At 34.5% G+C, this 72,089-nt stretch overlaps 3 protein-coding genes across 6 annotated transcripts; 2 read left to right on the forward strand and 1 right to left on the reverse strand.

Moving 5' to 3' along the window:
- The first annotated feature begins 1,698 nt into the window (after positions 1-1,698).
- LOC116166061 lies at positions 1,699-2,309 on the forward strand. The gene is made up of 2 exons (XM_031480885.1): positions 1,699-1,792; positions 1,838-2,309. The coding sequence occupies exons 1-2, from the start codon at positions 1,727-1,729 to the stop codon at positions 2,183-2,185; spliced, it is 414 nt and encodes a 137-aa protein (XP_031336745.1). The 5' UTR covers positions 1,699-1,726; the 3' UTR covers positions 2,186-2,309.
- Positions 2,310-6,907: 4,598 nt separating this feature from the next.
- On the forward strand, positions 6,908-8,755 carry LOC116166062 (cyclin G). Its single transcript, XM_031480886.1, has 5 exons — positions 6,908-7,067; positions 7,124-7,470; positions 7,833-8,114; positions 8,167-8,370; positions 8,419-8,755. Exons 2-5 carry the CDS (start codon positions 7,213-7,215, stop codon positions 8,599-8,601), a joined length of 927 nt encoding a protein of 308 aa, XP_031336746.1. The 5' UTR covers positions 6,908-7,067; positions 7,124-7,212; the 3' UTR covers positions 8,602-8,755.
- A 3,677-nt stretch (positions 8,756-12,432) lies between these two features.
- On the reverse strand, positions 12,433-30,526 carry LOC116166063 (casein kinase I). Of its 4 annotated transcripts, none has more exons than XM_031480887.1 (12): positions 30,154-30,526; positions 29,671-30,085; positions 21,667-21,717; positions 21,540-21,614; positions 21,188-21,319; positions 20,758-20,868; positions 19,254-19,405; positions 19,085-19,199; positions 18,830-19,035; positions 18,545-18,778; positions 14,784-14,864; positions 12,433-14,738 (listed from the first exon to the last, which is right to left on the reverse strand). In XM_031480887.1, the coding sequence occupies exons 3-12, from the start codon at positions 21,695-21,697 to the stop codon at positions 14,442-14,444; spliced, it is 1,434 nt and encodes a 477-aa protein (XP_031336747.1). In that variant the 5' UTR covers positions 21,698-21,717; positions 29,671-30,085; positions 30,154-30,526; the 3' UTR covers positions 12,433-14,441. The 4 variants fall into 4 exon arrangements, with proteins under 4 accessions (XP_031336747.1, XP_031336748.1, XP_031336749.1 ...); XM_031480888.1 differs by having other exon boundaries at positions 29,671-29,922; positions 29,980-30,526; XM_031480889.1 differs by lacking the exon at positions 21,540-21,614 and having other exon boundaries at positions 29,671-30,518.
- Positions 30,527-72,089: the final 41,563 nt, after the last annotated feature.

Consider the following 72,089-nt stretch of genomic DNA (forward strand, 5'->3'; position numbering starts at 1 on the left):
TACAACCTTCCTTTTTTACCCTGGAAAATTCTCTCTTACCTACGTAGCAATATACGATTGAAGGGGTCGTAAATTTGGTTGTACGTAAAGTATTTTTATTTTTTTTATCAATTATATAAAGATTTGCAAACAACCCTTCAGCTGGCAATTGTAAGCTAAATCCCATCCCGTTTAAGCAATTCGTAATTTTTAAGAAAATGCGCTCTTATACCTACGTAGCAATATACGATTGAGGGGGTTTAAATTTGGTTGTGGGTCCAATGCTTTTATTTCCTTGATCCATTATATTAAGAGGATTTACAAACAACCCCTCAGTTGCGAATTATAGGTTAAATCCCATCTCGTTTTAGAAATTCGTAATTTAAAAAAAAATTCGAGCTTACATACGTAAGAGTATTCGATTGAGGGGGTTGTAAATTTTGTTGTGGGTCCAATGCTTTTATTTCCCTGATCGATTATATTAAGACTATCTACAAGCAACCCTTCAGTTGCCAATTATAAGTTACATCCCATCCCGTTTTAAAAATTCGTAATTTTTAAGAAAATTCGCTCCTACCTATGTAGCAGTATACGATTGCGGGGGTTGTAAATTTTGTGGTAGATCAAATATATTTATTTCGTTGATCGATTATGATTAATAGATCTAGAAGCAGCCCTTAAATATCCAATTATAAGTAAAATTCCATCCCGTTTTAAAGATTCGTAATTTTTAAGAAAATTCGCTCTTACCTACGTAGCAATATACGATTGAAGGGGTCGTAAATTTTGTTGCACGTAAAGAATTTTTATTTTTTTGATCAATTATGTTAAGACGATCTACAAGCAAACCTTCAAGTGCCAATTATAAGTTAAATCCCATTCAGTTTTAAAAATTCGCTCTTACCTACGTATAACAGTAATCGATTGAGGGGGATGTGAATTTTGTTATGGGTCCAATATTTTTATCTCCTTGATCGTTTATATTAAGAGCATCTACAAGCAACCCTTCAGTTGCCAAGTACAAGTAAAATCCCATCCCGTTTTAAAAATTCGTAATTTTCATTTCACTACTAGGAAGATGCTGCCATTTTTCGAGATTTGTGAGTTCTGGAATTTCACTAGCTCGATTGAATACACAATAGTGTAGGTGGTTTTAATTAATATAAAACAACCATTGAATCAGATTAAAATAAGCCGGAAGATGTGCCCAATGTTTAAATCTTTAACAATATTATGATATATACCAAGAAGTTCCATTCACGGAATTGTAATACGATCTGTAGGTGCAATTCTATTCTTCGCATGCTGCCTAAATTGATTTTGATGCATCTGCAAATACATGTAATGATCGTTTAGTTTCTTTACGTAGCTCTTGGGATACGACACCACATTAATTTTGGTAAGTGTGGACACCACTCTTGAAATTCATTCATCAGAAGTGACCGGTTTCGTTTGGAAAAAGAATTGTATCACATAATTTATCTAAAAAAAACTAGGAAGTTGAATATTAAACCACGTTTGCTAGATGATTTTGAATCAGAATAATTGAGTTCGAAACTCATGACTTAAAATAGAGATGTAATTGAGCGAATCCAGTTAACCGCAATTTACCATAGTACAATACTCGGGAAAAATGTGTATGGTAAGCTATTAGGTATATTAATTTTTTGTATCATTGTCCAATGATATTTATATAAATAGGTTTGTGGGATCTGATAATATAGGTATCATACCAAGCCTCAATATCATGAAGATTTTAATTGTGGCATCTGTCGCCGTTTTGTTTACAGCCTCGCTGCTCTCAGCACAAGAGGTACAGTACTTAGGTAACTCTTTACGCTATGTTGTAACGTTTTAGAAAGAGCAAGAGGAAGGTGAAGCTGCAGCGGCCGTAGCATGCATAAATAACACCGACCAAGTCCACACTGCGGGAAACTTTACAGAAGATAAATTCTTCGACGACCCGATATCGAAACAGTACTATGTCTGCCTCATGGAAACACTTGAGGAGATGGTAGACGGCGTTATAAACATTGCAAATGTGATGAAGCACATGGGAAATGCATCAGAACAGGCGAAGGAAGCAGTGAAAGGTTGTGCAAAGTGTGCAAAGAAAGAATCTGACAAAGGCGACAACGCGTATAATTTCTTGGTATGTTTGAGAAATAACACTGATGAAATAACAACCAATGATGTTACTTGCTAACTGTATTGAAATAGCTGAAGCAATATGTTAAAATTATCTACTATTAATTAGCAACTGTTAAAAAAACTAGTTTTATTTAATTACCATTTGTTACAAGTTGGAAGAGTGCCTAGACATCACGTTTATGAAACAAAGATACGATGTTTTTTTTTGTTTTGGTAGCCTATTTTGAGGCACATCAAATACATATATGCCTGGCTGTAACTTTTGAAATAGTAGCCCAATCTTGGAACTGTTTGAAATTATGGATTCTACAGGCCACATTCTATAAGAAAATTTTTTTCCGGGTCGATCTGAGACAATTTTTTTTTGCGCGCCTCAAAAAAAGGCAGTGTACAACCTTCCTTTTTTAGCAAAAATCGACTGTACCAAAATTTCTCGGGAAAACACTTTTTCTTATTACTTTTGGTGCGTAGAATCCAAAACAATTCGTACTTTTTCGATCAGACTTCTCAATCAAAAGTTATAGACTAGAAAAGAAACCAATTTCGAAAGAAAATTCAAAGGGCTGTAACTTTTGAACTAGTAGCCCAATCTTGGAACTGTTTGAAATTATGGATTCTACAGGCCACATTCTATAAGAAAATTTTTTTCCCGGGTCGATCTGAGACAATTTTTTTTGAAGACCTCAAAAAAAGCAGTGTATAACCTTCCTTTTTTACCAAAAATCGACTGTACCAAAATTTCTCGGGAAAGCACTTTTTCTTATTAATTTTGGTGCGTAGAATCCAAACAATTCGTACTTTTTCGATCAGACTTCTCAATCAAAAGTTATAGACTAGAAAAGAAACCAATTTCGAAAAAAAATTCAAAGGGCTGTAACTTTTGAACTAGTAGCCCAATCTTGGAACTGTTTGAAATTATGGATTCTACAGGCCACATTCTATAAGAAAAAATTTTTTCCGGGTCGATCTGAGACAATTTTCCTTGAGGGCCTAAAAAAAAAGCAGTGTACAAACCTTCCTTTTTTACCAAAAATCGACTGTACCAAAATTTCTCGGGAAAACAGTTCTTCTTATTACTTTTGGTGCGTAGAATGCAAAAAAATTCGTACTTTTTCGATCAGACTTCTCAATCAAAAGTTATAGACAAGAAAAGAAACCAATTTCGAAAGAGAATTCAAAGGGCTGTAACTTTTGAACTAGTAGCCCAATCTTGGAACTGTTTGAAATCATGGATTCTACAGGCCACATTCTATAAGAAAAATTTCCGGGTCGATCTGAGACAATTTTTTTTGAAGGCCTCAAAAAAAGACAGTGTACAACAGGCATATATGTCTATTTTTTAATTGATTATACCTAAAAGGTCCTGTTTTAGTTAATTGAAATAATCAAAAATATCACTTACCTGTCGTCGTTCAATTGCTATTTTTTTTCTTTTTTCTTTTCTGGTACAAGGAGAATATGGCGAGGGAAAGGAAGAAAACAGGATGGAGAAGATTTAATTAATTGACAGATAAGCAAATGCCCAACACTACCAATGACGACGCCAAAAGACCAAAAAACAACTCACACGCAATAGAACTTTACCAACAACAACTATTGAATTGAAAAATGTTATCAATAATGTATCACAATTTCCCAAACTAAAAATTAAATCAACGTATGCATACTCCATCTACACAAAAATGAAAATAATACTATTTGAAACTGAAATTTAATCATCGGTTTCAACAGGTCCGCTCGTAATAAATGAACAATATAATCGGACCCCTAGCCGTTTTCGGATTAAGTACCTACCTACGTATTATCAGTTTTCGAAATACGTATTTTTAAAATTAAAATTCTCTCTAAGTGAGCACCCATCCACCATCCACTGAACATGCTTAAAGGGCCTGCCAGCATAGGCTCATGCTCATTAAGCACTATCGAAACCTACCACCAACTATCCATTGCAAGGGGTGGATATTTTGCGAAACGTTAATTTTATTTTTTTAATTGAATATACCTAAAGGGTCCACCAGCAAACCTATGTGAATGAACAATAAAATTCAATCCCTTGTCGAATCACAATTTTGTTCTCTCGCCACTTCTAGGGAAGTCTATTTTGCGAAGCATCAAATATTTTTATTTATTTAGTTTACTATGCGTATAGGGGCCCTTAGCAACATTATATATATATATATGAACAATAAAATTCAACCATAGCCCTTTTCGGAGCTGAAAGATAGTTAAAGGGTCCGCCAGTAACCCTATGAACAATAGGATTCAAAATTTTCTCTGATTTAGCGCTTACCCATTATAAGTGTGTCTGCTTAACGGCACATCGAATATTTTGACTTCTTTAATCATCAATGCATTAATTCAAAACACGAAAAATATAAAGACTCACGCGTTTCATTACTTGCTAAAAAACACTTTTTTGTTCAACAAGATGTTAAAATAAAACCATAAATTTGCTACCTGCTCTTTTAATTTAATGTAGGTACGCTTTGTTGTAGGACTTGCAAAAATAATTTCAACGCTCATTTTTATTGTACGCTATTCTTACAGCAAGTATGTCGAAGGTGTTGATTTTGTTTAGGTATTCTTTTCATGTACCTTCTTTATTTTTTTTTGTCCATATCTTTATTATGGCAAACTAGTATTTTCATAAGAGCTTTCGGGATATGGTGAGAATAAACTGAGCTACAAGAAACAAATCAAAGTGTACTCAAAACTCAAAAAGGTAAGTGAACATCGTATAGCAATATTCCATTCCCCCAGTACCTATTATAGATCTACAGGTATGTGTAACAGTGTAGTGTAAATATGCAACAGAATGAACGCGTTAACTCAAATGGTGTGTTGTAAGGGGGATTTACTGGTGCCAATGGAAATAGTGATTTTGTAGGGAACGTTATCCTCCGGGTTCCCTCACAAAATAGGATCACGCCATTGTGGTGCTATTTATCCATTTTCTATAGGTACATCCCCGATTTGCTCTACAAGCTATTTAACCAAAGTCGAAATTACAGAATAATTTATGGTACCTACTTAAACTCGTACCATCAGTGCCAAGTAAGCGACAACTACTTTTAGAAACTCAAGTGTTTTGATGTCGATAAGCAAAAGGGTATTTCGTGAGATAAAGTAAAAATTGTTTTCTATACCTACGCCTTCTTTAATTTAAAGTGAATAGGTACTTACTACATGATTCTCGTCATGATATCTAACATAAATGGCACTGTATGGCACTAATATTTTTGAAATGCAGTTAAATTTCTGATTATTGAACCCAATATGCTAATTTAAAAATACATATTTTTGCATATTCTGCCGTATTGCATAAGTTTACACATACTTTAAAATATCTTCGCATCAATGTACCTACTTATGAACAAGTGTTTTCTTAATTTTGAAATGTCACAATCAAGGAATTAAATTCCCATGTATTTATCTAAACTCGATCTTAATTAATGAATGCCCCCTATCCAGTCATCGACATCCACAAAGGTAATGATTCGGAAAAATAAAATCTCATTAAGTTCACCAAGCACATAATTGCATCGCGATTCAGATCATTAATACGATAGATTTTAATACCGAAAGTAATTAGTTTATTGCCCTTTAGTGGCTTAGGTCAGGTTTAACAATGTTATATAATATATATCGTTCATTTTGAAGTATATCCTTAAATTTTCGATAAAATTACACGTTAATTAGTTCATTCGCATATTGCAACGTGTCAGAGCTGTACATAATTTTGTAAGTTTAGTGCACTTTCACTTTCAAAAACTAAATAGGGCACTTTTGCGCTTTTGATGTCTGTCTGTTTGCGTGTCTGTTTGTCTGAGTCACAAAAGCTCCGGAACGACACCACTTACAGACTTGGTATTGATGTCATTCGATCAGAAATTAAAAATTATTTCATGTTCGTATTCTCGTTAACGCATAAGGGCTATTAAAATCGAAAAAACAAATTTGAAAGTGCACTCTTCGCCTCTTGCTCACAAGCGGTTTAACCGCCGACACGGTCCACGAGGTCGCAACTCCCCAAGGTTTGGAAAAATCAACCCCCCTTCCGCAAATACTGGAAAAATTTGGTAACAAATTCCTTCTTACTGCGAGAGGACAAAACGCTAGCGAATATTCATTTTGACTGCTAAAACGTGGGTCGTAAGTACCTCGACCTTTTAAGGGGAGACTACTCAATTTCAAGTGTTCACACTTAATATTCAGATAAAATCTTTGTACATGAGCACCGAAAACTAAAAACAGGTACCTATACGTAAACATGATCTTACTACACGTGTGTCTCGTTTGCAAAAAAACAATGATTAGATATTGTTATCTCAACTCTTTTCAATTCTGTTTGGATAGACATATATCCCAATTTGGTAGTCCAGGTGTAGACGACGACGAATTAATCACGTTTATCCCCCAATTCTGATTACTGAAATTGCGACAGTAATCTCAGTTTGCTGACCTTCGTAGAAATTGAGCAGCAATATCTTATCAATGTAATTGTTCGGTTAATGTGACAAATATTGTTTACTCTAACATTGAGTGTAGTGATGTGCTTGTTTACGCGGTGCCAGTAATTGTAATAAATAAGTTAGCACGCAAATGTGCGAAATTGTGGGTCAGTTTTATTAGACCGCCGGCGGGAAATTTGCAATTTTGTTACCAACGTAAGACGTTCTGCACGCGCAGTTTCTTTGGTTCCTGATGGTTGTAAGATTGTAAGTTCACAATTTTGATCCTTATGTCCTAGGGATTAGGAGCTTTCGGATTTTGAATAAAATGCTTTGTTAGTGGTAGAGTGAAAATTAAGGTTGATTTCTGTCTTTTTTTAATTAGTGTTCGTAGTCAGTGTTCATTTTGAACATTTTGATAATTCCATTTTTGAGCATTAACTTGTAAAAGTACAAAATCACCGCTCGCACACTTATAGCATCCGGGTAAATAAGATTTGCGTTAATTGCGTTTTAGGATAATTAATTGTTGTACGTTTCAGATCTAGCCTGGCTCACTCCTTCGATTAAGAATTGTATATGATTATGGTTGTCGCAAACTGATACATACAGAGCCACAGTTTTATTCACAATGACTCCTAATCGCAGAGACCGAGACTGGCCAGTTCCGGATGCTATACACCAAATTAAGATCGCACTGGTTCACGGGGAAGAAATGGGCACTAATCTACTGGCAATGTCTCGTGATCAAATATCGGGTGAAGTTACATTAGCGGACCGTGACGGAGCTGTCCATTTACTACGATTTCTCAAATTTTGGTTCAATTTACCTTCCGCAGTATTTATCACAGCTACCAATTTGTTGGACCGGTTTTTAATTAAAATGAAGGTGAGTAAAAATAGAAGCGTTAATACATAAACAAATATTTTTAAACACTTGATTTGTTTTTTTATACGTCAGTAGCCTTGCCTAATTGTGCTAAGGTCAAGTCTGTGATGTAATAGGAACAAATATTTTGTTCCATTTAGTTACATATTTCATATCTGTATTGTAATTGTAAGGAAATCAAGTTCTGGAAAGTTGCCACAGTTTTTTTCAGTCTATTTACATTGAATGGGCTTTAGTTTCCTAAAGTTTAAAGTACAAAAAATGTATACCCAGCAACAACATGTACTTACAGAAACACAGTTGATCAAAGAGAATTATTATTATTATTGTGTAGCAAATTGTTGATTATTTCTTTGTTACAGGTGCAGCAACGTTACTTAACTTGCCTTGTTATAAGTTGCATGAACGTTGCATCAGATCTACATCACTACAACATTGATCCAAAGATTCTAGTCAGTATCTCGCAAAGTAAATGTTCTGTCAAAGACATGAACCGAATGAGTGAAATAATTAAACAAAAATTAGATTTAGGAAATGGAAAAGTTCTAACGAACGTCTTAGATTATCTGAATCAATTCTTAGATCTTTTGGAAACAGTCGCTCACCAGTTTCATCTAAAGTCTGTTTCCAATGTGGGTTTGGAGGTTTGTACTTTTGATTAGGTCGATGGTGGAGATCTTATTCGTTTGGTTACAGAAAGATGAGCTTTTATGTCATTTGGAAGTAATTATGTGTGATTCTCAATGTGCCTCAGCAAAACCTGCTGTAATAGCGCTGGCATTGATTCAAAACGAATTTGAGCGTTTTATGTCATGTGCAATACCCGATACATTATCGTATCACTCTTTCGAATTACTACAGCTGTTCACGACTGTTGTAGACCTTCAATTGATTTGCTTGGTAAGTGATGATAAAAACTAGACAAAATTACTTACAGTTCTTTTCCAGATCGTACCTGTTGAGTTTACGTCTTGCCACAAGATCATAAAGGATAGTTTAACAAGTTACGACAAACACATGAAATCGTTGTACCGACAAAATCTGCTATGGCGATATTCGTCACGATCACTTTACACCACAAGGTCTGCTTGGAAGTACTTCAAATCACTTAATACAATCTCCGAAGAATAAACTAATCTGCAAAATAGAAAATTAAAAAGTATTGTATTTTTAGTATTGAAATGTAATAAATTTTGGACAGTATTTATTGCATATCAATGTATACAGTGTATGTACGATGTTTTTAAGAAAACTAAAAAGTATTTTAAAAGTACAAAAAAATTTTTAAAAAACCAAAGTTTATTACATAATATTTTTTAATTGTAAATACTCTTGAATATTGATGGGAACACAGCTCTGTTCAATATTACGGCATTTGATCTTTACTAGTCGTAAGTTGTTACCAATTATTGTAGCAAAAAATTTTTTATATATGAAAATATTTGTGTACAATAATTGCTACTAAATCAGTGATTATTTTTTATGAATTTGAGAGATATGCCAGTTTTATCAAGAAATAAATAATTTTTCAGTAAGTCGCTTTTTATTTTATACGGGAATTGTACTATTCAATACCATTTTCCAGTCTTTTGTATTTGTTTCTAATATTAATAACAATTTTGAAAATATATTGATGACACCAGGCTGGAAAATGAATCAACAACTTCTAGGCATCCAAAACAATTGTCGATTATCAAACAAATTATCGATGTAGCTCTTGAACTGACTAAAAGAAAAACAAGGAAGGTTTTCGCCCTAAGGCGAGTAACTCGTGTAATTGCCATGCATTGATCAGTACTTCCCAAAAGGCCGTAGCTACGTGCGCTATGTTTTTCTTTACTGGAAGCATTTATGGTTTAAGAAATGTTTCTACAAATAAGAGACAATGCGCATGCGCACATTAATCATCAAGATTTTTCTTAGACCATCAGAAGCCCAGAACATCAGGATTAATGTGCGCATGCTTCTAGTAAAGGGAAATATATCACCTACTGCAAAAATCAGATGTGATAGCTCTGTGCAAAAACGCGTCAGGCTCCGAGATGATCCTTGTGAACAATGTAACATCATGTTCCACCTAGCCCTGTGCTGGTTGGGTGTATTGAGTTGTAAAGTTGTTTAGAGTTGCAACTGTAAGTGGAAGAGCAAACTAAAACGTGCTGCACCCTCATGGGTCAAAACGGTCGACGAGAGCGTAGCGTCCCTGGTCGCAAACGTTTAAAAGCAAAGCTCTGAACTCGGCAAAGGGAATTGCTGCTTCAAGAAACAACCAGCTCTCCGCGTGCAGAATCAGTTCGCCTTGCCGCATCCCACGACAACGCTCGCCATTTAGTATACAGTGATATTTATTAAGAAGTAGACATAAGGATTTAGGTGTATTGTTTTTCTCTATGTCTACTTTTAAAAGACAAAATTGCTTCTGAAATGCGCCTAATTTTCTTCAACTTCTTAATACAAATAAAGATCTGGCTGTGATATTATAATTAATTAGAATATTTTTGTTTTGGCTTTACAGAAAATAAATCTCTTACGCTACTGAAACTGTTACCGCCACTATCTACCATTTGGCAATATCCACTTTTGTTTAGCTGAATACATCGCACACGAACGAAAATAAAAATAGGGAAGCAACAATATTCAAATTAATTAATATGATAGCCAGCTTTGGTCGTTTTAAAAGATATATTATGACGCATAAAATTGGGCGCCCTTCAGAGTATATTTTACCATTTAAAAGTAGACATAGGGAAAAACATAACACCTATGTCTACGTCATAATAAATGTCGCTGTATTTCTTCTATAAAACGCAACAGTATTTTATTTAGCGCCGCCCTTCGTAGACCTCTTTAACAAGTACAAGAATGTGACTACACCACGATTGCTCAGTGATAAAGTGACGCATTCAGTTAAGCACCACATCGAAATATCCGGTCCACCTGTATTCTCTTCGAACGCTGCAAAAGACTTAGTAAATTACTTGCTCACCACAATGCTAGTTTTGTGAATCGACGCAATTGGAGCTGTACTCGAGCAAACCACCAGCGCAGCTACACAACTCTGGGATTTCTTCTCCAGGAAATTCACGAAGACAGAAATAATTTAAAATCAATAATGAATGGTTTATCGCCTCGTTTCGTTAACCGAAACGGTTCTTTATTTTCTAACCAGAATGGCCATATGGCTTCACTTTCAAAGTGAGTTTAATAATTCATGGTTTCAGATGGCAGAAAACCGCGGACAATCGCGCGAGCTTCATGGAGAAATATGATGTTAGGTTGCTAGATTAGCATTTTTGTGAAAATTGGTGATGAAAAACTCTGAAACCTACATCAGCTCAATCCATACTCTTCTTTTTGATCAGACGGAACTTCGAACTCCCAATAGGAAAAGGTCCATGTTTAGTGATTTTACACGCACTGCATGGGGATGGATTTGTACCAAATGCATTACTAATCCGGAAGCATAACTGGAGACTAAAACGATGACATGAATGGAAATAATTTCATGAAATGGTTGGATCCCAAATCTGTTCTGGACAACACAGTTTACCATAATACTCTCAGAAAAGAACATCGTACTGTCAAATAAAAAAGAAGAAATGCAACAATGGTCGGATGACAAAAATGCAAAAAAAAGGACCAAACTGGAGACTGTATGAAGCAATAAAAAATGTAACAATGACATGACACGTAAAATGGTGCAGCTTCTTATGCAAAATGGAATCGGGCGCACTTCGCAATGACAATTGATGCCTAAAAGAAAAAGCTGATCTATCAAATTTCTGTAACAGAAAATGTAAACAATTCAACTTCCCACAAAAATCCGCGATTTGTCAATGTCTACCTTGAACAGTTTAAAAATAATAAGCTTTTATGTGCTTCCGCAATTTCTTTGAACGCCGGCATATTACCTAAATGACACTTAACTACCTTAATTGTCTACAAAGTAGGTACCCTGTTCTAAAAACACGTTTTTCAAAATAATGCGGATACACTGACAAATATACAGTATAAAGTTGGATAGTGATGATTAACTTGCCGAACTACGGTTCATTAATTATTTTAAAGGATTTATAGGGCTGCAACAAAACATAATAACATTTTTTACTCAACAGGCTTTTAAACTAACACACCTACTCGGCATCAGCAGTTTAGCAAGTCGAAGTTAACATTATTGTTGTAGTTACAGAACGTCAAAAATGAAACAACCGAATTTGTCAAAAGTTAAGAACAATAAGAAAGCAGTCGATCAATTTTTTAATTGAGATCAACAACAAAGCGGTCATTTTAATGTACAATGAATAAATCACAATTTTACAATAAATTTAAATACGGCACGTGTTACTGAATGTGGGTAACATTTGCGGAGTTGCACTTCTTACAATTTTCCAGTAAAATATACAGGTATAAAACAAATGTTAATGCCCGAAACATTCAGTAAACACCGCCACAGTATATACAAATGTTATTAAATTTAAGCACTATTTAAAAAGGAAATTCCTAATAAGATTTGGCATTAAAAAAGATGCAGTGCTGTAAATGTAAAATAGTAACATTGTGAAGGAGTTTTGATTATTTACATCGATAGTAATTTTGATCAATTTTAGCCTTACCCGTTTTGACTCATCGACAACCGACCATGTTTCAAAATCAGGGTTTTTTTTGTTAAAGTAAATGTGTACACGAAGCAAGGCGTTCAACAGGAGTCAATGTTAACATCTATTTTACATTTAATTAAATGAAAATTGTTCTATGAGAATACTAATTTTTGATTACGTACAAACATTACTGTTATATACTCAATTGCATCATATTTCCTCTCAGAATTGATCTTGATTTTACATTCAATACAGGTTGCTACGGATCAGTACAATAAGCAATATTTGGAACAAGTCAACTAAAATTGTTACTTCAATTATTCCAGCAATATACATTAGGATTACACGCAATAAATGAAACAGCGCTATTATCAGTAGTTTATTATTCTCGCTCCGATCTATAAACATTCATGAATCACAACAGGCGTTTCAGACATTACCATTCTTTGGCAAGTTGATAAAATTTTATAAATTTAAACACACTTCTTTTTTAAATATAAATAAAAATACCATACATACACAATGGGAAATTTTAGCAAATTTGTTCCATACATTTAAAGCTTACTGTATTTAAAATATCTAAAAGCGTTAACAAAAGACTTATTGAAAATGGCTGCCAATTATATTTCGAGTTCATGGAAGAAGCAGGTGGCTTCTGGTCTACCTCAACCTTTGCTAAATACAAACAATACGCTGCCGTCGGCTTTTCACACAATATACTTTATCCAAATATAAATCATGACTTTGAGGTAGTCCAGTCGCCAAATTAGAGCGATCAGAAAACATTCTTGCCTCACTTAGTAAATCGGCCAAGACACGAACCACAATTTTGAATTAGCAAAGCGCCATACTACCCGAAGAAAACTTTCACTCTGTTCACACCTCTCACATCGAGAGTAATTATCATATTTAAAAATCTCAAAAATAAAAGTGAAATACGTAATATTATATATTTATCGACGTACAAATGTAGAAATAAAGGTGCGGTTATTCACATACACCATGATCAATAAATTGAACATGGATCCATGACACAAACAGTTTAATTTTAAGGTGGTCAAATGCGAGGAATCAAAATATACTTATGAGCTGAACTACAATGTTGAGTCTAGATTGTGGTGTGTATTTTTGACTAAGAACAACTTCCGGTTTCATTCAATTGATATTTGCAGATCCTCTACGTTCAATTAAATGATCCAGAGCAGAATAACCACTTTATAAAACCATGGTAGAACACACAATACCATCGAAATGACAAACATGATCAGTTAAACAATCACAAACGAATTACACCTAAAGACAGTGCGTATTTTCAATAATAACAATAATGGTAACTAAACTGTATCAAATACTTTGCTCTAATACTAAATGCGTTTTTGGATAGATCTAACTTAACAACATATGCTAATTACTCTCGGAAAGTGGCTTCAAGCAAACGCCAAACGTTTTTTTAAATAGTTACAGTTGTACGTGTTAAATATACACGCGCGTTAAGTTTCTTATCATTTTGACATTGCACAACACAAAGAACCATTCTGAAAGCTTCCGTTATACAGGGCCTCTGTAAAAAAAAAATGGACTTGCGACTGTGTCATATACGGGAATGTATACTTTTCAAATTTTGGAAGATCGTTTATTTAATATCTAACTTAATATTATTTGTGAACGACCCTGTATATGCATAAATGAAAAAATCACCATGAAGTATTGTATACGTATTCTCTTTTAAAAAGACAAAAACAAAACCTACGCTAAATATAATAATCAATCTGCTATTATTTTTAAAATCTTTTCCAATAGTCATCCACGAAAATGTTAATTACACCCAGTATAGTCAACTAAATGTAAGCGGACAGTTGCATCTGTCAACTATTATCTAGTAGTAATTGGCATTGACAACATGTACATTCCTCTCAGATACAACTGTCAATTTTCATCGACTGGTGTACCTGCTTAATCGACAGTGAAATGTAAATTAATTGGCCGTTTAACGCTTTTGCAATAATCAGCCATTTTAAGAGCTGTGAAATAAAACTGGTTTCAAGTATGTGGCATTAACATATTTTCAAAGAGCTAAGAAACTTCTAAGGAACTTAATAAATTATAAATATGAACTAGTACGATATAAATAAGTGACTTTAATGAACTGTGTGTAAAGAAAAGTTTACGAGTAAGGCTCACTCTTACAGTTGCAACAGCTACGGTTTCTTAATATAACCTTAAGGCTACTTTATATTGTTTTTAATTAAATAGTACATAACGTAACAAGTCTGTACATTGGTCTTTGATTAAAACTAGTCAATTAAGAGTTGCAGCACTACTATGACCACACGGCAACAATGTAAGTTGTTGGTCGGTCTCACTGTACTGTAGTCATTTGGCACGCACTCCTTTCTTCTTCTTTCGTTTAAAGAAGCAGCAACATCTAAATATCATTCTGATAAGCTCACATTCGGACATTAAACGGACATACTTAGTTTCATCGAGCAATTCGATTTCTTGAGGTTGGGTTATGGGAGTGTTGCTGTGTCCGGCGGTAGGGTCGTCGGCGTTCAGCTCGCCGTTGGTGGAACTCACAACCTGAACCGAGCCGTGTCGATCGGCAGGAGTCAAGTTGCCTAAGGTGCTCTGCTTCGACGCCTCAGGCCAGGCGCTCGTTTTACCCGTATTCTGCGTAAAAATCATTAATAACACAAATTACAACTAAATGCTTACCTTATTTGACATGTGACGTTCGCGGTTCGGCGAGACAAGTACATCGTGAGCGATTGTTTGTATAGATAAAATTGGTGTACTCTGTTAAAATAACATTGCCGTTAGTGTATGTACAATTTGCGGGGGCAAGTAGCATTAAAAATAATATTTAAATCTAGACAAAATGAGGTGACTACTTAAAGGTGCCGATCATAAAACTGATCTGATTTTTTATATCCTACAGTAAAAAAAAGTACAAAAAGTCCGCCATCTTGTCTAATCGATCGACGCGCGCGGGCAGCTACTAGGTACTCTACGCACGCATGCGCCAATGAAAGCAAAGAGACGTGTGGTTTCGCTGCTAAAGACAGGACAGGACCGAACGCAAAAGCAAATTTTCGTAAAATAGGCTCAACCGCTTCATAAAATACAGTTGCTCAGCTGAGCCACTAAATGCAGGATTGTCAAGCGCCTATTGTAACATAACACTACCCAAGAAAACTACTTGTGACCCGAAAAACAATATTTCACAATATTTTTAATTTAAGAGTGTCATGACAATGTTAAAATAGTCCACTTTGGTTTAGTCGAGGAGGCTTTGAAAAACCTATTTGGCCTCATTAGGAAAACCTACCAGACTTTTTTTGATTTCAAACCGTAAACATCATTAAACAAACTATAATTTATTATGCAAAGGCTTTAACAAATAAAAGTCCTATCTACTAAAAATTAACTGTTTTAACAGTCATGCTACATGTTCAATCTAGGTATGAGATCGAGTGGATGTGGGGTAGAATGTATGGCGGTAGACCGCCACTTCTACCAAATTGAAAACCTTACACCCCAAATGAGTAAAAGCATTTGCTAAATACTAATTTATTACTTATCAGTCTTTGGTTGTATACAATTAATTTTCTTATGTATCTAAACAATCGTAAGCGTTTTTCTGTTATTGTAACCTAATAGTACTTGTTTCATACACATATTTATTTCTCTACTAAGCTAGTAATCATAATGTGCATACAACGTGTCCTTGCCCTGAAATCGCACTGTATTTTTATTTATTTATTTGTATTTTTATACAATCTAAAGCAATTGGCGACTGTATCACACCAAAGAGTAACCATAATAAGACATCATATGCATTGTGTGTTGCCTAACAAATTTTATAGCTTTTTCTCAAGTGCAGAAATCCCAGCATTGCCCAATTTTTAGTGTTTGCTTGTTGTACTTACTTAGGTATTATGTAATTCCATTCTACGCTTATGGTACAATTTATTAAGGTCCGAACGCTTGTTGGTTTGATTCATAAGTGCGAAAATATGTTCTTCGTGTAACAATAAGCCGTTTTTTGAGCGGTAAATAATAGAAATAAACGAAAAAAGCGCGGAAGAAAAAATAGGCCAATAGACGTTTTATAGCATTTATTGTACAAATAATAAGATAATTAAAGATTCCCGGAAAAAATATTGAAATCACTTTAATGTTTGCTAGCCAAACTATAAACAATATAATAAATCCAAAATAAACTGCCCCAATTGGATTATGGTTGTGATCAAACGGTTCAAATCAGTTAAAAATGTGATCTGTGGATCAACGCAACCCCACCTCTTTAAAAATGGTTTCTTTTGCGATAACTGAAAAACTGTTGGCCGATTTGGACCATATTTTTTATCAGTAGATGTGTCTAATGTCCCCTTTAATCTCGTTAAATTTCAGTCCGTTCGACCCACGCATTCCGGAGATATTTAAACGCTCCAGAAGCGTGAATGCCCGTGTGGCGCAGATCAGTTAGCGCTGGACTGTGGTGCTAAGGGGTCCCTGGTTTGAATCCGGGTTCGGGAATGGATATTTGTAAATGTATAGTGGGTTGGGTTGGTAGAGCAGCCTTGGCTGAAACCCCGCCCACTCAAAAATAAAGGCAAAATAAATAAAATAAATAAAATAGAATAACGTGCAAATATTTAATTAAATTTATTTGACGGGTGCAGATTTATTAATTTATTATTTAACTGCACTATATATTTTGATCGATTATTGGAATAGACTGATGTTTTTTTTTCTAAGGACATAAGGATTATTGCATTGTGTGTTAACTTTTAAGAAACAACTCAGCGTATGTAGGCATCTATACAAAATTAAAACAAACAAAATTTCCTGTAAAATAATCGTTATGCTCATCATAAAATCCAATTTGCTAGTGCATTTTATAAAAGATGTTGTCTACTTTAATTTGATTGTAGGAGATGATCTAAAAAGGATGGATATAATAACAAATTTAATTTACATTTTTACAAATGTACATGTTATTGGTTATTCAATTAACTAGTAATTACTGTGTATTCAATAGATGCCAACTAAACAGGAAAATACAAATGTAATTAACAATAGGTACTGAATTGTTGCTGATTTCTTTTATACTTAAGTAATGTTTTCTAATTATATCATGTCCACATTTTATACAGCCAATAAGAAAGAAAATTAAATGAGACAACCACGTAAATAGTTTAAACCGAAATTCTATAAATTTTCAATACGCGGCAATATTTAAAGAGGCAGTTAGTTCTGGCGACCTCTACACGAGGGCGCGCTTTTGGAATCCTAGCGGGCAAGTTCTTATGACCAACACGCGTTTATACCATTGCGCTGTTTCTCTTACTATGGGTACTCTTTGATCACACTATGGTGGGTGCCAGGACATTCGGACATTGCACGCAAAATGAAGGCCAAACAAGCAGTCAGGCGGAAGACAATAGGGCCGGAGCCCTTCTATGGACTGCACAAAGCCCACATAAAATAAGCCCTAAACGAGTGGGAGGCGATTAATAGGATCCACCACTGGCGGAGGGTACCAGGACAACGACAGGCCACATTACAAAAAGCCAAGGAAGCTCTTGCCCTCAATAGGAAGGACCTATGGTCCATTACAGGGCTGTTCACAGGCCGACAGTACCATCTACATTCTATGCGAATGCAGAAGCTGAAATCCCATGAAATAGGGGAACTAAACCTCAGAGCAGTAATTAGCTTCTTCCATCAGCGAAAACTACTCTAAAATGAGTCAGGGCAGTACAAAAATCCTCAAACGCATCGTTACAAATCAACAGGGTATTAAAATTTCAAGATTTTTTAAGTTGTTTCTTTATATCTGCTGCAGTTTTTGAGATATTGTGCTCAAATTTCAAATATGAAGGGCTTACGTCATTGGTCGCCACAATGGTAGTGAGAATCTACAGAGTGTTGTTTTTTCATGTACCATTTTCTACTCCCAAACTTTTTTCTGTGCGCCACTGGTAGATTGTAAATTAAGTGATATTGAGGATTGGACACTGATATATGATAACATAAAATCTCATTTGGTATGATTAAAATGTGCGAACTCATATGACAATGGTTTATGATAGGCACTGTTCAATAGTCCCCTCTCAGTTCATCAGTTACCGACATGAATCTGAAAGTACATACGCAACAGGCGAATAATTCAATTTAGAGCTAACAACTTACCACACACCAACGAAATTTATATTTATCTAGCCGCTACAATTATTATCAAAAAGCGAGTGCCGACGGAGTACAAAGAAAAATTGGTGATGACACATCATTAGCGTTGGTGATACCATTAAAGTTACAGTACCTTTGCGGATTTCGTTTTTACAACGTTAGACGGCGGAGCATTACGTATTTGTTGCAAAATATACAAATATGGAGGCTGCTCCGAAGAAGTAGTAGTAATTTTAGAAATGAATAAAAAAAACAATTTTAGTAATAAAATAGCATAATACCATTGTCTTCCCGGTCCAATCGAATTCTCCGTCGTTTACGTATCCGCGCCTCTCGAAGAGAACTGTAAATAGGTTGCGAAGGTATTCGTAGTCGGGGGTTTCGAAAAAGTCTAATCGTCGAACGTATCTAAGATATTGCGCCATTTCTTCTGGGTGGCCTTCGCAGAGAACGTCTATCGGTGTGGCGCGTTTCGTGTCGCCGATTTTTTGATAACGCTCCTTTAAAGTATCCGCCTAGAAACAGGTATTATTAGTAGTCGAAACAGTTGGGGCTGCACCGCTTACTTTTAATCCCTGCCATGGTAAAGAACCTCGAAGAAAATACATAAACATATGCCCGAGGGCTTCTAAGTCATCCCGGCGTGACTGTTCTTTGCCAAGATGGGTGTTGATGGACATGTAACGAGCTGTTCCTGTAAGAGACTTGTGTTCTCTGTATGGGATGTGTTTGTTTGTTTCTAATTCTATGTATTCCTTAGCTAATCCAAAGTCTATAAAAGTCATATTAGCAGACGGACGCTTCGTTCGCAAAAACTTTACCTATTATATGTATAATTTTCTCTCTTTTTGTACTTGCACGGCCTATGAGAAAGTTTTCGGGCTTCACATCGCGATATATTAAGTGTCGACTATGCACATACTCAATTCTATGTAGCTAAAAATTCGCGACATTGCAACATCCTTATTGAGATAACGAATCGCTACTTACTAGCTGGGTCGCAATCATAAGGACAGTCTTTAGTGTAAACCTACGATCGCACAAATCGAAAAGGTCTTCAAGGCTTGGCCCCAATAATTCCATTACAAGAGCGTTATATTTACCGCAGGGACCAAAGTAATACACGTCGGGTATACCTTCCGCTGAAAGAAGAAATACAAATTTAGTTAGCGGAAGACTCACCTTACTAAAGTATTTACAGGAGTACCTCTTGATAAAAACAAATCGATCGATTATATCAACATGTAAAAGATGGCGCGTGCGCCTGCGCAGAAAATAAACTTGAATTTGTAGACCGAATTTACTGACATTTTTTTAATAATAATAATAATTTATTGTCCAAACAGACTATCTAGTCTAAATACAGGACAAACTTAAATATTGTTCAATAAAAGCCGCACAGAAATATAGAAAAATTAACAAAAATGTAACAAAAATAATGATAGATTTATAACTAAAGCGAAAGAAAATTGTTAACAGAGTTATACAATAAACAAAATAAAGTCATAAATCAAAATACAATATTGGTAAATAAGAGAAATTGTATTAGTGCAATGGCAAAAGCAAAAAAGAAAAAGACAAAAATTATTGGATCATACTTATAAGGAATTTTAAATTAGTGTTAAAAATATCAACAGTATCGCATACCGAGTTATAATTATGACACATTCGATAAATTGGGGAATTTTGTAAGAGATTTGTTCTGCAATAGGGTAATTTAAAAGTTAAAAAATGTGAACATTCCAAGTCTCAACGTCTATCTAACATTCCCTCTTTGATAAGAGGCTTAATAATAAATGTATCAACTTTTGATTTATCTTCAAATGTAATTGAATCTTGATAAACAAATAAAAGAATGTTCACTAGGTTATCCAAGAGATGATAATTATATATCTGCTAAATGTGCTTCATGACTTGTTTGATACCTAAACTGTAATTTCTTTCTTCACCAAAACTTGCAATTGAGGTAATAATAAAGAGTATTATTATTATTATTATTATAAAAGCACCTTTACAGAACTATTTAAAACTGTGATTCCCAACTGATAAAAGTCGGTAGAGACACTAGTAGGTAAAATGTGTATGTACAGTGGAGTCAAGGGCGAGTAAGTGGAGTAAATAGTGGGTTTTTCGGGTCTTTAAAGCGTATGATATAACTTTTAAACTCCCACGTATCCTTGACCACCTGACGACTTGCAAGCAGTTAGTTTATATTTTTATCTCACACAAGACAACATTCCAATCGTTTCATTTATAAACAAAAATTAGCCCCAATATCGATCCGATGAAAGACCAAACGCAGGACTACCCAACATAAGTTACTTATGATTAGGCCATTTACAAAAATGTTTATTATTTCTAGGTTAATGCGCCAATGGCCAGACAACCGTCGTTGCATGTCTATTCCATTACAAATTCAATGCTTTTATTTATTAAGAAAAGAAAATTAATTACAATGCATAATAAATTACAAAATTATATAAATTCTACTTACCATGTGAACCAAGCAATTTGTAAAACCGGTACTCTAAATGCAACTGGGGTGCTTTTGATTTCATAGGTTCCAGCTTAATGGCAACGTGTTCATTATTATAAAGATTTTTGCCTAAAACAATACACAAGTCAATGTGAGAAACAGATTGTTTTTAATATTGAAAGAAATGACATAATTAATAAAAATCTACACAGGGTGCACCCTAACGGTACCCAATGACTTGCACTCCAAGTCCCTGTATTCATGTCTTGGTGCATGGTGGAAAAATAACGGACATAATGTTTACATATGTTGTGTAAACGGTTAGTATACAATAGTGAGCCTAATATCACTCCCTGGTAGATATCACTATCCTGTAAATGTGATAAAAATCTAAGACTACAGTAATATATTAAACGAAAAACCTGTGATTAGTATTATTTTCTGTTACCTAGACGCAGTTCTCCGAAGTTTCCACAGCCTATTTTCTTCCCAACGCGAAAATTCGGGCCGACCATAAGAACGCCCGAGCTTGAATTCACAGAATGCCTCGATGAATGCGTTTCACCACCCGTAGAAGCACCTAACGACAAAACAAGTTTATTAATAACATAATGAGGGGCGCGTTCAAAGCGGCGAGAGGTGTGCACAAATGGGAGCGAGAAAAGATAAATCGATGAAATGAAATGTAATAACGTACATAGTGTTAGAAACTTGAGAGAGTTGAAGAGGTCATTATGAGTGGCTCACACTAAAAGAAGTTTTTATTTTAAGAAACTAACACCACTAATAGTGGTCCTTACTCATTATCACACTGGTGATATGAAGAAGTGATGGGAGTAGATTAACAATAATATCCACTGGGAAGACAATAGGTCCTAAATAATAAAGTATACGGATAACCAAAAAAATATTAATTTGATTACATACCATGCCGTTTAGAATTCTTCCTGGGCTCCATTTTGCAAAATTTTTCTGGATCTGAAAATAAAAATGACAGTTAAGTAGTGTTCCATTTTCATACAGATGATCAGGGCTTTATTATAAATTTTAACTAATTACCTTTATGCGAGGGATTGTTTTTGTAAAAGGGCTGCCAAACATTTTGAAAAATATGATCGCATTGTTAGAAAGTGATTTTGCTAAGAACCGAGAGAATTGCTATAATTACGAAATTAACTGATAAAGGGAGCACTTTTTATCAATGCAATTGTTTGTATGACCTTGTGAAGCATCAGTAAAATATTTGTTGAATTGTATCTATTTCAAAATGTATACAATACTGCAACTAATTCCGTACGACTTGTNTTGTCTCTAATTTGTTGAACGTCATCCTGTATCATCCCTGTGCTATTGTTCATAATTTAAACTCTACAATAAAATACTTGCACGATAATAAATAAGCGATACCATTTCAAAACTAGAAATTATTATATAACAATCAGAAATAGAATAAAGAAAGAAATGCAAAGAGTAAAAGTTTATTATGGATGACAAGGTATACAAACAAAGAGCTTCAAACTTGGAGTGGATTGCTCATTCAAAGGGTCCTTGGTTAAATTGAGAGCTAAATGGTGAATTTGTATTTTTTTCAGCATTGGAATATTTACACATGTTCCGCTTCATAGCGAACGTGAACGAAGGTATGTCTGGCGATACCAAGAACGTCTAAAGAAAAATGAAACTTGACCAGCCTTTGTTTCTATTATACATTTAAGCAACTAAAGTCATTGTTCAATAAAACCAGAGCATTAGATTTTGAATTTGTTATTACCCTAAGCAGACACCTCACTGTAAAGCCGGACACTGCCCTCATTCAAGAACCCTGGGTTGTTAAATCAAGGGTTTCTGATCTTGAGATTACAAAAGGAAACGTTTTCTTTGACACACTGAAATAAACTGAATTGGAGCAAACATATTCAGCTCACAGCGGAAAAAGTAAATAGGGCTCCTTGGAAATGTCGCCGCGCAATTGGCAGACTTGGGGGACTATTCCCTGTGACTGTACACTGCCGTGACCAATGTTCTGTTATGGAGCACTTGTCTGGTGGCCTAGAATCTGATTCGACAACCCTATCACTTCTTGATCAAATGCAAAGACTAGTCAAATTCCTCAAAATTATGTTCATTTCTTCAAATTTTCAAAATTCCCCAAAGCTCTTACGTTTCCTCAAATTTAGGGAAATGTATTTCACGCAACATGATAGTGGCATGTAAAACTAATGCATTTTTAATTTCCGAAACAGCATGTCAGAAATTAATAAATGGGGAGCCCCCCTTAAGATAACAATTTGAAGACCGTCTGGCACACTTACAAGATACAGGTTACTTATCGCAAAATATTTTTCAAGGCTCCAGTTTTATTCCGCTAAAAGTATTTCAAAACAGCAGAAGTAGGTTGGAACGGACAGATGGACAAAACGAAAACAACGGCACATTTTATTTTAACTTAAAAAATTCGTAAAAAGTATTTTTAGAGACGTAATCTCCCGCTCGTTTTCCTGTAAAAAATGTACGCTACTAGTAAATCTCGTAGTAAAATTAGAAAAAAAAAAGCGGTAAAAAAACAGTCACCTAATTGCATCACGTAATGTTTTGCAAACGTCACCTTCAGGTAACGATAACTTTTTAAATGGTGGTTATTAATTCCATACCCAAACATATTAATGGCTCTTTTTTATTACCCTACAGTAAAAGTTCTATTTTTCCATTTCGCTTGCTCGCTTGAATTGAACGTTAGATCTGTAAAAACCGATCGAATTAATCAATCGATTTATTGGTTTGATACGCGCCATTTAATTTCACCACTGGCATTCACGATTTTTTGTAACTGATTTCACATTTGAGCAATCAAGACGACCCGTGACCGTTTATGAAAATGCTTGAGCTTCAATTTTTGAAAATGCTAGAAGGGCGTGCATGTGAAAGCTCTGGGTGAACTCGCAAGGAATTGAAGTTCATTTAGAAAATGCCATTTGGGCAGAGGAACAGGCTTTCTTGCGTTCAACAAACAAACGTCTAGTTTTGTTTCTCTTTAGGGCTTTAACGCAGTTAGAAGCTTGCCTTGAATGCAGCACGTTGCAAGTAGGTACACTGTTTGCACATGCAATAAGAAGAAAACCGTAACAATACGTTCAAAACAGCTCCAATTTCATGTTAAGCCACACTCTGCAATAGGGTGGGCCGAAAAACGTTTTTTTTTTCAAAAATTTGGAAATTTCGTTTTGGAATAGTTCGCAAAAGTTGCCTTTTCTATTTCCAATGAAAATGTTTATGAATAGTTTTTTTTATTGTAATGCGTATTTTGCCCCCTACAGCGATTTAAAATTTAAAAAAAAAATAAAAAATAGAAATTGGGAATTTCGAATTGGAATAGCACGCAAAAGTTTCCTTTTGTGATTTCGATGAAAATATTCATTTACATGTTTTAAAATTTACTACGTCTTGTGCACCCTACTAGCCCCTGAAGATTGAGTAATTTTGTAATTTTCTAGTTTAATGCCATTTATTTTTTTATAAATGGGTCATTTCTTCGTGAAATGTTTTATTATCAAATTTTGGCTTTAATGGCGAATAGAACTACATTCTATATATACCCACCTGAAACAAACTAAGAAGAGCTAGAGAACATTCAAGGAACAAAACTATGATTTCGACAATGTTTGAACCTATCACCGCAATTTATTTTGATGACCGCAAAGATAAAACCTTAACTATTGAAGAAATAGATGGCAGATCCCATAGAAGAACGATAGTAAGTTGAAGAACATATTTCTTTGATTCAAGAACCAGGTTCAGTTTTCCTGGGTCATACAATACCTTTGTAGGGATCAGCAAAGGACCTGTTTCGAAGTATAGTTGATTGTTTACAAGAAAATGACTTTGATTGGTCTGGATTATTAGCAGTGGGGTGTGATGGCACTGTAGTCAACATGGGATTAAAGAATGGAGTTATCACTCAACTTGAATCAACGTTAGGACGTCCTTTACAGCGATTTATCTGTCAACTTCACGCCAATAAGCTAGCATTGAGACATCTGTTTCAGGCACTTGATGGCGGAACAACCGGTCCTAATACATTTTCAGGTGTATTGGGTATGAATTTAGTTACTGATTGGCTTACTTTGGCAAACCGCCTATTGCGTCTCTATATTTCGACGGAAGAACCCAGCTCAAACTTAAAAGAATTGACAAATTTTGTTCTCAAAGTTTATGCTCCGTTGTGGTTTTTAATTAAATTGAATACATCGTATTCAAATGGGCCAAAGCATGTTTGGCAAACCATTAACCTAAGTCGATATTTAAGAGACGCTTTGAAAAGAATTATTGATCCAGTTATCCAACGCAATGCATATTTTGCACACCCAGAGAATTTGTTAGTATGTATGCTAAGTGACCCTCGACCCCATATCAAAGAACTTGCCATTCGACGGATTTTAAACGCTAAGAGAAGGGAAAATCACTAACTTAATCGACTGGCATAATAATGAAATAAAATTCCTTATCAGTTGTTTGTTTCCAAAGAAGAGATGGGTTTATAAAAGCAAGGTTAGAATCTCGTAGACTAATACCCCAATTTGAGAGCAAAAAAGACTTCTTACAATAAGTTTATCCGTTTTACATTTTATTACGGGGTCGATTTCTTCATTTGTTTGTTCGTTTAATGTAAAAGTGTAGTGTAAGATAATAAAAAAAATAATAAACAGAATGAAAAATTTGATTCTCAATTTTTTTTTATAACTTGAGCGTCGGTAGGGGGCAGAAGACTCAATGTAATAAAAAAACGACAAATAAACATTTTTGTTACTATAACACATGGCATCTATTGCGCTCTATTTCAAACCGAAATTCCAAATTGGATTTTCTTTTTTTTTTGAAAATGTTAAGTTTCGGTAGGGGGCAATAGATAAATGACAATAAAAAAATAGTTAATAAACATTTTAATTATAATAATAAAAGGCTACTTTTGCGAACTATCCCCCAGTGAAATCTTAAAATTTGATTTTTCGGCCCACCCTACTCTGCAATTTCAGCAAATGCTCCAGCTGCTTAAATCAAATAATTTATTAAATTTTGAGAGTGAAACTCTCGGTGAAACCTTTAGGTGCATAAGCTACTGTTTCAATTACGTTGATCCCAGGCAATCAAACAATAAGCTATGTTAAATCTACCATAATCTCTTACAAAATCTTTAAATCCGAAGGCAGTAACTTAAATCTTTATATGGGCTTGTAGTGTTTAATTCGCGCAGACAAAAATGAGATGCTTGTCCATGGATTGACACCAGCAGAACTCACCTAGCAGTGAAGCTTACGATTGTCCAAATCGACTTCCCATAAAATTACATACTTTTTAAGACTTTTAGGACAGTTTCGAATCCCATTTCAAAGCAAGTCTCTAAGTCAGTGATTGATTTCCGCTTATTTTCTCAATATTTCTCTATAATTTCCTTGTTTGAAATATCCTCCTATATTTCCCCAGAATTTCCTCTAATTTCGTCCATTTCCTACATATTTCCCAGCTTCATACTAAGCCGGCCGAGATAAAATATAAACAGAAAAGGAATAAAGCCCTTTTAGTTGTTATCAGACCCAGTTTAAGCTGGGGGTCGGTGAGTACGTGATTTTTCAAAACACCGGGCCGCCGCCGGGAGGATTAATACATTAATGCCGGCTTTATGGTTTTGTGGTAGAGCGTTGGACTGTAAATCCGGAGGTCGGGTGTTCGAACCTGGGTTAGGGTGAATTTTTCACCAGTTTCGAGCATTCTACCGGCTACTCCGAATTAAGTTTTCCTAATTCGTAAGGTAAATACCGGAGTAGTATAGAACAACTTAAGACCTTCTGCAGAGGCACCTTTAAAAATTTTAAATTTTAACAGAAGCAGCGGTTTAAAATTAAGCTCCCTCCCCACACCACTATGAAAAAAATTTATTGCGAAGTGATTAGTGAAAGTGACATAAATGAAGTGCCGAAGAAACACGGTTTAAAATTGAGGACTCCCCCTCCCTCCCACTATGAAAGAAATTATGGCCCCTCCCTCCCAACGTTTATAGCAATTTATTTTAAAGTGTAATATATAAACAGCTCGCGGTTTAAAATTACGCGCCTCCCCTCTCTCATACGACGAAAGGAATTTATGACCCCCCCCCCCCCGGTCGTTATAGAAATTTATTTTACAGTGTAATATATAAACAGCCCCCCTCAGGATCAAGGAAATTTTGCGATATGATAAGTGAAATACATAAAAAGCCGGGAACAAAACGCGGTTTAAAATTAAGCCCCCCCCCCCCTTCTACCATTACAGACATTTATTATGATCGATTATATTAATTATGCTGAAGCTGTTTTCGCGCATGTGCAAAAAAGTAACTTTCTTACTTGTGGACTATTTTTTGCAAAATTTTAATGGTATATAGTTCTTATAAAAGGATTGGACATCCATGTCAAAAATTCCTACATCGATTAGATACTTCACTCAATAAAAAGGAACTATCACAATAAAAGGAAAGTGATGGGTCTCAACAGATACTACAGATACAACTAATTTTTTGTTTAAAGTAGTTGAGGAATATTTTCCGAAATTTGGTGCCATTAAAACCCGCGTTAAAACCTGTATTCCCTACGTAAAAACGATACTCTAGCTAGACAAAGAAAAGTTAAAATGAAACCGCTTTTCTAGAAATTGTACGTGACTAAGAAGCAACCCATCTTTTCATTACAGAGTTCAAAATTAAGGGGCCTCATTCAAAATTTTGAAGTTGGAATAGCCTTGAAAGTCGAGATCAAGGTCATCCTCGAGCTGACCACCGATTATCCCCTTTAGAATTGCACAACTTTTATGAAAAACTTTTTTCCAAAAAGTATGATCCCAACAAGTTATTAAATCATCAAGATAAATGAATCACCTGGTATACCCTCGGGTATACCTATCATACATATTTACATTTATTTGACACATACAAGCATAGACTACTATAACTAGTACTAGTCGTTATAGCAGGCTCCGATACAAGGCAATTTTCCTTTAATTATATATTAATTACATTTTATTTTGACATTTTTTGACTGCGTTAAATAAAACGTGATAAGTTTTTCACAAAAGGACCACTGAATGTTCCTTTCCAAAAAAATATCCCCCCCCCCCCCCCCGTAAACTTGTGGTGTTATTGTTTGACAGTCACCTCCTAAAAATTATGGTTAAGTCTTGGGTTAAGTGCTAAAACCACTAAATAGTTTGGGGGAGAATTGTGAACTGGGGGTCTGGAGGGTATGGAATACTCCCCAGCAAATTAAAGTTTCAGTGTTCCTTTTTCTACAACTATCATAAGGTCGAGCATAAAATTTTCGTTTGCCAGAGGGAATGGCTGGGAGTTATTCCATACCTGGCGAAATATTTTCTACCGTTTGCAAGTGATTGCGAGACGCACAAACATCCCCAACAAAAAATAATTGAAGGTGTCAGTCGTCAATTAACAATTGAGCCAGTTGATTTTAATAAATAAATTCGGTACAATTATTTGATATTAAATGTCATTTGGACAATACCAAAAAATCAGTCTGACACTTGGTCTAAACAAAATACCTAGGAAGACTAGGATATTTCTAGCAATCCTAATAAGTTTCCAAAGTGTTTCAGGAAAATTATAGGGATTGAGCGTATTTCAATTTTTACAACACGATTCTTCTGATGATTCGAGAGAAAATTCTTCAAAAAGTTTTTGAACAAAATTTTGAAAGAGATTCCCAAGGAGATTTATAAACTTCTGAGGTTTCTAACAACTATTTAAAAAAATCCCCCAACAAATTTCTGAGATAGTCTTGAAGGTTTTTAAAAAGGTTCTCACGAATTTATAGAACAATAGTCTGTCTATTCGACATGCAAGAAGAAAACACAGTTAACAATAAATTCTTTATAATACTACAAATACCTTGAAATACCAAATCAAAAATACCAATACCAAAATATCTACTAAGTATCTTCAAAATTAAAATACCTCAGCTTCTTTTTTCAAAAACCGACCTTTAGCAAGCATTGAGAAAACTACCTAAAACAAAGTATGAACAAATGTTGTTTAAAAACAAGTATAAAGATCTTGGAAAATTGGACCATTGCCTAAAAGGACCTACAAGACAATCATTAACAAACAAGACATATGATTCGCATGGACAGTAATAATAAAAAGTTACTACTGTTGTAATTACCTTAATCCCCAAGATGCAAGGTGATGAAATATTGAGCCCCCTTAAATCTCAGGGAATCTGATACAAAATCTTTAAATCCGAAGGCTGGTAATCTTAACCACACAGATAAAAATGAAGAATCGTCCAAAAACCGGCCTCACCGTAAAGCTAACCCTATGGGGGATTGCGCAATTAATAATCAAAAGCGAGTAAATCATAAATCATAAAAATACACAAATGCAAGGTTAAGGCTAACGTACAGTATGGCTTCATAGAAACGATTGTATTAGCAAACCTATTTTCTGTTTCAATGTAAATAACGTAATTCTAAATATACAACTAAGATAATAACTTTACTTACTGCTGCTTCTCGACTTTTAAACGAAACCTTTTTACCTACTACGTTCATAGATAAGATGCCTTATCTGCAGGTTAAGATCTGTTTGCAAACCCAATTTGAAATTTCTGTCGTTATAAATTTTCTAGAACACAATTTAAATTATCACTGCTGATAATGGTCTTAGTTCGTTCGTGTAGATAACCTAACAGAATTTAATTAAACAGCTCAGGCTCCGGTTTCCTATTACATAGAATTAGGATACAAGGTGACATTCGATTATAAAACCTAATCACCAAATTGGAATCTAGTTTAACGAAGGTAACAGATTGGTGTGCAGCCTTAGAAATTTGTGTAAAAGCGTAAAGCGTGGTCGCACATACAAATAAAGTTAAATGCAATTGTTACTGGTACCTGTTTTAAGAAGCGAGTTCGATGCAAGTGGTCAAATGCGATTGAGCTGAATGGTTGAGAAGTTCCAACAGTATTCTTTATTAAATAAAATTGTTTTAGAGTAAATATCACATTTTGTTTTTATCACAGTGCCTAAAAAGTAAATTCCTCTGCTCCATCAACTGGTCGCAATATTCCTCGATCGAAATCAGAATGTGCCGCAGAGTTCAGTACAACACCTCCGACGTTAGCACGACTGAACATTTATAAACACTGGAAATGTCATATTTCAATGATTATAATCCCAGTTGTAAAGTTGAACGCCATTACAAAGCTGGTACCGGGTCAACGTCATTTCTGCCATTAAATACGGGTTATTTCGCAGCGTGCGACTCTTGCGTCTTCCCTGTACATTTAAGAAAGATCTTCCAAACATCTATTGATAAAAACGAACACTCCAACTTCACTATAAGTCTAATTATTCACAATCATATGAACACTTACGATAAAACCGATCCCAGTGTAATACTACAGACATTATTGGGGGTCATTTCTCGAACGCGCCTGCGTCATCCAACTTTTCAATATGTCATTTACATACAAAAATAACTTCAATATTTATCCACAACAGGCGTTATTACCGTAAATCTCGGAGTGGTCACTTAAATATACGAAAATACACCCGTTTATCGTATTCCAAATTTGTTTAACGATACAATTATCTAATCCGTCCGTACTAAAGGTCTAAATTCAAAACAAGGAAGGCGTGGTAAATCATATGGCGGTTACCATGGGAACTTCGTGCGATCGTATACGGTTCGAAAAATTTCGCGCCAAATTCGCGGAGACACTGCAGATGAACGCGGTTCTCCAAATTGCGAAAAGGGAAAATCTAAACCACCCACACGAAAAAGTGCCGCCTACGCAATAGTGAGAAAAGCTTTCCGTGAAAATTACGTAAATCCCAATTACTTCACGGACTCAAATGTGATTCATCGATTACCGTGCATTTCGAGTATCTGTAAGACGTGCGGCGCCATCTAGAGGTGCTGCATATGAGTTGTTACTGTAGTTACATCAACTAGCGCGAGAATGCAGCACTGATTTCGTTTTGCTTTTTTCGAACCAGTGGCGTAACTTACGGAAGCCTGTATACCGAGTTCCGACATCATATTCTTCTTAGTCAGCGCATCTATCGAGGTTCCGCGTGTTCCAGCCCACGACCTTAAAGGAGTATATAGGCATTAAACAACCAATTGTTTAACTGTGGGCTATTCCACGAATGTAGTAGTAGCGTTGATTAGGGGTTGTAACTTTTGCAGCGCACCGAATATTTTTGTATCTGTGATCGATTTTGTTTAAATAATTTATCAGCAACCCCGAAACTCCCCTATGAAAATAAAATTCATTCACGTTTTCAACTTACGTAATTTTTTAGAAAATTCACCCTTACATGCACTGAGATCGTCGATTGGGAGGTTGTAACTATTGTAATGCACCAGAGCTGGCCAGAATACTTTCAAAAAGTACTTGAATACTAAATAGTAAATACTTTACACAAATCAAAGGTATTTGAACACTATAAAAAGTATTCGAATACTTTGAAAAGTACTTAGTTCATTATCTTACTTTGAAAAGTATTCGAATACAGTAAAAAGTATTTAAATACTTGTCACTCAAATACATTAAAAATTTAAAATAGTATACTAGATAAAAGGCTTAATACTACTTAAAAAATCAAGTTATACTTTGTATGGGGTTAGCTTTTTTTATATTTCTATTGTCTTTCTGAAATTAATCCTAGCGATTTTGGAACAGATCCATTTTTGACCATCCGTTTGTCCGTGTGCATGATAACTTGTTTAGAAACGTGCGATCGCTTTGAAAATTGGTACACATGGTCTTAAGGATATAAGAAAGGTCCCTATTGTTTTTAAGTTACGTAGACTATCGAGTCAAAAAGTTTCACCCCAGGATCGTTCGGTATTCAGTTGTATCGGATTTTTATATTTGATTTTGTGATAATGGAAACTTTCCCTAAACATTTCTAAATAGTTCTCAAATACTTGAATAACTTAAAAGTACTGCCTTTTTTTGATCCCCGAAAAAAAAGTCTCAGATCGACCCGGAAAAAAATTTTCTTATAGAATGTGGCCTGTAGAATCCATAATTTTAAACAGTTCCAAGATTGGGCTACTAGTTCAAAAGTTACAGCCCTTTGAATTTTCTTTCGAAATTGGTTTCTTTTGATTGAGAAGTCTGATCGAAAAAGTACGAATTGTTTTGGATTCTACGCACCAAAATTAATAAGAAAAAGTGTTTTCCCGAGAAATTTTGGTGCAGTTGATTTTTGGTAGAAAAGGAAGGTTGTACACTGTCTTTTTTTGAGGCCCTCAGAAAAAATTGTCTCAGATCGACCCGGAAAAAAAATTTTCTTACAGAATGTGGCCTGTAGAATCCATAATTTCAAACAGTTCCAAGATTGGGCTACTAGTTCAAAAGTTACAGCCCTTTGAATTTTTTTTCGAAATTGGTTTCTTTTCTAGTCTATAAGTTTTGATTGAGAAGTCTGATCGAAAAAGTACGAATTGTTTTGGATTCTACGCATCAAAATTAATAAGAAAAAGTGTTTTCCTGAGAAATTTTGGTGCAGTCGATTTTTGGTAAAATAGGAAGGTTGTACACTGCCTTTTTTTGAGGCCCTCAAAAAAATTGTCTCAGATCGACCAGGAAAAAATTTTTTCTTATAGAATGTGGCCTGTAGAATCCATAATTTTAAACAGTTCCAAGATTGGGCTACTAGTTCAAAAATTACAGCCCTTTCAATTTTTTTTCGAAATTGGTTTCTAGTCTATAACTTTTGATTGAGAAGTCTGATCGAAAAAGTACGAATTATTTTGGATTCTACGCACCAAAATTAATATGAAAAAATGTTTTCCCGAGAAAGTTTGGTGTAGTCGATTTTTGGTAAAAAAAAAGGAAGTATTCAAATACTTTACGAAGTATCCAAATACTTTGCGAAGTATTCGAATACTAAATATTTGTGAAAGTATTTGAGTTACAAATATAAATGCTGCTTCCATAAAAGTATTTAATTACAAAGTATTTGAATACTTTAAAGGATTTGAATACTAAAAAGTAATTGCAAAATAGAATACTGTCCAGCTCTGTAATGCACTAAATACTTTTGTTTCTTTAGTCGATCGCGTTTAAACAATCTATAGGCAACCCCGAAACAGCCCTCTAAAAATAAATGTTATTCTTGTTTTGAACTTACGTAATTGTTTAGACAATTCAAACTTACATCCAAAGCAATCCTCGATTTCAGGGATTGTAACTTTTGTAGTGGTCCAAATGTTTTTGTTTCTTTGATCGATTATGTTTAAATGATCTATCAGCAACCCCGAAACTACCCTATGAAAATAAAGTTCATTCTCGTTTTAAACTTACGTAATTTTATAGAAAAGTCACACTTATGCATAGCAATGACTATTCCAGCTCATAGGTATCATCTTTTCGAAGGGTGTTTTTCTTATCAAATTGCAAAACAATACAACTCGTTGCCAGCTTTTATCAAAAATCTTTCCTTGAAGCCTTTTAAAACACAAACGCGACTTTTACTTTATAGAAGTCAAATCCAATGTTAACCAGTTCTTTTAACTCTTTAAGTTTTTTTTTATTGTGTTTTTTCTACATTGTTACTAGTTTCATTTTCACATTTTTTTAACAAACACAGGTATACCGTTTTATTTAAGAGAAACATCACTCATTTCGCCATAAAAAAAAATGAAGTGTATATTGGGGTAAAGTGGAAGAGCAGACCAATTAGTCTGAACTTCACCCTTTCACTATTATATATTTGATATATCGTTATGCCTTATTTTTCATTTTTGTGTTGTTACTTTTGTATATAATATGTGAATAAAGGTCATCATTATTATTATTATTATTAATCGTTGATAAGGGGGATTGTAACTTTTGCAGCGCATCGAATATTCTTGTTTCTTTGATCGATAATGTTCAAATGATCTATCAGCAACCCCGAAACTACCCTATAAAGATAAAGTTCATTCACGTTTTAAACTTACGTAATTTTTTGGAAAAATCACACTCACATGCATATCAATCGTGGATTAGGGGGGTGTAAATTTTGCAGCGCACCGAATATTCTTGTATCTTTGATCGATTTTGTTTAAGTGATCTATAAGCAACCCCGGAACTGCTCTCTAAACTTAAATTTCATTCACGTTTTAAACTTACGTATAATTTTTTTAGAAAATTCACCCTTACATGCACTGCAATCGTCGATTGGGGGTTGTAACTTTTGCAATGCACTAAATATTTTTGTTTCTTTAGTCGATCGCGTTTAAATGATCTATAGGCAACCCCGAAACTGCCCTCTTTAAAAATGTATTTCATTCTAGTCTTAAACTTAACGTAAATTTTTATAAATTTCACACTTAATGCATAGCAATCCATCACTGCAGGGGTTGTAACTTTTGTAGTGATCCAAATGTTTTTATTTCTTTGATCTATTATGTTTAAATGATCTATAAGCAACCCCGAAAGTGCCCTCTGAAAATAAATTTTATTCTATTCTAACTTTATCGTTTTTTACATTTTTAATTTTAGAAAGGATACATTTTGACAAAGCGCCATCTTAGCTGGCATTATAGTGGCGACTTGAAACTTGTAAGGTGCAGTGCGGATAAAAATATCATTAAAAAAATTCAAAATGGCGCATAGTGTCAATTTTGCAGTAAAGTATACAAAACCGCCGAACGTCAGCGTAATAAAAGTAAAATTGTGGTGGTTTCCCACATTACATCAGCTGATCCTAAGTGAAAAACGCGAGAAATGAAATATTGCTATATCTTGTTTATTGCAAAAAAGACAATGGGCGCTGAGATGGAAATCATATATGTTTCCTTATTATCTTGTCTAGAATCCACCTAAAGGAAGAATGGTCGTGAGACGTTCCGTTGGGAGTAAAAAGGAGTTTACGAATTCTTTGTACTTTTTATATGAAAACACGCAATTCAGAAATCTATAGGATATAATTCTAACCTTTTGTAGGGTATACAGTTCGAAATAAGTCAATTCAAACATTTCAATATTTCTCAATAAAAAAGAATAAGTACCTAATACACCAATCAAATCGAAATTTGGTAGCTCTACTCTGCAACAGTTATGGGTAGGTAATTAAGACTTTTGGATGCACGAATAAAGGGAAACTTTAACAAAGCTTAACAAAGGAAGGGAATTAAAGTGGGTACTAACGATATACGTGCATAATGCATTGTTTTCTTATTACGTAGATGAATCGTTTGGCAATCCTATAATACAGACATAAAGGGAAAGAAAACGAGGTGGCAGAATCGTATTAACATTCCGAGGACTCGGTGCCGGCTTAAGCTTTACACATTGCGGTCCGATAGCCTTTTACTGATAGCAACCCATTTGTTCACCGACACTGATAAGGAACAAGAAATCTGCATATCAGATTGAACACCACCCGAAAGTAGTAAAACTGCCTTTTAGTTCTGAACAGGTTGCCCTTGTTAAACTAAACGCACGAAATTTGTGACGGTTTTGTTCATTGTCTTGCGTCGAATTGTTTTAGGAGGAAAGCAGCTTTCTGCACATAATTCATTTTTTTTAAATCAACCTATTTCCGAGTTGGATTTCATTACTTATGCATCCAATTCCTAAAATACCTACGGTGGGAAATGGAAACCACCCTTTCACTTAAAGGAAACGAATCAATGAAATCGCGGTTTGAATAAAACTGTATTGACACTTAATTTTGGATTCAGTGTAACTGGTATCATCGTTACATTACAATCCAGAGTTGTACAGATATCAAACAATATTTGATGTGGTTTACTTCAACGCATCTACATCTACAGTACATCAAGAGTGCACACTTTCGTCAATCCTTTTAAGTTCCGAAACATAATACAGTATCTTACGTCGATGCGCTCCCCAATCAGGACTATGTGGTCCTTCTTACATCCTTTACATTAAAACAGCTAATACTGCGCCCAACCGCACCCAAAAAGGAAATAATTGCACTTGCATTTGATGGAAAAGTTTACAAGATGTGTTTTCGGTGGAAGGGGTAGGGTTAAAGCCTGGGTTAAAGTTATGTGAGTCACCTTACTTCGTTTTTTATAATTTTTACTGCACTCTTTTTGTTATCACCGTATCGAATTTGGAAAATTCCGTTTTCTTTATATCGGACCGATTTCGACGCATACCTAACAAATATACAGAAAAAGTTTCATAAAAATCGGTCGTGCCGTTTTGGAGGAGTTCGATCACAAACATTTCTGTATATGGGACATTCGCTCCAATCATGGATGTTGGTATTAAGGTTTAAAGTTCTCATCTATGGTTCTACTTCTACAGCCAATATAAGGAATTGGAAATAGAAAGATAGAATATCATACACTTTCTAGCTCATACAACAAGAACTAATTTTAATGTCAGGTTTTCCCTTTGACTAAATTCTCATGCAGGGTACTTTGTATGCCAGTTAAATTAAAATAATAATAAAAAATGAGGTAATTAAAATAAAGCATGTGGGGGTAGTACCTAATTTATAATGTTAAAATAAGTATACTTATTTTAACATTATAAATTACTACTCCCACATGCTTTATTTTAATTATACCTACATACACATATAATTCTACTTCTTCATCAACCGAAATCTGTATATGAAAAGACTATGAAAATACACTCTATATAGATACAATCGACGGGGAGATCAGTTCTATTTGTAGTATTTTCTCTATTCCGTTTGTCTTGTCTGTCTGTCTGTGTGGTAAGGTCAACCCGAAGGAGAGAGATTTATTTCTTAATTATTTTCTACAGTGAGTAACTTAGGTCGTCCGCTGCATAAATTAACAAAGCAATTGACGAAATCGTCAAAAAAGCTTATAACTCGTTGTCCAAGTATGGAGTTTTATGAAATTAATTTCCAAGAATCAGTAAAGAACGTTCAAATATATCTAGACACAGCAGGGGGTAGGGTGAATTCAAAAACATCCAACAAATTCCATAGCCTTACGCTAATGTAACTGACGCTTTTAAAATGTATTGTTGGTAAACTAGCAATAAGTTTGTACAGGTAGATGTGCCTTTTGTAAAACCATTTACCATGTTACTCTTTTCCATTATAAAATTGTAAAATAAAGGGGTGATTTTGTCAACTACTTATAATGTTTCGCAAGATTTTCTTTATTTCTTATAGAATGTGGCCTGTAGAATCCATAATTTCAAACAGTTCCAAGATTGGGCTACTATTTCAAAAGTTCCAGCCCTTTGAATTTTGTTTCGAAATTGGTTTCTAGTCCATAACTTTTGATTGAGAAGTCTAATCGAAAAAGTACGAATTGTTTTGGATTCTACGCACCAAAATTAATATGAAAAAGTGTTTTCCCGAGAAATTTTGGGGCCCCAAAAAAAATTGTCTCAGATTGACCCGGAAGTCGATTTTTGTTAAAAAAGGATGGTTAAGTATTCAAATACTTTGCGAAGTATTCGAATACTAAATATTTGTGAAAGTATTTGAGTTACAAATACAAATACTGCTTCCATAAAAGTATTTAATTACAAAGAATTTGAATACTTTAAAGGATTTGAATACTAAAAAGTATTTACAAAATCGAATACTGCTCAGCTCTGAGGTTAATAATGGCTGTAGGTTCACCTAATAGATTTGTTCCCAGAGACGTAGAGTGGACTAACTATAATATGCTACGTAAATATTATTACCTACGTTATTTATTTAGATAAAATTAATGATTGATGAATTTATAACGGTTAACATGATGATATATTTATAAATCCCTTAGGATTCCGCGAAATAAGTTGATTGATTTATTGAATGTACTTTAATAAGTATGGTCACTACTATTTACAACTTGTTCGAGGTCGCGCTGTATCCTTATCCTACACAAGTCTGAATGAAAACTGAAAACTGGCGATGCCGATACTCTTTTATAAAGGAAAGAGCGCACAACATTCTTAGTTGTTAATTCTAACATAACATAACAATTGAGGTACATTAGATTGCATTAACATTGTAAATTCTTTTGGTAGTTAAAGAAAAATTGGTTTCTGTGGGAGTTTCTTAGTGCTAAATAATCAACCCTAAAATAATTTTTATAGAATGGAATATTACATTATTATTTTTAATGAAATATTTCAATAAAAATATCACAAAAAATACTGGCATTAACAATAAGTCCATGCTACGTCAATACCGATGGAACTGATGATACATATAGTCTGTTACATGTGAAACTTGTTGTTTTCAATCACTCCATAGGATTCTGTATGAATATAAGGAGTTGAATGTTTCTATACATATGCCTATAGTAGTTTCAGAGTAATTCAATATTCAATACCTAATTCAAAGTGACCAATCCATTGATACCGTTTTTTTACTTTCTCTCACTGCTAATTATACATTTTTCAACAATCGAAAAATGGTTGACAATTGTTTTACACATTAAGATTTTTGGAAACTACAAGAAGCTACAAACAAACTATCACAACTTGCGTAAAAAAGCTTTGTAATATAAACATTACTACTAATTATCCGCCTTTTCCAATTTATTCAATATCCAATAACTTTAATTAAGTTAATAGTTCATTTTGTTCTCATTAATCATTTTTTATCTACATCAGTTTCCAGCTTCAACCTTTTTCTATTGAAACGCTTCTGTAATTTTGTTTTTCCACGTCTGTGTTCTTTATTACAGTTTTTCACGGCACTATCACGCACAGTGTGTACGAAGGGTATGCATAACGTAAAACTTGCATAAAAAGACGCACCGATATTTTTATTAAGGTAAAAGACATTTCTCAATCACAAAGAGCAAATTCGGCGAGCGCAAGTTGCTAAACAAATACGAGTACCTACATTACTGCTACGATAACGATGTCATCAATCCTCAAAGGACCGATCCATATCGGTCTTAGCTCCCTTAGGATTCCGTACCCGAATCAATTACTGTTTTGAGTAATTAGAATATGGACTGATGTTTACCCCTTGCACAAATGAGACCCAGAAAGAAATATGGCTTTAAAGCATTAACCACTCAACAAATTACAATATGATCAACTAAAGATATCATTTGCAGTTTTATACGGTATATAAACGTTTAAACCTTTTCCTAAATTTTATTTCAAATAGGGGTTGGCGAGAAATGCCCTTATAATCAGCAAAGAAAACACACCACGTTTAAGTTGACCTTTACTACAACCACAATCTGCAATATGGGGACTAAAGGAAATTTTAGAGTTTGTGCGGAGTGGAGCTATAAAGATAAATCCGCCTTTGTTGAAGCTAATAGGGTAGGTAACGATTTACGCCCTTAGTAATCCATACACGTTAAATTCACATGCAAAACGGTGTGAATATTTTTAATGTCTACTAAGTGTGCAAAATTGTTTATAAAATTTTGCAGATAGAGAATTTGATCTTATAATAGCTGCACAACTATGACTTTAATGGCAGAAACTCAACGTAAAAGTATTATGTTTAATTATCACCTTTTTCAAATTATAAAACGTAGTTATAAAAATAACCACTCACCGATATTGCTTTTAGAAGAATAACAATAAAAAACAAAATCTAATATTTCTTCGGCAACCAATATTTCTAGTTAGGCGTTACAGATATACAATATGTGTATTTGATAATCTGGTTGCTTGCACTAGGATCTACCAACAGCTTAACGGATTTGGTCAGGCATTTTTTCATTACTATCATTACTAACATTGCAGTTCAATTATTGGCTTAGAGACGAATTTAGCTAACGAGCTTAATTTATTTGCCAATTTTCTTGTGAAAAAAGGCATTACGTGGAGTCAAGATATTAGCGAAGACCTAAGAGAAAAGAATGACTTAAATTTAAATGAGTGAAATAAAGTTACGATAGATAGACGCATTTGTTTATCATTGAGTTGCACGGGTTCTCTGATGCATCAGAAATTGCTTACGGTTGTTGTATTTATTTGAAAAGTAATAATAATATAACCAGAATTAGTTTAATTACTTCTAAATCTCGTGTTGTTCCATTGAAGAAGCAGACTATCCCACGACTTAAACCGTGTGCAGCTGCAATTGTGTCAAAATTTTAAAGAATTGAAAGTGTGAATAAGCCAGCAATACTGGACAGACTCTACAATCACACTTCATTGGATTCACACATCACCAGGTAGATTACAGACCTCTGTAGGTAATAGAGTCGGGAAGATTCAGGAATTTTCTGCTCCTGAAAATTGGCAATTGGCGTTATTTACACAGGGATTGAAAGCCCTGCATATTTGTTATCTATATAGAGGTGTGAGAAACCAAGTGGTATTTCAGTCAAACATTTCTGGTGGTGTGGTCCAGTGTGATTGTCACAGTCCAGTGGTTGCTGTTCTTACATGAATATGTGTTTTTAATTCAGGTCCATTGGAATGTAAAAGGCAAGTTCTTGCAGTTACATAGTCGCTAGCGGGTCTATTATATCTAAATTTTCATTTTTTTCTAAACTGTCGAAAATAAGGTTTCGAGAAATACATTAATTTGTTGAAAATAACGTAAAGAATTGGTCAATAAATCTCAAATAATGTCTTTGGCACCATATTGACAAAAATGATGTTTTAAAAGTAGGTGGCAGACTAAGAAATTTAGAATTACCATTGAATACAATGTACTAAATTGTTTATCTGTCCTATCGATATAGTTAAATTTTTAAAAGCTACAGATCTATTTATGTTACTGTAAGACTTATTGTAACAGTACTGTAAGACCTCTGTGTTAAAAAGAACTCATAAAACTCCTAATAAAAAAAAACATCAAATTCTACTGCCCCGAAAATATCACTTTTGTAAATTATTATTTAAGTATGGGCACACAGAAGATTACTGCATGCAGCATCATAGCAACTTTTATACTCAATTTTAGAAAAATATTGACCGTTGGGAGCCAGAAGTTTAGCGAAGTAAAATGTTTCCGCTACGCAAAAACTAAAGTACACCCTATTATATGAGTGATTTATTTACCTGAGAGTCGAAGGCAAGTAAGTTTATCATTTACTCATGTAGGGGTAGATTATGCGGGACCATTTACTATCGAAGATAGGATGGCCGTGGAGCACACATTCATCGTCGAGATTTTTTTGTTTAAGGTAGCAGAGATATAAGCTACCGAATGTAAAAAGATTTTTAAAACTGTACGAGTAGTTAAGGCCTCGGACGGACGGACAGAGAAAGTGGCCGTAATAGCGCATTTGGAAAATGCGTAAAAAAGTTCAATTCATATGTTATAGTGGCCACTATCTGGAATTTAATTTTGACATCCGTTTTGACTGTGATGTCCTATCCAAATAAGGTATGTTAATATTGAACTTTTTGCCATTGCTTTTATAATAACTGGGATTTTTTGGAATCAGTTACTTTTTAATACATATTTAATCAAAGTTTAGTCAACACACATAACTCCAAAATTTTGATCTTCAAATTACTTATTTATCTTCATCAAAATCGACACAAATTTAACACAGTAAGTCAAATTCACGATCACAACACCAGAAATAAAAATAAAATCTCGATTCCAAAACATCAACATTCATTTTATAAAAAATCTTCGTTTTACATCGGCTCAGTATTATTTAATAATCTGCCTGAAACTCTAAAAAAAATTAACCACCCCTAAGTATTTAAAAATAGAACGAAACAGATATTACAAAATAATTATTTCTATTCAGTAAAATAATTTATTGATTATATCTCTAAGAACTAGGGAATGCAATCCCGCAGCAAAATCTCAATCCCAGTATTTGCGGGATTGTTAGATGTTAATCCCGCGGGATCCCGGTATTTGCGGGATCTCGCAAAACTTTAAATAAATTGGCAAATAAGCAATTCTGTGCGGTTAACTTCTGTATTAAAATAAATCGCTAATTATCACAATATTTAACAAAAAAGTACCTTCGGCCTAACTTAGAACTCAAAAAAACCTTACCTGTAAAGCACAAAAAGTCTTCTAAAGTGCCTCAAAAATCATAGTACATTTTTAACGAAAAAAGTTTAACAATTATTTAAAAAATAAATCGCCGTTATCAGTTTCATTAACAAAGTAAACAGAGTCGTCCCCTTGGTCGACAAATTCCTCAGTCCCTCAAATCCCGCGGGATCCCGCTTCATTTATGTGCGGGATTAATCTCGCAAAAATGCTGCCGGATCCCGGTATTTCGGGATCCCGCAATCCCGCAAACTTTTGTTTTGTTTTGGATTCTACGCTCCAAAATTAATAAGAAAAAGTGTTTTCCCGAGAAATTTTGGTGCAGTCTATTTTTTGTTAAAAAGGAAGGTAAAACACTGCCTTTTTTTGAGGTCCTCAGAAAAAATTGTCTCAGATCGACCCGGAAAAACAATTTTCTTATAGAATGTGGCCTGTAGAATCCATAATTTCAAACAGTTCCAAGATTGGGCTACTAGTTCAAAAGTTACAGCCCTTTGAATTTTCTTTCGAAATTGGTTTCTTTTCTAGTCTATAACTTTTGATTGAGAAGTCTGATCGAAAAAGTACGAATTGTTTTGGATTCTACGCACCAAAATTAATAAGAAAAAGTGTTTTCCCGAGAAATTTTGGTGCAGTCGATTTTTGGTAAAAAAGGAAGGTTATACACTGCCTTTTTTTGAGGCCCCAAAAAAAATTGTCTCAGATCGACCCGGAAAAACAATTTTCTTATAGAATGTGGCCTGTAGAATCCATAATTTCAAACAGTTCCAAGATTGGGCTACTAGTTCAAAAGTTACAGCCCTTTGAATTTTCTTTCGAAATTGGTTTCTTTTCTAGTCTATAACTTTTGATTGAGAAGTCTGATCGAAAAAGTACGAATTGTTTTGGATTCTACGCACCAAAATTAATAAGAAAAAGTGTTTTCCCGAGAAATTTTGGTGCAGTCGATTTTTGGTAAAAAAGGAAGGTTATACACTGCCTTTTTTTGAGCCCCAAAAAAAATTGTCTCAGATCGACCCGGAAAAAAATTTTCTTATAGAATGTGGCCTGTAGAATCCATAATTTCAAACAGTTCCAAGATTGGGCTACTAGTTCAAAAGTTACAGCCCTTTGAATTTTCTTTCGAAATTGGTTTCTAGTCTATAACTTTTGATTGAGAAGTCTGATCGAAAAAGTACGAATTGTTTTGGATTCTACGCACCAAAATTAATAAGAAAAATTGTTTTCCCGAGAAATTTTGGTGCAGTCTATTTTTGGTTAAAAAGGAAGGTAAAACACTGCCTTTTTTTGAGGCCCTCAAAATAAGTTGTCTCAGATCGACCCGGAAAAACAATTTTCTTATAAAATGTGGCCTGTAGAATCCATAATTTCAAACAGTTCCAAGATTGGGCTACTACTTCAAAAGTTACAGCCCTTTGAATTTTCTTTCGAAATTGGTTTCTAGTAATAACTCTATTCAAAACTTAATGACTGGATGCACCTGAGTTGTTTGTCCACAAATTTTATGTTGTCCATATATACATATTCATGCTATGTTTGTGATTTGACGTTTCTGTAATTGTTATTTACAATTTTCCGAATTAAAAATTAATATTATTATTCACGATCTTTTCAGCGCATTATACTGGGTGACCAATGAGGAAATGACAAGCGGGTGGTCTCAAAAATTAACAAAGATAGAGCTTTCCTATATTTTTTATATACGTAGTCAAGCGAAAATGTTGAGTATTACTTTGAAATGGTTGTGAAATGCATGTAATTTTTTACGATGGGAATTAAGAAATTGCAATTAGTACATTGTAGTAGCCACGATGAGAATATCCCGATGTACCTACAGACTTCATCAACTTCAATTTTCGAATTTTATTCAATTTACTGTTACATGTCAAATAGGTACTTATTGTTAAGTCAGACAGGAATACGCTGCATTTTCATATCTTTGACGGGAATAATTTATAATTCTCTATCAGCTCATTAACTTGTAATTTTAGCATAGCCTCTGATGATGGGTATAACTCATAACCCGAAATCGATCGCTTTTTAGAAAATAAAAAAACACAGTCGTGGTTCTTTTACTATTGAAAACTTCAAATCTTAGCAGGACCAGAAAATGGAGAACTTCATCACATATAGTACATTATACGTTAAGCGTAAGTATTATTATGAATTCCATAACTTTTGGTTTTAAACTGTGTTTGTGATTTTAAATAAATGGCAATTGTTATAGTAATAAAATTATCAATTATTGTATTGAAACTTGATAGTCGAATCGCATACCTATCAGAACTATAAGTTCTAGTAACTGACTCAGTAAATCGAAGAATTTAAGCTCCAAAATCCAAAACTAGTTCCGAAGTATATACAAAGGACTACGTGTACACATGAGTTATTTCAGCAATTTCATTAAAATAATTTATGTGACCCCAATATACTTTGAACCACCCTTAATTTAATAAGGGGATATACATGAAATTGATAAAACTTAAAATTACCACATGCCTTAGAGATAAATTATATAATAAAAAACTCCCTAAAGCGATAGAAGACTATCGGTCACTTGTAATATTTTATCTGCTGTCAACTAAAGCATAAAACACTATAGATAAAATGGAGAGTAGTATCCTCTTGAGACATAACCACTCTTTAACTGAGCATCGCTATCAACACAGCATTTCGAGGCATATCTCTTGATATGAACTTCAGTTAAAAACATCCCGTTCCCTTCCCTATAGTTCAATTACCAGCAGATTGCACATAGTTATATACTCTTCATCGATCTACCTACAGAATTGAACAGAAATTGAATAATTACTCATCCTGAATGTAGGTTTCATACTCGTTAGTCGCTGTTGCGTATCTATTCTTTAAAGCCATTATTATATTACGAGGGTTGTTCAACTGTTCTTTGTGTTTTAAGTATAATCTGGAAAGACATTTATAAAAGTCTCTTTCCATCGCGAATCACTACAGCAATATGGATAAGTCAAGTCATGGTAATATTGATCTCATATCGCAAATTTATATTGCACTCGCGTTTCTGACAGAAATGTAGACGGGGGCCAAAGGCGCTGCTCAGGTAACATAAGGGCTTAGTTTTACTTTTAGCTTGTTACAGAAGTTCCGAGGGTGTCCCGTATACGTCACGAATTAAATACACTAGCTTAATTTGTGACAAACGTAGTAACCGGTATAAACAAATATAGACAATCAAAAAACCGCAATCAACATAAAAGTATTAAGATCAAAAGTAGTAGAAGCGAGAAACATTTCGACTACAGAAAGGAGTGCGCCAATGTGAGCTTTTATATGACCGACTGCATCACATATTAACATCAAACGAGCTTTTCCATTGGCAGTGCAGCTTTTGAAATGAACTCTATTCAAAGGAAGCCGCATTGAAAACATGTTTAACCATCTGTCTCATTAACTGCGGTCTAGGATTTCTGTAAACGCGATACCTTTGCACGTATCTAGAGCTGCTCGTGGTTGCTTTATGATTGTAATCAGATACTTTTAACTATGGAAGGCACACTAGCACATTACTAATAAAGAATATTGCTTAATATTAAGAGATAAAATCCGATCGATTAAAATGGCACAAGCCAACGTTTGATTGGCGACAAACTTCATTGTATAAGAAGTAAAAATGTTTAACCGCTTGTAAAGTAATCTCAGTAGCGACCAATCCGTTATTGCGTATTTTAATCATCATTATATTGGTTGTGATGACTGATGGAATTGAAAAGCATTTTTCCGAAAAAGGGCGCATGACATGATGATACACTTATGCATGCATGAAATACTAAACACAGCTGAATTTTTCAAAAACGCTTGCATTCACCAATTGTAGGTTCGAGTTTTACTACAAGTCGAACTCGCTTAATATCGCAGTTTTTGTTTTAATTAAGCTCGCTCAATGTCCAGAAGGGATGTGTTTCTAACGAGGTGTTCCTTACCTCTTAAGTAATTGTATTTTGTATGCCAATAGTGTCAAGAATTCTAGCCAAGGTTGATCGAAAAACTTAATTCACTATTAACTTACAAAACCTTCATGATTGTGAACACAGTGCTAAGGGTGGAGGAAATTACTTTTGCATTTGAGATTCTCATGAAAATTCACTGTCAAATAATTGAAACTCAAAAACGGAAACGAAAAACAGCAAATGATGCATTTTAAATTTGTACCTCAATTACCGCATCCAATCGCTCTTTACAAAGTCGTTCGCACTAAAGATGAGCTTTACCTCACTAGTTTGTGAATCAATTTCAAACAAGTTAGTCACTTACACATGAGCGAGAAAGAGATAATAACAATTGGAAATAGTTGGAAATTGGTTCAAAAACTTGTGACGTATTATAGCTCACCTTTAGTGCAAAAACGTTTACCTGCTAATTAGAATTTCAGTTTTCCGTCCTTGTTTTGGTCCAGATAGTTTTCTCTGAGAGCAGAACTTTTTGAATCTACGAGAGATAAAATGTATCACTAAAACTTTCTTTGTAAAAATCATTGTTTATAATGTTTTATATGTACCTCAAGTGAAATTGCACGAGGTATATATAAAACATAAAAAGTGATTTCTACAAAGAAATATGAAATCCATCTTCCATAAAGCGTTGTACAAGAATTTAAAAAGTGCCTTATACCCTGAATACTGCATGTTAAACTGGCACCCCAACTACCACATCGAACAGTGCACTCTAACGAGTTCGTGGTAGGCTTCTCAGCACCCTTTTGAAGCGGGCATCGTAAAATGAGTATTTGTCTAGTATACTTTCGTAAAAACTCTACTATGAAGAATTCGATTAATATAGCAATCTGTTCAACCAGATTTACTGGAATTAGGTAGCATTTAGAAAACTTTATAAGTAAAAGTCATGGAGTATAACAGTTACCTGCCTGGGATACTTAGCTTCACCACTGAAAGTGGATACTGAGCCCCACCACCACGACAAGGTGTATCTCCACGGTGGGGATGGATAAGTGAGAATTGTAGAATACGTTGTTTGATAAGCACATGATAGCAGCTTCAACTGAACTACGCCACACGCATACAGAAACGAAAATAACGAGTCGGGTTTTTGAACAAAACATTTTGAGCGCCGCAACAGCATCGACCTTTTTCTTTTTCAAAAATAACTTAAATTTTAATTAAATTATTTTGAAGACCTTAATTTTCTGTATACAACCTATACAAACATTGTGCCAGGTTTTATTACAAAAAAAACAGAGAACGATGTAAGACTGCTAAAATAGTTGTAGTAGCACCCCGTCGTCATACAACTTTTTTTAAAAGTAGCAACGCAAAATTTTTATTAAATTGTATGGAAGGCTTTATTACCATACTGAAATTATGCTAGGTTATATTAGAATTCCATTAATTGACAAGTAGTTCCCGAAAGGTCATATAAAGGACTATTTATGTGCACAAGGGAAAATAAGTTACCTATGGCATAAATATGCGCACCAGATGTTTAAAATATACGATGTTTGCCTTCGCTAGAAGAATTAAAAACCAGGTGTCAAATTCTTGACAGAATAGCTTCCTAGCTGAAACCAACAATTGCCAACATATGTACGCACTTACAGACGGGAAAAATTTAGTCTTTAAAAGTTGCTTAAAATGAACTAAAACGTCAACATTTGATGAAATTTCGCATTGTACCTAGCTCATGCTGTGAAGAGAAAACCGTCAATTCGTGGAATTGTATGCAACCAATATCCATAAATAAGAAAATTGCATTTCTGCGCATGCGCAACACGATTTTTGCGCATGAATTTTGTTTGCTTGTATTAAAGGGACTTACCATAGAAATTTCGTTTAAATTGCTTCAGAAACAAGATCGTTGCGTTTTGCACATATGCAACACAATTTTTTGACTTTGACAATTTTTTTCTCCGTTTTTTGATAATATAACCCGGCCCAATTTTTTGTAGGTTGTACACAGGAAAATAAGGTCTTCCAAATAATAGAATAAAAATTTTAGGTTGCTATTTGAAAAAAAAAGTTCGGTGCCGTTACGGCGCTCCAAAATTTCTTTTCAAAAATCCGGCCTGTTATTTTTCTGTTCGGTAGGTATGCCTAAAACGTATATACAAAATTTCAACAAAATCCGTCGAGCCGTTTTCTCAGAAAATTGCCAACAAACGTACGTACGTACGTACGTACAGACGGAAAAAAATTTTATTCTTTAAAAGTTGCTTAAAATGGTCTAAAACGTCGACATTTGATGAAATTTTGAAATGTTCAAAAAACGGCTATCGCAATAGCTACCTAGTACATGCTAGGAAGCTAAAAATAAAAAGTGCAGTTTTGCGCTCTTGATGTCTGTCTGTCTGTCTGTCTGAGTCCGGAACTACATCACTTACAGACTTGGTATTGGTGTCATTCGATCAGAAGCTATAAAAATTAAGAAAGAAATTTGAAAGTGCACTCTTCGTCTCTTGCTCACAAGAGACTTAACGAATGTTTTTAAATACAGCCCTGATATATTCCGGTATTATATTGTTAAAGCCCTTTTTGTTGTAAATGCAATTATGTATAGTACGTTATGGTTTAAAATTGCGGTTTAGCATGTACCCCTTCTGGAATGCCCATAGTGGCCTTCCTTATCTGGGCTACAGTGCATAAACAAGTCAAATATCATTGAAAAGGTTCTATATTGATGTTTTCAGAAGGAAATCTACAAAATGCTGGAGAGATGTTTACTTGTTTCCAGACTTTTGCTCATCTCTGTATCATATCACGTAAGATACGCTCGCTGCCATCATTCCAATCCCACAAAAATACCCATTGCGATGGCTATACAAGATTCATATTTTTACATTTTTTGGTTTTTCGCAATATACCTATCACACATCGGTAAATGAATATTTTAAGGGGTGGCTTAAAGGGTTTTACGTTGCCAGTGGATTTCCATTGGTATTTTTTTGAAACACAGCTAATGTTAGAGTGTATGCAAGGGGGCAAAACGATCCATTATTGTGCACAGCGTCACTAAACGAACCTAATACCATAAAGAACACGGTCTATTTTGAGTTTTCCAGACCTCTTTTTAACGGATGCATGTTCACCGGTTCCAGCAGGGGCTCGGACCTACTAACCGCTACGACAAAAGTAAAGTTCAAAGATAATTTTGCTGCAATCAAATCAAATAAATCGACGAAAAGAAGAAAAAAATCAGTGGATGTGGTCGATTGGCGCAGATATTTCCCACAAATTAAACATATGTGGACAGGTGCGCCTATTTCAATTGTAGCGCTCCGTTGGGTGGACATCTGACTAGATTACTTTGATTTAGCAATGTTTTAACTAACCCCTTATAGTCACGGAAGGATAGCGCGCTTTGTTTAGCTTCCGTTTACTTGGTGGTTAAAACACTGTTGTAACTAACTGGCACAAACGAGCGTGACGAACTTCTTTGTGTTTGCGTTGTGATTTGTTTTCACCACCACATTGAAGTTGGTAACCGTTTTTTCCTTCGAAAATTATTAGTAAATAGTAAGCGGATTTGGGTTTATCGTATATGACGATGTGAATTATACTCCCATCAAGCATTTATCTGTGTAGATATTGTAGCTAACACATAAACAGAATTTTTAAATTGTCGCTAGAAATATAGCTATTTATAACTTCCAAACGATTTGAGTTCACGATTTGATTCACATTTCAGCCATTTTGATAACAATTTTAAAGTATATGGCACAGTTACATTGATTTCTATTTAAAGTAAAGAGATGTGGCAATTGAAATTATGTTGACAAACAATTCCTTAACGTCGTATGAATAAATTTGCTTAAAGTCGCGTTACGTTCAACCCTTTAATGGATAGGTTAAGCAAAAGTAACTATTCTCCAGAAGTGAATCCCAAACTGTCATAATGCACACATGTTGCCCCGATTAGAGGCAATTAGTAGTCTGTGACAACGAAACTCGTGCCCGTTAAGGCTTAGAATTCGTATTATAAATCGATAGGTTTAATTTGTCTCCGAGATTTCAGATTAAATGGCTAAAGAATCGCAAATTAGTTTCAAATTATATCGAATTCACCAAACGAACATGTTTGGATTTGGCGATTACAGTGGAGTTGAACACAGCGAATGTTGTGGTGGCTTATATAGTCTTAAATATACTCCCCAAACGCCTATTAATTTAACCAACTGATTTATTTGCACTCGTCTATGAAATATTAAGCTATAAATCACCACGTGGTTAAAATACATATGATGCCCACCTTTGTAATTTGCATACAGTTTCCCGAAAACAAGCCAGTCGAAGGGTATATCAAGTACCTACTTTAAGTGATAATAGCTTCTATTTCATGTATCAGTAATAGTGAAAGGAGAAGCTTTTAGATCTCGTCACGTTCTCCTTTCACTTGGTGTCACTTGCTAGTCCATTCGCTAAATTAAATAAGACAAAGTAAAAAAGTGGAGAAGTGTTTTAGTTCGCCTACTGTAAGTTTGCAGAACATAGAAGCGTTACGCAATTTTTTGATAAAAAGATTCAATTAGAACGGAATTGCGAATAGAAGCTTATTACTACGTGTGGGACGACGTGCATAGTGCATTTTATTTATAAATTGATGCATCCGTTCGCCTTATTTTATAATTTTCTTCTTATTGGTTTCATGATAACCGTAACCACACACATACAATTCATTTGTGTAAATATTCTGTTCCGGGGCATTATTTAATATAAACGTACTTATAGAAAGACAAACTTAATGTAGAAGGACTGTAGAAATGGCACATCGATTTCTTTAGTTTTAGGGACTGTCACTCACTATATTTTTATGTGTATGTGTTACCCCTGTCACCCTTGCGATTAAGCCTGAGCATGTCTGACCACAAATACAGATCCTTTAGGAAACCATAATTCATATTCCGTATAAATATATGGAACGAATTCAGAAATCTGGCTCTTTCACTTACGTCCCCAACTGGCTACCCGAGCGGTGTGCTCTACATACAAAAAAAAACAAATTGTTTCGGGCAATGTCAATGTAACATCAAACTCGAGTTTAATTAAATCATTTCTCAAATGAAAATTAAAATTGCGCACTATATGGACGGGGTTCAATGCGTACATAATGCATGGCAAAGATTAATATTATAATAATACCCTTTCTCGAGCGGTGCAAAGAAAAAGCGAACTGACATCCATCTAAAAACGTCAAAAATCAGGCCCATTCAATGTCTCGCCGCCCTCGTACTTGTAAAAGCCGATTCTCTTCCCCTAAATTACTTGTGACCACTAACAAACCAATATATTCCCTATGCAGTTGCTACACAACCCTCTGCGGTTACACTACTATACCACCCCTGTCTGTGGCTCACCCTAACTCCATTTCCAACTTTCATTACGATTTCTTAATCAACACGTCCCTATTTGATTAAATTAATTATTACGCTTTTGTTAAATACCGTAAGATTTACACAAATGTTGCGCATTCAATTGACCGAGAACGCTGTATGCCCACTTTATGGCAAATCCAATTACTTATACCGATACCTTTTTTTGGAAAAGTGACAGAAAAGGTTATCAACCCAAAAGCATTATATTTAGAGGTGGACTAAACCTCTGACGATGATAATAATTACAAATTATACAATTGTAGGTAGACCATTCACCATTGTCATTTAAAGTACACAAATTGTTACTCATTTTATACAGTGTTGGTTCCTCGATTCGTGATTTTACCCAAGAAACCAGTAGCACGCAAACAAGCACAAGATGTGAACCACGAAATAGTACCAATCAAACACAAGATACCTCATAAGCTCAGATCGTGACTATTTCATTATTCACATCTTGTGCTCTTGTTTAGGTGTTGCTGGACCAACATACTCTGAGTATTTGCTAAATCGTCGGTAGATCTAGAATCTAGGGCAGCGAATTGACAGATTTTTATTATCTCTCAAAACTCAAAAACAAGTAGCTAAACGTTGTTGGTACCAACCGAAAGCTCTCAAAGACGTCATCCCTCCTACCACAAGGTTACCGTCTGCATTTAGTTTGCCGCTTTGTTTTATTTTTTGCGCGTTTTTGGGCACCCAAATGCCCATGTTTAACAGTAATACAGTCATAATCCAAGATTAATGGTATCATATGTTCATTACGTTTAAAAACTTCAATTCAAGATCATGCAAAGACGAACCAAGAACGAGCGTTACTGGTTTCTTCTAAAAAAGCACGGATATAGCAGCCTTGACGTAACACCATGAGTTTCATTACTTACAGTGTTTTCCTATTCCAAATTAAGGCAAAGATCTCATGACTAATTATGGGATAATTTGAAATCTTGAAATTCTATAGACTTAAAGTTCCATAGACCAAAAAGAACCCGGGCACCAAGAAAAAAATTACAGAAGAAGCGTAACTTGGAACATTTTTGTATGTATAGTAATCTATTTTGAACCTTGGGTTTATTTGGAAAGAATGCCTGTTTTAGACCTCTCTATCACGCAATTTTTTGACACACGCAGTGGCGGATTTACCAGCGGGCTGAGTAGGCTGGAGCTTAGGGCGGCAGATTTGATCCGAAAATTTTTATCTTACAGAAATAAAAAAACAGTGGTGGGTTTTTTCATTTTGACTATGGTCGCTTAAATAGGCAATGTTATGCAAAATTTTATGCTGATTAATTTTCCCTTTTAAAGTCTCTTGTACCTTTGCAAATAGCGAACTTATGGCCGAAAAATGGCATTCCCGAGAACGCGCCAGCGTTCATTTATTTTCAAAGTTAGTGATTTTTTCTAAGCTTTCTCATGATGCTAAAATCAAACTTTATGACTTGTAGGTTTCCAGTCAATCACATCAATTTTTTTATTCCTTATGGACGCCATATTGGATTACACTCGGTAGAGAAAAAAATTATAAAATCGGAGATGCCAAATACTTAGTAGGTAGGTATTTCATTCGGAAATTAATCTTAAATCTTTGCATTGGAGTTTACAATGTATTTCTTATAGCCATAATTCCATGACCGCGTTGATGGACACAGAACGCCATGCGATAAACGAAAAATGTTAAATAATTTTAAGCAAGCCATGGAATTATTGCATTTCTTTCTTTCTTCCTAACTTTTCCTACTTAAACGACTTTGTTTCTTTTCCGGTTTACGAGATCCCAATTGTGAAAATGAAAATCAGGTGCCAAATTCTTGACAGAACAGCTTCCTAACTCAAACCAGAGAAAAAAAAGTTTTTGATGGTTTTAGATCCTTTACGTCTAATGAACATTGCCAAAATTTTCACGAAATCAAGATAACCGTTTTCTCGAAAGAATTTTTTTTTTAATTTGGACATTTTTTTCTTCGTTTTTTTTTGTAATGAAACCTAGCATAATTTTTGTAGGACAAAAAGTCTTTCGAATAACCATTCGAAAAATTTTGCCTTGCTATTTGAAAAATAAAGTTCGACGCCTTTACGACGCCCCACATTTTTGTTCAAAATCCGGCCCATTGTTTCCGTATGTTTAATGTACAGATCCAATATTTGAACAAAACCGCCGAGCCGTTATCTCGGAAAACAAATTTTATTCTTTAAAAGCTGCTTAAAATGAACGTCGACATTTGATGAAATTTTTACATGTCCAAAAAAACGATAATCGCAATAGCCAACTAGCTCAAGCTAGGAAACCATAAAATTACTCTCTAAAATTAAAAAAAAACTTAATATTTTAGTACTGCTCTGCAGTATACTAAACAGTGAACACTCTAACGTCTGTATATGAAAAATTACTAAACGCTCTGTAAAAAAATTTAAATTTAGTAATTTTGTGTAAAGCTGTCTTCATATTGGTGTAAGAATTTTTAAACAATACCTTACTGCACCTTATAGAATCAGTACGTGATTGAGCTTTTTTTAGCTCAGAAGTTACCGAAAAACCATTTCTCGTGTAATTTTCACTAAATCGTGGGTTGTAAAAATAATGTAGAATCTGATACAACAATCCCCTGTTCACAATAATCATGCTAATAACGGGAAAAAGCTGTTGTAATGAAGACGATAGAGCAAAAATCAAATGTTGCATTTTCGTCAGGAATAAATGTAATTAATATTGCGAACTAGGGTATCGAATTTCAGTCAGTCAGTAGGGGCGGCAAAAATGAAAAGGCAGCCTACTGGCGGCACATTTGTAAATCCGCCACTGGACACACGTACTTACTGTATTTAATTGTTACATCCTGTGTAACTGTCTAGGATACATGGAATCGTGAATCACTCTGTATAAAGAACCGCTGCTGTATGTCAGGAATTTACGCAGGTGTAGACACGAAAAATTATTTGCTTCATATTCCCTCTCAGCAGTACCTACCAACCGTTTCAAGCAATATTGCTATAGATTGCCTTCTCGGCAACACACTGGAATATACAGCGTAAATATTTTTTAATTTTTATTACACATTCTTAAAGCATACACTTTTTTGGATATAGCAGCATAAAAAACTTATTATATCACATAATCAAATTTAAGAGAAAAACTCAAATTAAACAATTTGTTAATTAATTACATAATTTTACTTGTTTGAGCATGTATTTATGTTGTCGTAGTTAAAAAAGTTCATTCTTTAATAATACTTCGCGAAAAATAGTGAATTCCATTAAAAAAAGTTGTCTTCTTAGTCATGTAGAGTGTAGACGCCTCGGTAGACGCATGCCACTATAAATAATTTTGAAGCATCTAGATGTACTTAAATGTTTGATGCAATAAATTGATTTCACATAACTAACAAAAGGATATGATTTATTTGTACATTTTACATTAAAAAAAGTGGGTTAACAATTGATAAAATATGAAATATTTTTTCCATTGCGCATGATTGAGAAAATGTGCCCATTACACAAGCTGCGTTTCCACGTTGTATTGCGATACTAATTTTCTGTTTTAAAAAAGTTTTTGCACGAAGTTCACCAGTAATTTTAGAGATTAGTTTTCCTAAATGATCCACAAATTTTACCGCTTCAAGATTCCAAGGACCTAAGATTTCTACGACGAAGGGTAAAAAATAGAATAATGTTTTTCAGCGCAAACTACTGAAATTATTTAAATTAATTAACACAACCATTTTTTCTTAATTTCAGTTTTTTATGCTCCTATGATCTATATTCAAAAAAGTGTACTCTTTAAAAGTATGTAATGAAAACTAGTGGTTTCCATTTAAAAAAATAAGGCCATGCAGAAGTACGCCACTGACTATAAAATTAAAGTACGTAGATTAGTAGCAAACTATTTACAATTTTGGATCCATAAAAAGCACCTTTTAAAAAAAGGTTGTTTTGAAGATATGTATTCAGTGTTACAGACAACATTTTCACCCAGTATATTTTTTTGATACCCTTTCTTGTTGCATTAATGCCGAACGAGACATTAACGAGCTTTCTAAATTCTAAGATTATGTCTTGAAATTTTGTGGATCGCACATGCCAAGGAACATAATGGACGTCAATGTCAAAAAAGCCTAGTGCTAATACTGTACCTCAAAATTTTTTATTGAAAGGTGAGTAGCTCCCACTTGATCTATAGGCCCAAATTTATGAAAAATCACCTCTTACTGGTACATCTGAGACAACATCTGCCTTTGCTAAATTTTAAAGGCAACGTAATGCTATTAGCGTTATGTACTCTTCGAATTTGTCCGTTTTTAGTCGTTAGATTTTGATGGCTACAATTTTGTGGATTTTACGGGCCAAAATTGTTCAAAGATCGGTTGGAAATAACGTCTGCTCTTGCTAAATTTTATATTATAGTCTGAGCGTTACATGTTCTTCAAATTTATGGCTCTCTCTCTCTCTGTTTCTGGTAGTTAGATCTCGATGGTTATACATTTTTGGGATTCTACGGGCCAAAGAAATCGTCTCCTTTTAGTAGATCTACGACATCATGTGCCGTTGCTAAATATTGAATGGAATGCATTGGTTTTGGCGTTACATAATGGACCTACAATACTCTTCAGAATTATCCCTGGAATTATCTTATCACTTTCGTTGGAAAAATGTCAAACGCACTTCCTCAATGATCGCAAGCAAATTATTATTCATGAAATTGTTGGGGTTTTAATTTAAGGGTTGTCAATTACTAAATTTTAGTTTTATTTTAATGTAAAGAACAGGAGTTACGAACATCAGTGTTGATTAATGAACTTCGCAAACACAGACAAATCATTTAAGCAAATATGTGTACCTACTTAATTGGAAAAGACGGGGTTTAGTTGTCTGTGACGGTAATATCATACATAAATAGCCAAAGAATATGGTTATGTAAAGCGAGTACAATAATTTCAAATGCAATAGTCTACAGTAGATTTAAAAGCAACAAAACCAAATCTGCGCCCCTCGACGTTATAGGGCAGAATATAAAGTAATGGCATCTTTGTGGTCGCATTACGTTGAAATGTTTCTAAAAACACAAAAATACATTTACTCTAACTATATTTGTTTCGCGCCATTTAGTTTATGAGATTGCCTAAAAAAATGAGATTTCAGATACTTTATGGCGCAAGAAAACATTTGAGAGAACATAGGTGCCTGTGTGTCAGCGGAGAGATACTTAAAGCTAAATTTCAATTGGTTCAGTTGCTTTAATCTACGACAGAAAAGTGAAAGATATTCAACGAAAAAAGCGTGCATTTTTCAAATTAAGTCCCTGTTGTTTATTAAGGTGGTTATATAAAGTTGAAAGAAAAGTTTGCGGTATATACGACAGGAAAATGTGCTTTTTATCAAACAAAATTTCCATTTTAATTAACAAATTACACTTCCTCTTATTAATATGGTAATTTTAAGAAGTTATCACAAGTGTCCACGCAGAAATTGCTCTCTTTCTCTATATTTTGTTGTAAATCAACTTTGACATTTATGGGATGTGGTGAAAATCGAAGTATTTCTCATATTATTAAAAGGACTTTGATACCGAGCTTCCGTATTTGGGAAGTTTAATGCGAATTCGGAACTATTTTTAAATTCTATAACTGTCTACGCTCCCCTAGCACATTTGTCAAATGAAAAAACCCCAAAGTTTTTGTAGAGCTTTTTATGCGGCAGATGTAAAATGTTACATTCTTCTAATTTAGCAGAAATTTAATTTGTTTTTCAACCTTGTATATCTATTTATAAAATAAACTTCTCTTTTCACGAATATTTAGTACCCATTCATTGTTGCCTAAATTTACACGTGATGCCCCATATCCTTCCAACGTAGAGAGAAATGTGAACCTCGCAAGGGTGAACCATTTTATTTATGAGCGGAATTAAACTGGAAACTTCGTATGTTTACCAAATATGAACTACGATGGAAGACTTTTGCGATGTAAGTTTTAGATTAATCTAGTTAATATTTATTAAAAAAGGTTCAATGCATGCTTGAGTAGTTTGTACTTATTACACCCCAAATGTAGACCAGTAGACTTTTTTTTAGCTCATCAGCCAAGTAGTCTGCTTGTTCGCCGAAAACCTCTCAGGTTTAAAACTTTTTAGTTAGGTATTTTGCTAACACAATAAGAATTCAGATTTTCAATATGACCGTAAAGGGAAAATTGGGAAATGCATTACTTCCATGTCTATGAATTTAATTCTTAATTTTTTAAAAATTAATTAAAATTTTAGACAAGGGGATGTGCACAATCTTATGAATTAATTTTGATGAGAAATCGCATATCCGTATGTAGAGGCTACATTTTGTGTACTTTATGGCAAATTAAAATTGATTTATGATAATTCACATACCCTCCCGTTTATCTTTGCGCCAGTGGTTTCGAAACTATATTACATATAATGTGTTTCAGCGCTTGTGTCTTTTGGGACCGTACTAACTACTTCAAAAAAGAAATAAATTTCGTGCTTCATGTTGATTACCGTTAATGCAGCAATTTTTCTAAAATGTTTCCAACGAAATCAAATAGAACATGTATAAAAAGAGCATAACTAATTTTGTAAGTGGACTTCACTGTGGTGCATTTTTTTATCGTGAGGTTCACCAACTCCACAGTTGTTACTACAAATCGAAAATATGTGAGTACATTAGATTGAATGTAGTTTAATTGCAAAAGCCGGATCACTCACTATTATTTCATCTATAACAATACTGAACTCAGCCCATAGACATCCGGACCCAACTGTCCCGAGCTTCTAAAACAACTCCCAGAGATAACCAGACCAGTCGGGATGCCACAACTCCGCCCGCACAACACTAAGCAGCTAAGCACATAAACCTCGTCGTTTAGACAAACTCAAAGTGGCCAAGCAAGAATTTAACGCGCCCATCCATCAATCCTTGGGCAGCTTCATGGTACACATGCGGGGATTACCACGCACTAAACTCGAGGATCACTGCAGATCAATAGTACCCGGTACCCCACATAGAAGATTTCGCTCAAAACCTACAAGGGAAGAAAGAATTTTCCACAATCGACCCCGTTAGGACCTACCACCAGATTCCAGTGGCACATGAGGACATCTCCAAACAGCGATAACGACACGACTTTATGAGTTTTCATACATGACACACAACCCACAGAATATCCCAAGGTACTATTCCAGCGCTTGGAAGGGCAGACGTCGAGTTATCAATTGTTCGCCATTTTTTTAAATATTTTTTTAAGAGCTACTATTAACGTTTTCATTTGGTGTATAACTTATTTTCTAAAAAAAAAACATTTAGAATTGGTACCGCAAGAAGTACCGCAGAGCCTTAAGTAACATGACCTGAGGCGGCAGACGGCCGATTTTAGCATACTATGGGAATGTCTTGTCCGTCCGTCCGTACATATGTTTTCAGCCGAAAGGTATGACGTAAAATGATGCGATTTTTTGTAAAATATGCTTCGATTCGATTTTTCCCAGTTTACCTAAAAGTCAAAGGTTAAAATTTAAAAAAAGGAGCATACTGCCAGAATTTCGAGAAAATTACTCCACACAAAAAATTCAGTTCCGGGGTCTAGTCGGACAGACAGGCAGAATTCGATATGTTTGATAAATTAGATATAAAATCCCTGCTTATGACATGATGATCTACTGGTGTTCACGCTACAAAATTACATCACGAGCAACCGAAATTAACCAGCCCTATGAAAGACGCCATTTTCGAACTCTAAAATTACCCTGTATCTCATCTAGGCCCGCCTCTACCACCGTTTGATTTTTCATTATTAATAGAGCTTAGTTACAGTCAGTTTGGGGGAAATGTGACGGACACGTCCTTCACTTTGAAGTATGTGCAAGGAACACAAATAGAAACGGAATGTCTAAATAGAATGAAATGTGAAAATCAAATTTATTAATAATATTTAAAACGGAAGACAAGAGACCTCTAAAGGTCAGGTTGTCTAATTCCCAGACAGACCTTCCGGGAAGGAAGTATGATGTCTAAGGGCAACTCGCTTCCTTAAGACTTTTGAACACCTGAACACCATTTCAATCCTACGATTCATTACACATCTCAGATATCCTTACAAACTGAAGCCCCGTAAGCGGTCACGTGCTTTGTAATACACGTGTACAGGTGATTAATATTTTAATAGTGAAAACATTCACGAAAATTACCAAATCAAAACATCCCTTGTTTTTATATTACGTAGACACGTAACGGCGTGAGAACCAGGAACTGAAAGTTCGCAGACTTCCGTCTCCGGACGAGAAATATTTTAAGAGTTTTACGTATGGGAATTTTAACTAAGGAAGTAAAGCAACCCCCTCGTGTCTGGGGACTGCCACCGTTTAAGAAATCCAGACTAAACATACATACATTCATTTACCGAAAGACTATAGAGCAACCACTTAATAAAAAGTGTTCCGATCAGAAATTGTTTCCAAAATACTACGCATTTGGCAAGAACTTGGACGTATTCAGTTTTAAAGGGGTGAAATTTCGGTTAGTTTAATTTGTCTCCTATAACATCCAATACAATGCAAATAATGCCCCATTTAATCATCACCATCTGCATCTCTTTGAAAAAAAATCATTTAGGTAATTATTTAGTATACTTACTTATGTCATCTTTGTTTAGTTTGCAAGGCGTTTGCGAATCCCTAAAACAATTGCTTTTATTCTAGGCGTGGTTAATTTACATCCTTCTTTTAAATTATTTTATTTCCCATTTGTTTGATTTTTGTTATTTGTGTATTGACACACCTTTTCCAAATTCAATTTTGTTGGAAACTGTGAGTAAGTTACCTAACTAACATAAGATATTGGACACTGACACCGTAATTTCGCAGAAGAACATTAATTTTCTCAGCAATTCCAAGGTGCTCACCAACGAAAGAATATTCTAACCATATATGTTTATCTGTCATTCATGTTCAGTGGAAAGGGAAATCGAATTCGACATAAAACCAATACCCTCGAGAATCAAAGATCTAGCATTTTATCATATTCATACAACACAATCTAATGCGGATATTAAAGAAATATTTAATTTCCATAAGATTATCTGAAAATTTTCCGAATAAGCGTTTCATTTCACAAATCGTGTAAGTACACCGAAACTTTTAGAATTCGATATACCTACCTACGATTATTAACTGTTATATCTGATAAATTACAAACGCGTTTAGTAGTAGACTAGCCTAGTGCCCGATTTCATAAATGATGAAAAATCGTCGAATGGTAAACACCTAACCTAATCATTAAAGGTGACATAATATAATATTTTTAATCATTGATTAGTCTCAATCATTGTTCGTGGTTTGATTTTAGACAATACTAATTAAAATTAAAAAAACTTTTGAAGTAGGAGAAATTAAATACACGAAATGAATTAAATTTAAGAAACAACTGGGTCACACGTTCCCAGCATTATTGGCAGAAATCACATGTTTTGAATGCTATAGGTTTAGAACTAACTTGTTCCAGGTTCCAGGTCTTAATAATAAAATGTTTTCAGTAGTAGATGTATATGTTAGTAAGACAAACATCTCTGTATCATGAGCAAAAAAAAACTACTTTTTCAGTATCTGCAGCAAGTTGCAGTGCAGTGTTAATTTTTATATTATGTTGTTAATGGATACTAGTACAACACATATGCAAAGTATCCCATTTTATAGAATTATTTTTATGTAATATCCTAATATAACTGAACTATACTGCATATAGATAGATACAACTGTTACATTTTTTTTTGACAGTAAGTTTTCTTAAGGGGCGAATTTACCTCGAGGTGGTTTCCTTTGAGGAAAATATTCTGGAGGCCAGTTCTGTTGAGAGAACAACAAAGGTATTTTGACATCTCCACCAATCTTGAAAGCAAGAGATTATTTGACAGTACAATTTGGAAGACAAAAATCCGATACAACTGAATACCGAACGATTCTCGAAATCTTCATGCATCCATCAATTTTACAACAACAACCCTCCAGGGGTTAATTCTGTCCCACCACTCAGCATATCTTATGTAACAAATTTTTTGATCCGGCATGACTTTTATTCGAAGTGCCTACATACAAAATTTAATTTAAATATCTTAACAAATAAAAAAATTGGATTGCGCAAATACAAAAGTTGGGTTGCGCATGTACAAATTTGTCTATTCATCTGCATAGTTGCTTAAGGAATATTTAGTAACAGAGAAAAATCGCACATGTTCTTTGTAACAAGAATTATCAAAAGAAACCCTTTCTTTAGGATTTGGGCAGTTCTTGGGCGTAAACTTTTGGGCCCGATGGTCTACTTACTACAATATTCAAAGCTATCGGACGTTTTTAAAAGTTGTCGTGCACACAGACGAACAGACAGACTGACAGCAATGCAAAATTATAAGCGATCTCGAGGATCGTTAATAATTTTCGACCGAGCAAAACATCAGCTGGACTATTTTGTAAAAGTCTTAAGGATAATTTATTATACCATCACCGAGATCGTTTATAATTTTGTATTGCTGTCTGTCTGTCCGTCTGTCGTACACATGTTCGTAAGGATATAAGAAAGGTCGCTACTGTTTTTCATTTACGTAGACTAATGGACCAACAAGTTACCACCCATAAACTGCCCAAACCTCCAAAACAAGGAGTTCTTTTATAATTCTTGTTACAAAGAACATATCAATGTACGGTTTTCTGTATTAGTAAATATAATTAATTAAATAATAATTAAAGCTCAATCACTATGCAGATGAAAAAAAATTGCGCATCCATCTCGAATAAAACTAATGTTGTTTCAAAAATTTGTTTTGCAAGCTAAGCTGATCCGGTGGGACAGGATCATCCCATTAAGGTGTGTTGTATAAGGATATGTTAAGCTCTCGAGGATCTTTCGGTTGGTACCTATTCAGTTGTATCGGATTTTTCGGTTTAATTCAGGATAGTTTTTTTTTTGCTACGTGAAAAGTACTTATTCTTTCACATAAATATAATAAAGTATGTTATTATTATTACCTACACAGTGCCAACATCCTAGGGAGACGCAACTACTTCGCTCATTAGTAGAAAGACATAGCTTCCTTTGGGAACTATGAAGTTAGCCGCACCATAAGTCAAAATTTCGCAATCGTTACATTTTCGTTGGTCTATGTTTGTTTCGCAATTTCAATCCGGTCGCGTAACTATGGTGCCACCATGTTCACGATAGCGCCGCCATATTTGAGTTTTTCAAAAAAAGTTAAATCAAACGTGGATTTTTGTTGTTTTAGTGCATCTCCCATTTGTTTCGCTATTCCGATGATGTAAATTTAAATACAGCGCCACGGTTTATCCAACTTGAAGTATCCCAAACTTTTTGTTTTTTTTTCGTTATTATTTTAGTATTTTTTTAATCCGTGGTATTGCCTCAATTTGAAATGGTGCCGCAATATGGACCCGCTAAAGGCATTCTTCGAAACACCAGGGAGAAGAAAATACTACGTTTTCAGTAGGTACATGTTTTATTTTTAATAACCAAAGTTGCTTATAGAGCGTTTCCCTTCCGATAGCTGGAAGAACTGCAAGAGCTGTGAATGTTTGCTTAAAATATGCACATTTTGTAATCTTATTGTTAACAAAAATTTAAATTTCATTTTTTTTTATCTAAAGCCGTTTGAAAATGTGTGCTTGGATAGTAGTGTCGTTGTCGCCCGGTATACAAGATTTTTCAAATCATGGGTCCATGAATTTTGCAGCAGCAATTGCGCCAACTACGTCAATAATCCGTTAATTTTCAGTTCTTTTTCCTTAATTTTGACAAAAATGATGTTAGCTTTTAATTGTCGCTAATGTTGTAAATTAAAATTCTCGCTGCATGCCGTTCGTTAGTAACAAAAATAGTTTGTTCGTAGATACGTCTGCAGCTTAACATGCATTTGGCGTGTAGATTTAATTAATCAAAATTTGCGATAAGTTTTAGGAAAATGGTTATATTTTGTTACAAAATTGTGACACGTTTGGCGCATATATTTCTCCATTTATAATCGCTATAGATATATTCTCAGTGGGCTCATTTAAGCACCAATTTCGCAGGGAAAACTTCAAACGCATCAGTTTGAGCGAAATCAAAAAAACGTTTTCTTATGAGACTTTGTTTTCTGTGCTTTTCAAACTTCAATACAAAAAAAAGGATTAAATTGTAACGATTTGTATCACATCTTGAACAAGCCCACATAGCAACCAAAACGCATTGATATTTTAGAGATCGAACTAATAATAACTATCGACCAATATATTTTTAACAAAATTCATGTTGTCACATTGACATCGCCAAATTAAAATTCTTTGTTCATTTACCAACATATCCAAGAGGTAGCAATAAGCGATCGATTGTCGCAAATAGAATTAAGAAATCGCTATACGTTCTCGAGTTATGGTAACAATCCTGGCCGGCAGACAAAAAGTGTATTTTTCAGGCCAAAGACTTTCGCTTTTTAATACCCAATGAACGCTAATAATAATAATAATAATAATAATAATAAAGTTTATTTGAGCTTTAAAAATAAAACAAAACAAAAATATAACAACAAAAAAGAAAAAGTAGCTCAAAAAAGGAATGAATTCGGCAATGCCGTTTTTCAATTCACCCTTTAAAAACCAAAAAGAGAAAAAAATCGCCTCACAAAACTAAAAATTATTGCTTAGATATAGTTCTTTAGTCGATTTTGCGAACTGTATATAATTCTTGTTAAGTTTATCCAATCTACAATTTAACAGGGACGGTGCCATATAAGCGAAACAGCCTTGAAATTTTTTAGTATTGTGCCTTGGTATTGTGAAGGAATTAACCCTTAAATTTAAGTTATGCACGACAGACCTTCTAATTAGCAGTTGACATAAATACAGCTAGTGGTACTTTGCATTGTAACAATTTATATAAAAATAACGTGTATAGATATCTGACCCGACAATTAATTTTCAACTCGTTCAGTTTCTGGTAATAGGGCGTAACATGCTCTCTAAACGGTACATTACAAATAAATCTTATGCACGAATTTTGAATTTTTTGCAATGTAGCTTGATCACTCTTTGTAAGAAAAAAATAGTACACCATACAGCAATAGTCAATATGAGGATAAATTATGGATTTAACTATCTTGTTTTTAACGGCTTCACTGAGCAGAAACTTCAAGTGATAAATAGACTGAATGCTGAATGTTATTATAACACAGGTCAACAAAAAAATAATTTTTTTTTGCGCATGGGATTTACATAATATATTCTGACTATAATAAGCAAAAATAAATAAAAAGTGCAATTAGACATGGAAAATATTTGCTTTTACAAAAGTTATAGCGATTTGATTGAAAGCTTTCAGGGGCGAAAATTAAAGCTGGCATCTTTGTTTTCCCTCAAATAAAAAGAAAAATGGAGGGTGATATTTTCCCGCGGTTACTTAGCAAAGAGGAAAAAAATCCTGGAACATTTTTAAGGCAATAGTCCATGGTTTTCCGTTCAGTGTTTCCTTGGAAACCATAGAGCTAAAAATTATGACGAGCTGAGGGGTTTTGGTTTTGCATCATCGGGTATAGAATGTCTCTAAAGATGCACAGGTTACATTCTCATTTAGATTAATTTAAGGATAATATGGGAGCTTATTCGGAACCCTTTCATCAAGACATAATGGAATTTAGGCACGTTACCAAGGCCAGTAAGCTGGAAGCATGATGGAAGATCATATTTGGGGGGTTGTAAAGAAAAAATTCAGTTGAACATGACAAAAACAGCAAAACTGTTCCATTTTTAAACATTTAGACTCTAAAACAACCAAATTACAAATGTAGGAACGTTACCTTATAATGAATCATGCCAGTGTAAGTAAGATTTTATAGGTATTTTTATTTTTTGGTTTTTTGCATTTTTTTCGCACAAAAACAAATACATAACCTTTTTTTGTTCTAATTCTTATTTGTGGCTATACAAGCAATACAAATAAGATATACATGTCCCATGCGCAAAAATGCTGTAGACCAGTGTAATTAATAAAAAAAACTCCCAAACGAAACATTTGAGATTTTTGGTTTATTTTGAAAAAAAAATGTTTTAGGCAGAAAATGTTGTGAAATCGTGGCTATTTGTGTTTTTGCAGTTGGGATTTCGTCACATTTGGCTGGGTGGAATTCTTTCGCTCATCAAACACCGATTTCGGCCGAAAATGTAACCCAAACGCACCAGCATATTACCAATGTTCGAAAAACCGTTTTCCGACTGTTTAATTTAGCCCAGGATGCATTCTGGATCTTGCAATGGGTACTGGCATTTGCTATATTGCCAGAACGCGTCGAGCTACCCAATAACCGATTTTTTTTGTTTTGATAGATGGCCGAAATCGGTTTTCGATCCTAACATATCCACTAATATACCTATAGCGCAATATCACTCATTCAAGTATCGCTTCCAATCATTCCAGTGTTAATTCCATTAATTGCAATTCTATTTCCACAAACCCACTAATTATGGAGAGCTGTAACATTCCAATTTCCATTGCGGTCTTCACCTCGATTTAGTATTTCTTAATAATCAATAAAAGGACCCATAGATTTCAAATAAGACGACCTAAGAAAAAATGTAAATGAGAGTAAGACAATTTTGGAAATAGAGGAGACTCATTTGGTACGTTTGTACTGTTTTTAGTGGTACTAATCGACATCGAGAAGAGGTCGTTCACTGCAGAATATGTACAGGGTGAATCAGAGCACCCGTCCCAGGCTTTTATCTTGGAATAGAGACGCCTTAGAGTTTTAGGAAAAAAATTTTCATTACCAAAGCCTACCTGAAGAATTTAATGGTAGTAGTCTCTATTTCCGGAATTAACCGGAAGTAGGCGTAACAGCACTCAACTTCAGAATTTCAAATGGAACCCTAGGTCTTGTGTGGTATCGTTGGATAGGTATTTTGAAAACAAACAACTTTTGTAGGAAACATTTTTTTTTGTAAAAAGTGTTATTTACGAAATAAATATTAATTAATATGTTCAAAATGTCTTCCATTTTGATTGATGCAGTTTTGTAGCCGAAGTCGGACGTTGTCGACTGCCCTAAGCACCTCATTTTCATTGAGCAAACGGCATGCGTTTCGAATTCTTTCCTTCATATTCTCCCTCGTGGTTGGGCGCTGTTGATAAACAATATCTTTGACTCGTCCCCAGAGGAAGAAGTCAAGTGGTGTCAGGTCAGGGGAACGAGCTAGCCAAGGAAACGGACCTCCTCTTCCCATCCAGCGATTAGGAAAGAGACGATTGGCAGTTTGGCGAGATACTCTCGAAAAATGTGCTGGGCAACCGTCTTGTTGCAGCCACATCTCTGCACGTATTGCAATTGGGACGTTGTCTAGAAGGTCATAGAGGATGTTCTCCAGAAAAAAATGTTTCCTACAAAAGTTGTTTGTTTTCAAAATACCTATCCAACGATACCACACAAGACCTAGGGTTCCATTTGAAATTCTGAAGTTGAGTGCTGTTACGCCTACTTCCGGTTAATTCCGGAAATAGAGACTACTACCATTAAATTCTTCAGGTAGGCTTTGGTAATGAAAATTTTTTTTCCTAAAACTCTAAGGCGTCTCTATTCCAAGATAAAAGCCTGGGACGGGTGCTCTGATTCACCCTGTACAGCGCGTTCAACGATTGTTCTGATCATATTACAGCGTTTAGCGTATGGTTTATCTTGTGTAACAAGTAATAAATGTACTTTAATTTAAAAGGTACAAATTGAAACTGTTATTGTCTCCAGTGTGAGTCCGTGGAACGTTTAGTAATTTCTGTACATAAACCAGGATTTTCGTAATACAAGTAATAGTACCTACACATATCTTTGGCAAGTTTCATCATTCTGGGGTAAATTCATTTACGTAAATGTTGTACAACAATTTTCCTACAGTAATAAACAATATAAAATTATTTCGAATGGTCTCGATTTCTACTGTTCATTAATATAAATCCTCCAGATTCTAAATTTTTCGCAGCTCCCTTTTCGACGTTTGTATGTAAAATTGCGAAGTTACGCTCCGATCGCATAATTTACCCTTTCATTATTTATATAAACTCGGAAAATTAGTTGATGTATTTTCATCTTACGAACAACTGGTGAAAACGATCTCTCTTGTAGCGAGTGTAATTGAATAATCGCATTGGACCACACAAGAAAAGTAGAGGAAATCACGTCCTGCCTACAACTGAAGGCAATTTGCTGTAATACATTTCAATTGAATCATGGCTGCTTAAAAGCATAATTGAACTGCAAAGTTTATACTTAATTACGTTGAATTATCTCATTCCAAGGAGTACTTCTCGGAAATGTAATTAGAATAAATTTAACTAAATTTTCGCATTTTGAGATGTTTATTTCTTTTCTGCCATACGATTCACTACTACCTACGAAAATAAAGTTGGATTTAGATTCATAGAACTCTAATTTTTAAACTGTTACTACATGCCAAGTTTCAAAAACTACACTTTTCCGTTTTTTAATGCGAATTAGTACCTACAAGAACGGTGTCTTTTCAAATGCGTGTCCAAGTTGAATCCGTTTAATTGATGATGAAATTTGGTTTGGCCATTTCTAATCTTAATCTGAATCGACAACATTCGTACTTGGTCATCAATTATAGAAGAGAAAAATCTTGTTGTTTCTGTTACGGAAGGTTGATATAAACTTTTTCTTTGCAAAGCCTGTTTTTTGTCTGGCTCAACTATTTCTTGTTTTGTTTTGCTTGAGATTCTTATTCCCTGAAGTCAAAATAATCTCGACAACCAGATTTATGATGGATGCAAAAAGGTTAAAAAGGAACAGCAACCAGCGAAAGAGAATTTTATGTCTACTCGCAGATCTGGACAACTTCTCGGACTATGAGCAGGAGACGTAGTACGATTTCTTTAAATAAATGTTTTGATTGAATAGTATACTCACAGATTTTGTAGTTAATCGGCGGTATACTTATATTTTTGGCAATTACAGGATGGACTTTTGTTTGGTTTATAGTACAAGGTAATACGATGCAGTGGACCACGTAAATACATCATAAAATATTCAAGAAGAGTAAACTTGTTGGTGTGTGGCATCTGGGTGAAGGAGAACTTTGGCTTGGTTCACTAGGACTTGATTCTGAAGGGGCCCAACATTTTCATTCGAGGTGTCGCCGCACCCAGTAAATGCGTGGACGAACAGTTCAAAAAGTGATACATCCACTTCCTGTTGGTTGAACGAGGTGGCGAAGAACTGGGCGCACAATAGCTCTGGAAAAAATCTTAAGATTCTCACACACTTGAATGCTCTTGATAAACGTATATAGTGGCTTTCCTCGAATAATGTATAGTTTAGGAGATATAGAGCAAAAACTGAAAAAAGTTCAAAAATGTCGCGGTTTTTCTTGTGTTACGCTTTTTCCACAACTTTTAGAGAGTTGCAAACTTGGGTATACACTAGGTACCCTAATGCGAATTTACTTTGACTAATAGAAAAGGCATGTTATGCACTCTGTGATTTGTGTAAGTTCTTGTCGGTTTGTGAATTCTCTATTGGAAAGGATATCATAATCGTTGTAATTGCGTGTCAACCTATTAATTTACTAACAGCACATCATGTACACACCCAATCTATGAGCACTCTATAAGGTGTATGACTTGCAACGGATACTGGTTTTACGTTTAAGCAAGCAAAACTAAACACGAATACTTTTAGTTTGTTTGATAATTGCAGTAGACTAGCCACAATTTAATAAAAGATAACAGTAGTATATAGGTATGATATACATTCAAAAATATTCCGGTCACGTACATTGTGCAAGCTCTAAAACTTACAATTATTATACCAACTTTCATTTTACGTTATCTTGTATCGCTTTTTGCTTTCTGCGTTAGCTGGGTTTGTTCAAGTTTATCTAATTTAGTGATGTTTCATAGTTCCAGGATTGCGGCTGTCTAATACCATCAGTGTTTGGAAAATTAAGACCTAAGGTACGTTAGCATACAGCTCTTCGTGTAATGGAAAGGGATTCATTACGAAATCGGAATAAAAGTTACAATATTGAAGATATTTGATGCTGACCCCAAATAAAAACGGTTTACATTAAATGTACGACATCCATTCGATTTCCTTCAGGTTTATTTTATTATGGTGCATTTCAGTAAGTTGAGTAAGTGTGCCAAACTTCTAAAATCAACTTGTTATTGTTATTTACGCTTGTTGAATTGCGTTGATTAGCAACATGAAATAATAATAATACTTATTATAATCGTAATTTATGTAATACAGCAAATATTCAGGATGCCTAGTCACGGGAGTTCAGTTCGTTGAAAAGATATGGAAGGTATGTTGTAACTTAGCAGATCTTATCTCTGTCATAAGACATATTGCCTCTAGATGGTAATACAATGGCATGTTATCTTTTGCATGTATATAGGGACCCATAATTTTATAACAGGCCAGGCCGTGAGCAAACAGTCTACGTACTTCGAAAACTTTTTAAACCTGTGATTAGAATTACGAAAATGTATAAGGGTTAACGTAAACCTATTTATCAATGCATTGGTAGTAAATGTTTATACGTGAGGAAAGCACAAGATTCGTAAAAATATTTTAGATGGTGTCAATACGCTATAAATTGCTTTAATTATATATCGTCATAGAGGAAATATCTCTATGATATTGTTGATCTATGAAAATGTGCTGAAGAGAAACCTGGCGTAAGAAGAATTACCTAAAGTTAAACCTTTGTATTACAAAAAAAATCACCTTAACCCAGAAAAAAGATTTTCTGTTCCAGGAGGTTTGGACGCGTTGTCCTAATGCTGAGAAAATGCCCTCTTCTCTGAGCGTCTTACACTTTGCGCTCCTGGACAATTTAGACTCTGCTAATTCTCCCTAGACATTTCGCGGATATTTTGCACCCGTAAAATATTTAGCCTGAAAATTTGCTCGGATATTCTAATCGAAATAATTCGCTGCAGAAAAATTTGCACCCGAAACATTTCGCTCCCAGGAAATATCGCACTCTCTGTAAATTCGATCCCTCACGCAAAAAAATGGTTCTCGAAGAATTTCAACCCGAAAAATTCGTACTGGAATCATTCAAAGGGTTTTTAAGGTATTTCAGTTTTTGAATTTTTAGGGCACGTCCATAATTAACAAAAGGAGAACATGTATTAGGGAAACTCGAAATGGGATAATTTTCGCATATTTCCTAGATAATTTTGCACTCGCATTATTAGCATATGGAGAACTTGTTGCGTTAGGGGAACTCGCAATGGAGTTTCCCAAAAGTAGGAAATAATGTATAACTCCAGGCAAATTTTTAATAGAGATGCTGATGATTTTTATATGGACCAAATGATATATCAATTAGCAAAATCAAAACAATAGTTAATCAACTACAGATGACAAATTAATCTGCGGAGAATTATGCATGCGAGATGCTTCATTTCGCCGAAGAACAATTTTCACAGGAGGAAAAATAACATCAGCCCGTCAGTTGACTATTAAAGTTTGTTGTAAATGTCCACACGATGGTGCGCCTAAAATCTAACAATTTTTTCTTTGTGGCCCTAGCTTTTGAAACCTTTGGCTCGTGCATTTTTAAAGTCTATACTTGGCAAAACAGAGTCCGGAGACATCCGTGCTAAAAGCTTCCTACTTCAAAGAATGTTCCTTACCCTCCAACCTCGAAACGCCGCCAGCATAAGGGGCACCCTCCCAGGTCGTCCAGGAATGGACGAAATATTCTCATTATAATTTAATTATTTTGTTGGCAAGGTTAGCAGTTTTGAAATCTTTCGATTTTCTAAATTGAATAGTGCTGACAGGAATTTTTGCAATACAAATTATGAAGATTTAAGCAGTGAGTAAAAGGAAGGAACGATCGGAAGTAATTGAAAGAACGAGTGTTTTCTTACTAATTTACACTAATGCTCCTTGCTTTATTTATTTCAACCAATAATTATTGGACTTTTGGTTTATTATTTTAAAACAAACATTTTTTTAAAATAGGAATGAAATACCTATGGAAAATGTATTATCATAAAAATCCGAAAATATGGAAACAAAATGCTCCTATATGTTGATAAAATAATATAGCAAGAAGGAAGGTTAAATGTGCGTAATAATACATGCGGTAATTTTTCTGTTTAATGCCTTTTTCTGCACCTGGCTGTGCTTAAAAATCGTCTGCTTTTTCAAATTGGAGATATGCGTACCTGCGAAATGGTGCTTTCGTCTACAGTTATTGATTGTGGTGTATTTCCCCAAAAGTTTAAATGAAACGGTATAATTTTTGCATTGGGTCCGAAAATACCTACATTTGAGTTAAAATGCATGCTGAATTCGTTTTGAAAATCCTCCCCACACAAAAAAACCTTAAGAGCAATTTGTTTCCAAATCCCCGCTATCATTCCTGATTAAAATTCTAGATCAAATCCCGTCTTTCTGTTTCATAGTGACAACGTCCTCTTAAAAGTATCTTCCTAATTGTTTTTTTTTGCATTTTTAATTTTATAAAGAATACATTTTGACTAAGCGCCATCTTAGCTGGGGTTACCATAGACACTCGGGGGGTGAATTGCGGATACAAAATTCAAAATGGCGTATAATCGCGTGAAGTAGTATAGAATTTTGTAATGACGATCATGGAAGAAACTAACAAGAGAGCAGAACATCTATTATTCAGCGAATCACGACAATTGCACTTATGTTTAATGAAGATGAAGATAAAGAATTAATAAGAAGAATGACACCACCAAGGCCAAATGATGAAAGTAACAAAAGTATAATGTAAACAAATAAACAGGATAATTTACATATACATTTTTCATGTTTATGCGTGTTTCTTATAAACGATATTGTAAGATTTATACTTTTCAATATTTGGTGTACGCCAATGTTAAATCGCCCAATCAAGTTTTTATGCCGAATCTAATACTGGAGTACTTTTAGTATTATGCACACAGTACAACGCTATTACATCAAACGCACCATAATGTACATTATTTCACTGTGTACTATTGCCATTAAGTTATGACCCTTT

This window comes from Photinus pyralis, unplaced genomic scaffold (assembly GCF_008802855.1).
Source record: "Photinus pyralis isolate 1611_PpyrPB1 unplaced genomic scaffold, Ppyr1.3 Ppyr1.4_LG3a, whole genome shotgun sequence".
In the NCBI taxonomy this organism is placed as follows: domain Eukaryota; kingdom Metazoa; phylum Arthropoda; class Insecta; order Coleoptera; family Lampyridae; genus Photinus; species Photinus pyralis.

Excerpts from the sequence above, each read along its gene's own strand:
- LOC116166061 (XM_031480885.1), top strand. The coding sequence starts at position 1,727 with ATGAAGATTTTAATTGTGGCATCTGTCGCCGTTTTGTTTACAGCCTCG. Across the intron at positions 1,793-1,837 it reads CGCTGCTCTCAGCACAAGAG|AAAGAGCAAGAGGAAGGTGA; the intron begins GTACAGTACTTA and ends GTAACGTTTTAG.
- LOC116166062 (XM_031480886.1), top strand. The coding sequence starts at position 7,213 with ATGACTCCTAATCGCAGAGACCGAGACTGGCCAGTTCCGGATGCTATA. Across the intron at positions 8,115-8,166 it reads TTTCCAATGTGGGTTTGGAG|AAAGATGAGCTTTTATGTCA; the intron begins GTTTGTACTTTT and ends GTTTGGTTACAG. Across the intron at positions 8,371-8,418 it reads ACCTTCAATTGATTTGCTTG|ATCGTACCTGTTGAGTTTAC; the intron begins GTAAGTGATGAT and ends GTTCTTTTCCAG.
- LOC116166063 (XM_031480887.1), bottom strand. The coding sequence starts at position 21,697 with ATGGAGCCCAGGAAGAATTCTAAACGGCATG. Across the intron at positions 20,869-21,187 it reads CTTCGGAGAACTGCGTCTAG|GCAAAAATCTTTATAATAAT; the intron begins GTAACAGAAAAT and ends GTATTGTTTTAG. Across the intron at positions 14,739-14,783 it reads AACGTCACATGTCAAATAAG|AATACGGGTAAAACGAGCGC; the intron begins GTAAGCATTTAG and ends ATTTTTACGCAG.